The 71,514-nt window shown below is 43.3% G+C and overlaps 4 protein-coding genes and 1 pseudogene across 4 annotated transcripts; 2 read left to right on the top strand and 3 right to left on the bottom strand.

The window, feature by feature from the left end:
* Nucleotides 1-23,986: 23,986 nt before the first annotated feature.
* On the top strand, nt 23,987-28,182 carry LOC136458254 (importin subunit alpha-1b-like). The gene is made up of 11 exons (XM_066458227.1): nt 23,987-24,335; nt 24,462-24,558; nt 24,784-24,875; nt 25,215-25,346; nt 25,456-25,635; nt 25,719-25,888; nt 25,983-26,061; nt 26,569-26,697; nt 26,896-27,023; nt 27,116-27,487; nt 27,586-28,182. The coding sequence occupies exons 1-10, from the start codon at nt 24,135-24,137 to the stop codon at nt 27,483-27,485; spliced, it is 1,578 nt and encodes a 525-aa protein (XP_066314324.1). The 5' UTR covers nt 23,987-24,134; the 3' UTR covers nt 27,486-27,487; nt 27,586-28,182.
* A 6,074-nt stretch (nt 28,183-34,256) lies between these two features.
* Nucleotides 34,257-36,766, top strand: LOC136458253 (GATA transcription factor 23-like). The gene is made up of 3 exons (XM_066458226.1): nt 34,257-34,417; nt 34,585-34,683; nt 36,006-36,766. The coding sequence occupies exons 1-3, from the start codon at nt 34,394-34,396 to the stop codon at nt 36,261-36,263; spliced, it is 381 nt and encodes a 126-aa protein (XP_066314323.1). The 5' UTR covers nt 34,257-34,393; the 3' UTR covers nt 36,264-36,766.
* A 1,947-nt stretch (nt 36,767-38,713) lies between these two features.
* LOC136458252 (uncharacterized) lies at nt 38,714-41,989 on the bottom strand (annotated as a pseudogene).
* A 4,227-nt stretch (nt 41,990-46,216) lies between these two features.
* LOC136458251 (probable 2-oxoglutarate-dependent dioxygenase AOP1) lies at nt 46,217-47,690 on the bottom strand. Its single transcript, XM_066458225.1, has 3 exons — nt 47,288-47,690; nt 46,833-47,163; nt 46,217-46,747 (listed from the first exon to the last, which is right to left on the bottom strand). Exons 1-3 carry the CDS (start codon nt 47,662-47,664, stop codon nt 46,475-46,477), a joined length of 981 nt encoding a protein of 326 aa, XP_066314322.1. The 5' UTR covers nt 47,665-47,690; the 3' UTR covers nt 46,217-46,474.
* A 1,698-nt stretch (nt 47,691-49,388) lies between these two features.
* LOC136460592 (uncharacterized) lies at nt 49,389-51,849 on the bottom strand. Its single transcript, XM_066460234.1, has 3 exons — nt 51,831-51,849; nt 51,139-51,228; nt 49,389-50,035 (listed from the first exon to the last, which is right to left on the bottom strand). The coding sequence occupies exons 1-3, from the start codon at nt 51,847-51,849 to the stop codon at nt 49,389-49,391; spliced, it is 756 nt and encodes a 251-aa protein (XP_066316331.1).
* Between the last annotated feature and the right edge of the window lie 19,665 nt (nt 51,850-71,514).

Below are 71,514 nucleotides of genomic sequence, written 5' to 3'. Positions count from 1 at the left end.
CAGATGCAATTTATGTCACCAGTCGGATGTAAGGGTCCGTTGTCTATTTTGTCATCACCATCGTAATGTTAGCCATTGGTGAAGCAGACGGCCAACACCGCCGCTATTCGTCTCATGCGGCAGGAGTCAATAGTGTATCACCACCGAATCGTACTGCAATGTGATGGTGACCATTACCAATGACCAGACGGTTCATACGCTGAAGTGACGGTTATGTCCACCTTGACACAGACGCGTCGGGCGCCAAAGCGACGGTGAACACGCACTGCACACAATTGGGTCATTATGCAAGGCAACTGTGATACTGATCATTGGTCAAAATGGCGGTGTTAGTGTACACCCACACAGGTGGGTTGTGGTACAACGCGACGGAAACAACGACCTGATCATGGACAGATCATAAGCCGGTGTTAGTGTACACCAACACAGGCGGGTCGTGCTCCAATGCGATGGAAACAACGAACTGATCACGGATGGATCATAAGCTAATACGACGGTGTTAGTGTATACAAATACAGCCAGGTCGTGCTCCAATGTAACGGAAGTTAGGACCTTATCATAGATGGATCATAAGTCAATACGGCGGTGTGAGTGTACACCGTAGACGGTCTCAGATAGGGACGGTGATGACTACAACTATCACTGTCGACAGCTTATGGCCGAGGCCGAAATTAGACTGTGATGTGGGTTACGACGTGGCTGTGAAAGGCGCGAGTGTAGTAGTGTTTTCATACTCTTTATTCTTCTTCCGCCCTTCCACCTTTAATGGACCGAAGAATATGCGTATATCCACGCGACCGTGACTCCGCGGAAAGTTACGCTCGACGGGGGAGGATTTACCAAGTGCCTAAATTTTAGGAGGAATGATTAGGAGTAGTTGGAGAGGAATTTTTTTCTCATCTTGCCAAAAACCAAGGATTGAGTTTCAAAAAATTAAAAATAAAGGATTGGAAAGGGAAATAGAGTACTCTTATAGATAGGAAAAGAGTAAATCGCAAGTTCGCAACCATTAATCTCTACTGCTAGTCCGATTATCCGATAGTCATTAACACTACTCCCTCCATCTGTAATACACTCCATTCTAGTGATTCTAAGACAAATTAAAGAAGAGTATAATATTAGTATGTATCCCTGACTTGATTTCCTGACCTATTGAAATCCCGCATATACACGTTTGTATTTCGTATGATTAAAGGGTGTACTCATAGGACTAGAATCATTCATAGGGGTGCGTATACAAGTATATATGAGTATCTCCATCCATATTGTGATTAAAAATATATATATGCTCTTTGTTTCCTTGTACAAAGAAAATGTCAAGTATAAAGAATTCTTTTTACCTCCCGTCAATCATCTCTAGCCACCGGTACTGCCTGGTGCATGCCTATATCAAGTGACATCAAAAACACTTTACAATAAATTGCAAAAGGGAGCTGAAAACAAAAAAAAAATTGAAGTGTCATTCTTTCCTCTTGGTTCACCTACCGCCATCCATATCCTTTTTTCCTCCCAAATACTAGAGCCGATCCTCCATTCCTATAAGAAGAGGCCAACGACCCTTAATCCAAAATTAACAAATCATTCATACACTAAAAAAGAGTAGACATGTAAATTGATCCCAACTCAGTGCCAATCAAAGAAGACGAAGATGAAACACCTTATCAAAGAAGATGAAGGATGCAACACTTTATCTAAATCTATGTGCCTAGTGTCCAAGATGGAGAATTCCAACAAGGATATATGACTATAAATAATGCACAGAATCTAACTCCGAGTTAGGGCCTATCAAAACTACATATGTGCACATGCTACTAATCTACTATTCATATATCCATAATATCGTCAAGTTGCTTTGGCCTCTAAAGTCTGAAGCTAACAACGCTGCCTTGTCTTTTTGTAGGTTGCATTTGAATTTCTGTACATCCTGGTTCAGTTGCCGAGCCGTAGCAGGAGGATCACCGCTCAGGCGCTCTCATGTGTCCCAGCTTCTAAGCGGGGAGAGGTGCTGGTGATGAAGCGGATGGGATTTCTCGACAGACAGACGAGGTCATCCACGGCAGCCACAGACGTCTATGACAATATCTTCGTCGACCAGCTCAACCCCTCGCATGCGGAGGCAATGCGACAGCTCTTCCTGGACCCACAAGGAGAGCGACCGAGGCGCCGCACTAGCAAGCGCGTCTGACTTGGTGATGTTGGCTAGGTAGTTTGATTAGCGAGTAATAGCCCATGATCTCCTTATGCTAGGGAGGATAGAGCCGATTATATAACATTATTCCCCCTAGTGTGCTATATCCATGGCGCGTCGTTGTAACTTTTACTATTTCTCAATCTTAATACAAAGATGGGTAAACTTTTTGCATATTCTAGAAAAAAATATATCCTGGTCCAGACTTTGATATACAGCATACTAGTCTATTCAATGATAGGATTTGAGTGAGTTGCTGCCAAGTTCTTTTGGTACTTGTTCTTCATGTACTTCACACTCTTGTATTTCACATTCCACGGAATGATGGCAACAGGATTGACACCTAACGAGACTGTAGCATCTGTCGTGTCATCCACAATCTACAATGCATGGAACCTCTTTTCAGGGTATCTCATCCCTCGACCTGTTACTCTCCCATCGTATGTCGTTTTTATTGTCATTACTTGTTGGTTTCCGAATTTAAACATGTCGTTTTTTTTTGTTATACCTTGCACATTCAAAACCCTTCACTACCCCAGATATGGACATCACTGTCGGTTCAAAAACCTTATTCACTGCCAGATTTTGAACCGACAGTGGCATACCGGCAGTGATAGGGGGTTGACATCACTGTCGGTTCTTAAAAACCGACACTAATCTAGAGGAAACAGTGTCGGTTTCGGACTTCACCCGGCAGTGTCTAGTTGAACAACACTGCCGGTTTGTAGTCCTAACCGATAGTGAAGGTTGCTTCAAGAGTGTCAGTTCATTGATCAAGCCAACAGTGTTGAGCTAGCCAACACCGTTGATTCATGGCTCAAGCCGGCAGTGTTGAACTAGCCAACACTGTCGGTTCATGGCTCAAGCCGGCAGTGTTGAACTAGCCAACACTGTCGATTGAGGGCTCAAACCGGCAGTGTTGAGCAAGACAACACTGTCGGTTCATGGCTCAAGCCGACAGTGTTTTGCAAGACAACACTGTCGGTTTGTTGATAACCGGCAGTGTTTTGCAAAACAACACTATCGGTTCGTTGCTAACCGGTAGTGATGGCCCATTCGCATTTTATTGTTTTATAATTGATTTTAATTTATATTTTTTCATGGAATCGGGTTTTGCTTAATATACTCTACGTAGACAATAGGTTCATCAATATTAAACATTACAAATGTTATGGTTACCGTTCAAATGTTCTTATCCAGATCTCGATCCCTCAAAATAAAAAAGAAATATTCTTGGACTTCTTACAATAATCTGGCGAGCCGCTCTAGGCCATACTGGTCCTTGTACCTCACGGATTATGCAATGAAAAATACTCCATCTTTTTTCAATACCTCGGCTAAGATGAATTTTGCGAGCTCCGATTGCAGTGCGACGATCTCCATGTCTAACAGCCTTTGGTGGTTATATTTCTTGCGCTGTCGTTCAAAAAAGATGATATCCAAAGAGGAACAGTAAATCATTTTGTTGAATTATTAACAGACATAAATGAAATGAGGATTATACACACCAACTTATCAGCTTCTTCTGATTTCCCGCCGATGTAGCGAAGCATTGCCCACATTACATAAAACCCGCATTCATTGTTTCCCACCGGCTGTGACAGATACTTCCCTCCATTTCGACAACCTTGAATGGAACCGGCGTCCCACCGATATGTCTTCTTCGGACACTGAGCAACATTAAAGGGAGAAACATTAGAAAGCGGTATGTATGATTAGAAAATAATATGTTATTAGGATCACTTACTAATTCAGCACTACCACCCGTGCATCCAGATGATGAAATGGTTTTTTCTTCGAGTCCCACACCTCGATCAGATTTTTTGCAAGATTGACACAAATGAAGACGAAATGGTTGCTACAATCATAGAATCCTAATTATCAAATAATCTTAACGAAAAAAGGAGCATAAAATTAAAAGCCAATAACACATACTCGCAGTTGTAGGCTAGAAGTATGTGGGTTTTCTTCTTCATCGTGAATTCGTCGAAAACATCAATCAATCTCTGTTTCAGGTCTTCCACGTCATATCCATAGAGGCCTAGACATATCCTCTCATTGACTCGCAAGGGGTCCAAGAAGCCTATGTAATCCCATTTGCTTTTTAGAATACAAAATTTTGCTATACACCTACATAAAATTATGGGAAGTGCTCAAAAGTTAACAATTTGTCTCGAGAGAGTAGTTAATTGTAATATCGTGTGTGTAGGGTACTTACATAGTCCACAGTGTCAATATTTGAACATCGAGAGAGCATTTCTGGTATAGCTGGAACAAGCACTCCCACTCGACATCGAACTTTTCTTCTTCAGGATAATGGAAAACATGTGGCGAACGGATAATAACCTCAAAACCAAAGTTGTTTGTCTTTGTTGCTTGAGCCATGTAACATTCATGCAACTGGCGCATATATGTTGTCAAATTTTTATACTCATCATCGGGAACCAAAAGATTTCCTCTTTCATACTTCATTGCTGGTGTTCCTATCCCTTGTACATCATAATAGATATTCGCGGCCTCTTCCATGGTTAATCCTGGGTTGTCTTCGATGTACTTCTATATGTTCCTTAAATCTTTATTGTGTATTTCTTCGTCTCTTGTTGTAGCGTATTTATTCTATGTTTGCCTTTCAAATTCGGACTTCAACAAATACGAAGGCGGTGAGGCACAGAGATTGAAGAAACTACCACAATCTTCCTTCAAGATGTGTGCTATAAATTTTTCTTTCATCAAGGTGGTAATGCTGCCACTAAACTGCCTTTTTTCTTTTCTATTGGTCCACTTTGGGAGCATTAGCGACCGAATCCAAGGACCTTTTCTACGACTACGAGGATATCCATAATCTTGTTTTAGGCTGAGGTGGAGGAGGAGGAGGAGGATGACGACGAGAATTCTATTTTCCCAGTGTTGATGAAGATGGAGGAGGAGGGGGAGGAGGAGTCTCTTTTCTCGGGGCTGATGAAGATGGAGTTGGACGAGGAGGAATAGAAGGAGACCTCTATCTTCTCGGGGGTGATGGCTCCAGATGAGGAGGGGAGTGATCTCTGTTGGGAGATGGTGAGTGATTATCATGGGTGGGCGAAGACTCGCAGTCGTCCTCATCATCAGAGGACAATTGATGGTCAAGCTTAATGAAGCGCTTGTGCCAGGCCACTTGAGAGCCCTTGTTTTGACCAAGTTTCGGCATGTCTTCCGCTATGGGGCACTCAATGGGTATCTTGTTAAACTTCTTATCAAGTATTATGTCAATGGTGATCGTGAGCAGTACCCCTGTGGAATTGGGCGGCCATTAATTGTCCCGTCTCCCATAGGCCAGGCCTGGCCAAGCGCCACCTTGTCATTTGTCCATGCCTAACGGATGTACAACTTGACATTGACGAGTTCAGTGATGCCATCCACTGGATGAGGCACATTCGCCTCTTCTTCATCGAGCGGGGTCAATCCGTAGCTGCTGCGACCCCTAAACTGTGGGCTAAAGGCAGTAGAAGTAGGGTTTTGTGGTACTCCTGACCCCTTGGACAGCAAAATTTGCTCGACTCGTGCTTCAACAGCCGCCTCAATCCTATGCTTCCATTATGTCTTCCATCTCTTTTAGTCGCCTCAAATACTCTACCTCCTGTTCCGTTCTACCCCTCGAGCAGCTCCAGTAAGTGTTAGATTCTTGGAGGAATGCTAGTTTCCAAGGAACAACACCAGTTCCTCTAGTGCGACCAGGGTGCTCTTTGGTTCCGAGTGCTTGGGTGAGCACGTCTTTCTCCCTATTAGAAGTGCGAGTCCCTTGCCTCACCTCCTCAGTTACCTGGGAGATCCTCTGGATGAGTTCACTCATGGGTTCATTTGTGGAGCTAAAGCTTCTGTCCTCGGCGTGCCGTACATTCCTCCTCATACAGTATAATACCAATCTAGGCTCTCAATCGGTTGTCTCAACCTAAACGCCTTCCTCAGCAAGACGATCCATCTTTTGAAGTTCTGCTTCAAATTCTGGCATCTTTTTGGCGTAGCCACGAGAGCCAAGATGATGAGGATTCATCGCTTTCTGTGAGTTCTCCTTATTCTTCCTGCTCAGTGCTAAGTACTCCTCGGATAACCTGTATTCCTTGAAATGCTTGCCAGAAGTCCTTCTGCTTGCAAAACTATCCACCATCGAAATCTGGCTCTTTATTTTGGAGGACAAAATTCTTGCACAATGTCCCCTTGAAATTCTTGAAGCATGTCCCCATGATTTGTTTTTTCTTTTTTCTTAACTAACTCCCTGTCATACTCAGTTGGGAAAGTGAAATACTCTGGGATCTTGACATCCCATATGTAATCCTTCTCACTTCAGGAACCTCAGGGTCATCATCTTTCCCAATCCACTTCATGTACCTAATCGGGATGAAGTCCCTAACAAGTGACTTGAGGATAGTCTTGTATTTGGTCAAAGCTATAGGCGGTGAGAGTGGATCCCCGAATTCATCGAACTCAATAATGTGCCAGTGTGCATTCCTACCAACAGGAATCTTTGACACGCCTCGCTTGGATCTAGCCTTCCTGCTACCCGAACCCTCTGGCTCCTCGGCCGATGGAGGCTCCTGCTAGAGACAGCAAGTAAGCTATGACCCTCTCAATTGATTAGCGTGTGTGGCTACATTATCACATGATACCAAAGTTACCTGGCCATCTTGATCATTTTGACCCAGATCGAGCAAGTCGGACGGGGTCCATGGCTGCTCATTCTCACTGACCTGATTGACATCATCATCGTTTGATGGATCATGTGGCTCTCCCATCCCAGCGATATCAGCCGCTTTATGTTGCTGATTTGTACTTCGGCGATGGGGTAACAGGCGACGATGAGTCATGGCTGTGACACGATCGTGGTTAGTTTTGGCCGCGGACAACTACTAATAGCATATGTTCATATATATATATGTATATATATATATATGTATATATATATGTATATATATATATATGTATATATATATAATATGTTTAATGCAAAGTCTAATGATAAGTCCACATACAATAAAGTCAAATAATAGCATATGTTCACCTAGAACAAATTCATTGTTTGATTGACCACATACAACAAAGTCCACCTACTATTCTACGAAACTAAGCCTACATCAACTTCCAAATAAGAAAAACGATGACCATAGCCATAAATAAAAGCATGACATCTTTCCAAGACCAAGGAGCATTTCTCCTAATCTTCACATCTCCGATGGGTGGCTTCTCTTCGATCTTCAGTGCCAGTAGATGGCCATGGTTTGCATTCATTGAACCATAGTAGGCCGGTTGCCCATGGTTTGCAAGGTAAGCCGGATGACTATAGTAGGCCCTCAAAGCTTCAGCTTCTGTGTTGTATTTTTTATGTAAATTACCAGTGTAGCGATTGACTTGAGCATAGCAATCTTCCTAGGTTCAATAAATCCTAGGCATGTGACCAACATGCACTACATACCCTGCCATGGTTGCCTATACATTTAAGTAAATTAGGTTGTCATTCAAACATGATGTATTCTTATACAATTTAATATATTTACGAATAACACACAACCATTGCATAGATAGGAGTGTTTGGAAAACAGCTATTCACGTGCCTTAGTAATAGTTGTTAGATGTAGGAAAGATATAAAGAATATTTTTTATTTGTTAAAAACCAAATGATGATTTAGAGAGTTAGTTTAAGACTTTTGGATATACTCCTAGAGATGTCTCAGAGTCTTCAGTCTCACTATAAATCACCCAACATTAAAACTTTCGGGGGCTAGAGATAGGAGTCTTCAGAGACTTTTGGATATACTCATAGAGATTTTTTACTTGTAATCTTGCATAAGTTAATAATTATGCATCTTTATGCTGATAGCATGGAGAATTCCATAACAAGTTTGGACATATATTAGTTCTATAGGTCTAAAGTATATATACTCCATCCTCACATCCAAAAACATTGAGCATTGGTGGCACAGTTCCAAAAACATTGAGTATACGCCTGATGGGAGCGTAGTTGCAATTGCAAGCTACGAGGTGAGACCAGCCATTGGTTTCACATATGTATCCATCCAAGCTCCAATGATGCACAAGATGGTTTCACAGAGAAAACATAAGTTTGTTTCAAAGAGAAAATGCAAGTACTCCGAAAACATACTACCATTAACGTTCAAAGAGCAATTTCTATCAAGTATTACGAGTCCCTACTATGTTTATCCTGGTAACCAAAAATAAAATTACGCTTTTGTTCTTATCATTTTACTGATGAATAGAGCTGAGCAATGTGCTACTAAGTAACAATGTACTACTTACTAGCAATGCGTCTAGAAACACAAAGAAACAGACAGCACACACTGTGTGGCAAATGTAGGTTCTAGCATTCATAGGTGCATGATCAAACTGTATGACAGCACACACTACATGATCAAACTGATTCAAGTAAGCAGCTGTGGGACATTTCATCAGACATGTAGCGGGCAGTGAGCCACATACTCACCGTGGGGGTGGAAAAGCAGCTATCCACGCGCTCCTGAAGGCCTCGGCGGTGGGACAGACGGCACGGTGCTCCGGACAGCGCGGTGCTCCAGCTTGGGGCGGTGGACGGCGTGGGGCGGTGCTCCGGCATGGGGTGGTCCTCTGGTGGCGCGGGGGGAGGGGTTGGCATGGGGTTGAAATGAATTGGGATAATTTCAACCCGCACCACTTTTATAGCAGTAGCTCATCACTGCCGGTTTTGCTTGCAAACCAACAGTGATGGGCTACATCACTGCCGGGTCACTCTCCAAACCGACAGTGATGTTGTGTAGCAGTTAGTTGTTAAGTTAGGTGTTAAGTAGGATAAGTTTCCATTTTCTTTCGAACTCCTTCTAATGGCGCAACGGTTAAGACCCCTCAACTTAGCCACCGAGACCCGTGTTTGGGTTCTAGGCGGCCCAAATTTTTTTGTTCTATTTTATAAATTATTAATTTATTTCGGAAAATAACTCATCACTGCCAGTTTTGCTTACAAACCGACAGTGATGGGGTACATCACTGCTGGGTCAATCCCCAAACTGATAGTGATGTTGTGTAACAGTTAGGTGTTAAGTAGGATAAGTTTCTGTTTTCTTTCGAACTCCTCCTAATGGCGCAATGGTTAAGACCCCTCAACTTAGCCCTCGAGACCCATGTTCGAGCCCCAGACGGCCCAAAATTTTTATTCTATTTTATAAATTATTAATTTATTTCAGGAAATAGCTCATCACTGCCGGTTTTGCTTGCAAACCGATAGTGATGGGGTACATCACTGTCGGGTCATTCCGTGTTAATTTAGGTGTTAAGTAGGATAAGTTTTCATTTTCTTTCGAACTCCTCCTACTGGCGCAATGATTAGGACCCCTCAACTTATCCTCCAAGACCCGTGTTCGAGTCCCAAGTGACCCAAATTTTTTTGTTATATTTTATAAATTATTAATTTATTTTGGGAAATAGCTCGTCACTGTTGGTTTTCAAAGATAAACCGACAGTGATAACCAGTATCACTGTCAGTTTATTCTCATCAATGCTGGTTTTTTGAAACTGATAGTGATGTTTATATATATTAAAAAAATTCTTTTATATACTAAATAAATAGAAGCATATGTATTCTTATGTCAAAATGGCTTGAAATTTTTTTGGTAAGCTTGTACACCCAAATTAAGACCCCACATAGGATCTTAGGTTTTTCTGATCAGTTTTTTTATTTATTATATTTTTCTGTGTGCTGAATGAGACAAAAGAGGGTGAATTTCATCTTGGACCCAATAGATTTTTTCATTCCACCTCCACAAAATTCTTATCCCTAGGGCACATTAGAGACTGTGTAAAAGTTTAGCATCATTCTGGATCTTTTCGTGGGTAGACTCAGTTCAACCTATAATTAATCGGTGGCGTCGCGTGGAAATTCAATTAAACCTCAGAAAGTAGCAAACCATCTCCGGAAAATTCCAAACTTGGTGTTTTCCATCACGTAGCACGTGCAAGCCTAAGAAAAAGTTTGAGACGAATACGATACTGGAATGCCTATGAACCATAGAAACCTTAATAACCTATATGTACAGTCATGGTTCGATGAAAGGGCACGTGTACCTCTGTGAAGCATGTATACTTCGCCTATGTCGAAATGGCTTGAATTTTTTTTGACAAGCATGAACATCAAAATTAAGACCCCACACAGGATCTAAAGTTTTTCTGATCTTTTTTATTTATTATATTTTTGTCTGTGCTGAATAAGACAAACGAGGGTGAATTTCATCTTGGACCCAATAGATTTTTTTCATCCACCTCCACAAAATTCTTATCCCTAAGGCACATTAGAGTCTGTGTAAAAGTTTGGCACCATTCTGGATCTTTTTGTGGGTAGACTCATTTCAACCTATAATTAAACGGTGTCGTTGCGCGGAAATTGAATTAAACCTCAGAAAGTAGCAAACCATCTCCGAAAAATCCAAACTTGGTGTTTCCTTCACATGTGGCACGTGCAAGCTTGAAAATAATTTTGAGACCAATACGACATCGGAATGTATATTTCTAGTTGCCCAACAAATGTTAAACGAATTACATGCATGATAACAATTAAACACACAAAGCCATACATATTAAAATTAGAACTCAATTAAACTACGACCTTGAAAACCTTGGTAAATAAACATTAATTACTATCAGAATCACTGTCGGGATCGATCATGCCACGCACACTAACATGTCTCTGTAGCCATATATGGTAATTGATGTCACGGATTATGTATCCGTTTGTATCGATGAAGTCCAATGCCCGTATGAGTGCACTCTCTTGTGCCTCACTAATACCGAAAGAATGGTCGGCCATAGATATAACCTACTGAACGACCACTGCCCCTGTTAGTAATCCTTATGCCAGTACTGGCATCCTTCTATATTGAGCTAGCCAAGGTTTCCATTGCAGAAGTTCCAATCGTACCCGAGTTGCTCCGTAGCTTAGTCTAGAACGACCCACAAGCCACATGCAGCATAGGTAAGATCCTGGAGAGCAATCTGCATACGGAGAAAAAGAAAAAAATTAGAGAATGTTATTACAATAATAAATAACAAATAACCATGACTTAGGTATAAGTGACCATTTTACCACATCCGCATAGTTGTAGCTTGCAAACCATTCTCTTGCTTGCAGGATGAGGATATTACTACTATTCAAAGCAAGTGCCTTGAAGTACGAGAAATCAGGCACATCATAGCAAATACATCGAAGTGTCTCTAAACAGATGCGCACAGCACTTAATTGGGTGCTTATCACGTCCGGGCTCTATATTCTCGTCCTGTGGATATGGTTCCGATGATTTGAACCCCTCACAGAGATGGAAAAACTGAGTTCACACGTCCATAACCGACCACTTGCATTAGATACCGTGTTCTCAACGATGTCCGAGATAAAGAACCAGCTAAGTGCTGTTCGCAGCCAATCTATTGGGGGATATAGTCTACGACATATATGCATGCAACAATGATATTAAACTAATTAGACTTATTTGTTAGCATAAAAACAAAAATGTTGGAAAATATTTCATACAATAGCTGGAACAAGAAACCGTGGAATGACCACATTAGGAGCGAATAGCTCATCGCCAGGATGGAAACCTGGTTCTTGTGGTGGGGGAGGTCCATTGTTCATACCACCTGATCGATAAAATGCAAAAAAAATATGAACATAAAATATATGTACAAAAAATTCTTCTAAGTAAAATATAACAACATAATTAAATATAGATCGAATGCAAAGAATTAGAATATATATAAATGTAGAATGCAAAGAAACATGAATATAAATATAGATCAAATGAATATAGATAGAATATTGGAGAAGACAACATATCAATACTATTGAAAAATGCAGGAGCCATGACCAAATCACGTAGAGAGAGAGTGGATGTCTTGAGAAGTGAGAGTGAAACGTGAGAAATGAGACTGAGAGAGTTCGTGGGTGGGTAGGATAGATGTATGTGGCCGACAGTTTGTTTTATATAAGGAGCATGGACATCACTGCCGGTTTGTTGTGAGAGGAAAACATTGTATCATGGCTGATAAGGCCTGGCTAAAACCAACATGCATGGAGAGGCTAGCTCCTGGCCGAGGACCATTTTATAGAGGCTAGCAGTTGTGGTACATTTTTATTTCTGAACTAAAGTTGTCGGGGTAGGTGGGAGCAGTGTTCCAACTATTGTGGTTATAGGAGCACTGTTGGTATGTGAGGAGCATCTACACATCAATGTCGGTTTTAGTTTAAAAACCAACAGTGAATTTGGTCTTTTGTGTCGGTTTGAGCAACCGACTGTGATAGAAGCTATCACTGCCGGTTTTAAAATCAAAACCGACAGTGAAGGGCCCTGCCGCCATCTTTTAGTAAAAAAATATAAAAAAGTTTGGCCTGCCTGAGATTCGAGCACGGGTCATGGGGTCGAGAGTGTGCGGCCTTAACCACTGAGTTAGGATAGGGAGTTCGGTTAGAATGGTTTTTTTTCTTTTATCCCATCGTTATGCACTACTAAATAATAAATGCAAAATCAAAAAAGTTTGGCCCGCCTGGGATTTGAGCATGGGTCTCAGAGTACAGAGTGCGCGACCTTAACCGTTGAGCTAAGATAGGGAATTCAGTTAGTATGCTTTTATTTATTTATTTATTAATAGAAATAATACAGTTAGTTTATATTCTAAAATAACACAAAAATTTATGTCTTGATTATTTAATTCTATGATAATTAATTAATGGTCTATAATTATCAAATAATAGTGTTTGTGAATATCATCTTAATATTTTATTACATAGTCAATAATTAAATTGTAGAGATGCGCACAAAATATAAATTAAATATTCAGTGCGAATTACTGATACAACGTCTGCATAATGATTACATAGTTAACAATAATCTAACTATCTTTAGGTGCATCAACAATGAGGGCCTCATTATGATCAATTCGTACGTAAGCATGTCTGTCACCCTCTTAAAGGATAGGTAGGGGTACATTTGCCCCGAATGGATGCATTTCCTAATAGCCCCTGTAGTCTTCTTCGTCCGTCACTCCATCGACAATGACAGTCTTTCTTTTCCCTTCTAGGACTACTTTTAGCCTTTCTTTTGTCTTGTTGTCCCTTGCATAGAAGACTTGCATAACATCTCTTGCAAGGACGAAGGGTCATCTCTGTATGCGGTCTTAATGAGATCAACGGTAGTGAACCATTCACTGTCAGTGTTGATTTCCTTGAGCCAGACCCACTGGCAGCAAAAAGAGCTGCCTTCAACAGACCATAGGCTAGCTCTCATATCTCCTCTATGAAACCATAGTATGTCGTCTGCACGTTGTCATTTTCATCGTGAGCATCAAAACAAACACCACAATTTTGGTATGTGCTCTTTCCATCTTGCTTTTTTGTGTAAAATATGAATCCATTGATCTCATACCCTTGGTACTTAAGATATGTACTCGAAGACCCCTTGGCTAAGGCATCCAGTTGATTACCCAACTTTATTCCAAGCAAGCGACGTCGCAACCAGCTGACAAATTCCTCCTTATATTTTTTATCCAGCCAAGCCTGTGACCTGCTCGGATACAAAGTTTGTAGCGATTGCCTGTGCTCGTCAATGTATGGCATCACACCCTCGGCTTGCTAGAGAACAGCGAACTATGCCTGTCTAAAATAAACAGGGTTGTCTACTGTAACAGATTTCTCCCCGATCGTTCCTTTGCCACGTAGTCTTCCCTCGTGACGAGATTCTGAAACTTTGACCCTTTTGATGTCTAGATAATATGTGCAGAACTCAATGGCCTCCTCCGTTGACCATCCTTGAACCATGCTCCTTCTGGCCTAAATCTGTTCCTAACATACCTCCTGAAAACTTTCATCAATCTTTCAAAAGGGAACATCTGATGCAGGTACATTGGGCCAAGGGCTCTAATTTGGTCAACAAGATGAATGAGTAGATGCAATGAGATATCAAAGTAAGTCGGCGGGAAATGCATCTCAAGCCTAATGAGAATTTCGACTATGTCCCGCTATAGCTGCTCTAGCGTGGACACATCAATGACCTTTTTTGAGATCGCGTTGAAGAATGAGCAAAGCTTTATGATTGCGTGTGGACCTTTGGGGGGAGGATACCACGTAGGGCAATAGAGAGCAGCTGAGTCATAATGACATGATAGTCATGGGCCTTCATAAGGCCATAGTTAAACTTGAGTTCTCTCATATTCACTAGCCTCTTCGGGTTCGCACAGTAGCACTGTCGGGACTTTGAGTTCATTGAAGAAAGAAATAAGGGCACGCTTTTTCTTCCTTCTTCAATGTCCATAACGCAACCGAAAGTTCGAACTGGCCATTCTCTAGCTCCACGGGATGCAGCTCCTTCTTGATTCCCAAGTGTTGCATGTCCAGGCGTGTGGCTAGTGAATCCTTCGATGTCCCCCCGGTGTCCATCAAGGTGTTGAGTGTTAGTGCACATGTTTTTAGTGATGTGCATGGGATCAAGACAGTGGCGTACACTCAGAAGTGGCCAGTAAGGTAGTTTCCAGAAAACTAATTTTTTCTTCCAAACGCTCCCATCAGGCGCTGCTACTGCATTGTCCCCCTTCCCAAGGACAACCTCTAGTTTGTTGAGTTCTCAAAGTATCGCAGGCCCGTCTCGATATTTTGGAGCTAAGCATTTCTCAATAGTACCGTTGAAATCTTTTCTATTCCTACGGTAAGAGTGATCCTTAGGTAGGAACCTATGGTGTCTCATATAAACTATCTTTGAGTTATTTGGCAGATTTACCGCATCGGTGTCGTCCAAGCACTCGACACATCTAGTATAGCATTTTGTCTTCTCTCCGGACAATGAACCTCGACCTAGCAGGTCGGTGATTGTAGCGATAAGTACTCCCTTGATCGTGACATGTTCCTTTTTGTACTCATCCCAAACATCTGGCACACCATTTTCCAACATCTCCACTAGTTCATCGATCACTGGTTCCAGAAACACATCGATGTCATTCCCAGGTTATCTTGGCCCTAGGATCAGTAGTGGCATCTGGATGTACGACCGCTTCATATAGACCCAAGGTGGAAGGTTGTATATACAGAGCGTCACTGGCCAGGTGCTATGATTGCTTCTAACCTAGTCGAAAGGATTCATCCCATCTATGCTCAAAGCAAACCAAAGGTACCTTACCTCTCCACTGATGTCCTTATAGAACATAGTATTGACAGTCCTCCAGTCATGCCCATCGGCGGGGTGCATCATCATTGTATCTTTCTTACACTCTTTGCCATGCCAGCTGCAATAGCTTGGCTGACTTTGCACATGCAAACAGCCTATGCACCCTGGGGAGTTATAGGAAAATACCAAATGACCTTTACTGGGACCTCCTCTGGTCTTGGTACCCTCATCTGACGGCCCTTTCTTGTACCAGTGGAGCTCCACACTTGGGGCACTTGTCCAAGTCTTTGTATTTTTCTCCATGGTACAATATGCAATCATTGGAACACGCGTGGATTTTATCAACCTCGAGGCCGATGGGGCAGATCATTTGCTTGGCCAAGTATGTCTTTTCTGGCAACTCATTTTTTTTCTGGAAGCATTTTCCTTATTATACCTAACTACTGATCGAAGCCTTTATCGCTCAATCCGTTTATCGATTTGAACTCTAACAGTATGATGTCGGCTTTCAGTTTGCTCATTGGACAATCCCTATACAATGGTGTTTTGCCATCTTGTCTTATTTTTTCTAGCTTTCTCAGCTGTCTTTCACTAAGACATCTGGTCTCTACATTACGTAGCAACTGAGAAATGCCATCGTTATCCTCGGTGTCGTCAGCTAGTGTGTTCCTAAACACATTATTAACTGTGGGCATAGATTTCGTGTTGACACCAGGTTCCTCGTCACCATCGTGGATGGCTACGTTAGGCATGTCCACATCATCATTGTTTTTCTGCAGAACATTCACATCAACCTCACCATACATAGTCCATATCGTATAGTTTGGCATGAATCCCCTGGTAATCAAGTGCGATCGTATAGACTCAATTTGATGAAAGTTCTTTTAATTCTTGCAATCTTTTAATGAGCAGAAGACAGGGTTCCCATTTCCAGCATGGGCTTTGGCATCAGTGATAAACTGGCTGACACCATGCATGTACTGCTTGTCCGTTCGGGACAGATGCATCCACTCTCGACCCATCTCTGCACAACAAAAATACTGAGATAGTAATTACAAAAAATTAATAAGAAATCAAGCTTCATGAACAACAATTGTAGCTCGAAAGTACCATTTTTGGAAAACATTATTTTACACTAATTATTGGAAAATTGAAATTGGTAGCCCCGGCCCTGTAAATTAAAAATCGTAGTAAAAAACAATTATTGCACAATATTGAAGAACAACTATTATACTCTACTTCTAAGAACTAATTATAGCATCACATACTAACAATGATGATCTTGACCACCATGGAATAATTAGCCATGAATTTAAATGTGTTCATAGACACCAACCGTTTGGATGATAGATTCACCCCATTTTTTAGCCTTGCACAAATGTCCAATTGAAAAAGTGCTCTCTAGAATAGAGAAAGAACTAGAATGAGAATCAAGCAATGTAGCCATCAAAACGAAGCTAATTAAGCAACTAAATCAAATGAGTGAATGTTTGTTACTAACCTTAAAGCAAAAAGATCAAGCTATTCTTTAAAATCCAAGCGCTAGCTTCATGGTGAAGAGCAGCCGCAATAATGGAGGGAAGGGCCAAAACGCGCGCCTCTGTTCTCGGGATGAAAGAGAGGGGGAAGAAGAAGACAGCTACAGCCTTTTGTGTTGTAGGCTTATCACCGTCGGTTCTTGGCTAGAACCGACAGTGATAAAGCCCAATCACTACCGGTTTGTGGCTTGAACCGGCAGTGATGAATGGCCGCCAAAACACTGCCCGTTCAAGCCACAAACCAGCAGTGATGTGGTGCTTCACTGCCAGTTTTAACCCAGCCCTAATTATTTTCTCATTTTCGAGCTCATAACCGGCAGTGAAGGTACATCACTGTCGGTTCTCACAAATCCGGCAGGGATGAGGCCGGCAGTGATGTTCAAATCTGGCGTAGTGCTTATTTTGTCAGAAAATTCCTGTTTGGTGGAGATGGTTTTTGGATTTGCCCAGTCGCATGGACATTATATGGATTGGTTGCCTCCCAGTATGGTGATATCCAAACCAATATTGATGGCAGAGACCAAACTGCAGCACAGTTCGTTACAGAGTACTTTGGCTTCCATCGTGACCTGTTATGGGTTGTTGCATTGGTGCATATCTTGTTCACTGTGGCCTTTGCATTTATGTTCAGCTTTGCAATCATGAAGTTCAATTTCCAGAGGAGATGAGGAAGACGTCATAACATATCATTCGTTGCAATGTACAACATCTGCTTTCAATGGCTTAAACTAAGCATCTATCCTGTAAATGATGCAGGTTTTTGTTTTGCCATCTTGAGTGTCTACATGTATCATCACTCATTAGTAGTTCATAGGAATTGTAATTTAGTCTAATTACTTCTGCCTCTTGGCAAGCTATAGCTGATCTTTGTCAAAGGAACCGTGTGCAATGATTTGTACAATGATTCATGTGAAGGAGTATTTGGATGGTCACATATTTTGTAGACTTGTGCGTGTGTATAGCAAGCGTATCTTTTTTTTGTCTTCTTGAAATGATTCGATGCAACCACAAAAAATAGGATATCAGTGTTTATATATCTACTATAAACATTAGGATAGTGTGGCGGAACCTCCTAAATTATAGGGTTCACATACTCATGTCACTGTCCAATGACCTCTGACAACTATGCATATGTTCCCGGTAACTTAAGAAGACTGTCGGGTGTCCTCGGAGAACCCCGAATCATCCACGATTTCCGAGCAATATCCCATTACAGAGTCATTGCAGTATTACAACATTTATTCAAATATCTACATCAGAGTAAAATAGCGGAAGTCTTACAATAACTTAGTTTACAAACCAGTTATTTCAAACCTTACAAACTAAGTTCGATAATTATTACAAACCATAGTAGTGGAGTGGTATTAGTAACATAATACAAACACACAATATAAGTACCCTGCCCAAGGGTCACATAGTTACTTATCATCATCGATTTGAACAAGAGTCATGCAGCACGGTCCAAAGCAAACCTGCTCATGAGGCTCACCTGCAACAAGGGTCAACGAACCCTGAGTATAAAATTACTCAACAAGACTTAACCAAAATAAAAACTAATAAGACTCAGGAATGCAGGCTCGGGGATTCAAGGTATGGCTTTAGTAATAAACAAAGTTCTTTTGCGTAAAAGCTTTCTAACAAGATTCTTTTATTCAACATGTAAATCTGTCTCAAAATCATATATGAATCTGCCATGATCCGTAATGAGATCATGAACTTCATATCAAACCCTTTCTCAAAACTTCCTTAAGTTTCAGTTATTAACTACGATGATGAACAGTGAGTTGAGTCTCCATAACCGAGGAGCAACGACGATTCAAACCGATTATAACTCAGCTGGGGATTCCCAACCACACGACATATGCAGGTCCCTGACCTACATATACCAACCCACCCTCAGATCCTCTAAAACAAGAACGGGTCCGCGCCACTCGAGAATACAGTACTCCACTATTCCAACCCATTGCCACATGGGTACACATTACTCTCACCATATCTCCACTCCCAGTGCGCGAGTAGCCATTCTCGTAATAGAATAGCCAAGTTAAGGCTTACCGGAGTATGTGATCGGTACTACAAAGTCTCACCTCATGCAATTCAACAATAGACGTGTCTTAATCGACACAGGCAGAAAGAACCCGCTCATAAGACATCCATGTCTTGTGGCTCCCATACACCAAGTCCGCCCGGTCTAGATTTATTACTTCACATGCTCATATCTCATGATCACATAAATAATCAGTCGTATCCAAGAAACCATTTATATCTCGCAGGTGACCGGTAATCACCCAACTTTTATCGTTCTAAGCATGACTAAGCATAATTAAGCATTCTCGGATTGAAACGGGTAACAAGGTTGATATTGAAAAACAAGGTTGATAATGCACCAATTAGGTTTTCACTCAACTCCTAATCACTTAATGCAGTACTTAAAAGCAAAAGCGATATATAAATTTGTAAAACACAAGGTAGGTTTAAATGCATCCGGGGCTTGCCTTGGTTGACGGAAAGGTCAGGTTCTGAAGACGTTCCACAATTATCAAACCCTACCTCAACAGACGGTTTAACCTCCTCCTCAACTTGATTGACTACCACGTGCTCACTTTCGTTCACTACACGTAGTAACAATGCCATGTTTAATATGATGCGCGATATAAAACATGATGCTTGACGATGGATGCAAAATTAACAACTTGAATACAACTTTCCTTCGCGGTACAGTTATAAGCCAACAACTACTTAAACCATTTCATAAATTCACACACATACTTTAAGTACCAAGGATCATCTTATACTAATGACTCAAGGTCATCACTCAATCCGAAAATTCAAACAAAAACCTAAATTATTAAGGTTTACTATTTGCTTTTATGAATTAATTATTTAATTAAAAGATATGAAATAAATCAACTTTGTCCAAATGAGCTCAAAATTTTTATGAAGGCTTATCACATGATAACTAAGTGGAAAAACAATTTTCATAATTTTTGGATAAATAATAAAGCCTAGAAAAATCATGGAAGTTCATTTATTAATTAATTAGAGCAATTTTTATCACATTCAAAATGTACTGAAAATCAACATTTAATATTTTTCCTAAATAGTTTACATCACAAAGAGGTCACACAAAAAATTTCATAAATTTTGGAGCTCTAATTAATTTTATACAAAAATAACAAATCACAACACTATTCATTCAATTCAGCAAAATAGAAAAATCCATTTTCAAACACAGAGTCACTGACAAGGTGACCCCACATGTCAGCGTCTTCCTCCCGCGTTCAACAGCGACGACCGCAGTTTGACCGCCGATAACTTGCCATCGGTGAGGTCTCCGGCCATGGCCAATGCACTACCATGTTCCCCACATCACAGTGCGTCGATTGGTGGCACTAACGAGACTAATCACGGCGAGGTTCGAGCTTGACGCCGGCCATGGCGGCCATGACGGTGCGGCTACGCTACGTCGGCGAAACAAGGCCGGTAGTGGTTAATTGAAAGGTCCAGGAAGCACCAGAAGCTCTCCCCAAACGCGTTGGAGTCGATGGCTGAGCCGGAGGAGCAACAGAAAGGCGGGTCAGCGAGCAGAGCAGACACGGCGGAGCAGGCTGTCGTCGACGGCGATGTTCCGGTGGCTGTGGTGGACGAAATGATCAAGCAACGAGGCACAAAGTACCATGGCAACATGGAGAAAATGGAACAACACTTCACAAGGACAGAGGCTCACCACGGAGCTCCGGCCACGGTGGAGCGGGATCACCAGTGACGCTGTCGGCCGCGAGGAAGAAAGGCACCAAGCGACGTTTCCCGGCGAAGTCAAGCTACAAGGGTGGGTTAGCTGGGTGCGCAAGGAGCAAGCGGAGCTATGACGGCTTTGCTGCGACTGGAACGGTGCTACGGCGACGGCGCGAGCTCGACGGAGCTATGGCGGTGGCGTCGGGAAAACAAAGGAGGGGAAAAGAGAAGAACGGCGACGGCACAAGCTTTGTAGAGCGGCCAGTAAGCGAGGAGATGACACGCAGCAGCTTGCTCGTGCCAGCGCGAAGCTGGAGAAGGCCACGGGCGCACCTGGAACGCCGAAGAAGGTCGCCGGCGGTGACAGCTGCCCGCTGGTACTGTTCCAACTAATTACCGAATTGCCACTCGTCTAATTTCTTCAAATTACCCCCAAATTTGTATAGTAACTAAAAAATCTCCAAAAATAAAAGTTGTTTCAAATTCAAAGTTCTACAACTTTGCTTTAATAACCATACTCTAATTCGGTCTACATTTTGAAATGCAAGTTTAAATTCAAAAGGGGGCACTTTAAGTACATTTCGCCTTTTCAAATTACTTCAAATTTTATATAACAACTTTGAAAATTCCAAAAACAAACTTTGTACAACTTGACAAGCTCTACACTTTTGCTTTTAGGCTCAACCCCAAAATGTGCTTAGATTTTGAATTGGGTTTTTAGGGTAGAATTAAATACTGAAAATAAGGGTTTTTGGAAATTCTAAAGCAATACAAAGATTTTGAACTTGATTCAAACCATACAAGTCAACACATATACATAAAAGTAAACTTTTTTTAGTGTATGCATAACAAAGTTTTCACTAAGACCAAATGATTAGCAATGCATATGATGACATGACCTGTTTTAGTATTTAAACACCTGAGGTGTTACAGATAGCACATGTTCGTGTCTACTAAACGGTTCTTGAAACAAATTATATAAAAAAGCATCTTGTTTGGAAGCATGGTTTTTGGTTCAAAACCACTGACACTTTGCTTGGATGGTTGGTAAGACTATTTTTTTTGTAACCGGCGGTTTGGTCCTATATGCCCGGAAAAATAAAATCGTGTCTAGACATTCCATTATTTTTCTGACGGTTATCGGGAGGCCGAAGGCGTTCTCCCATCTGCTCAAGGGGCGGTCACACCTCACAACTCCTGCGTCATCCCCTCGTCGCGTGCGCTGCCGCCTCTATGGCAAGTACCGGCAGCACAGACAGCGGCAGTGATAACCCCGCCCCCTCGTCAACGTTCTTCCCGATCTCCGCCGCCACCTTCGCCTTATCCTCGTCGGCACTGCTGCGGCCCGTGGGAAGGACCCATCCACGTGGAACAGCTCGGGAGGCAACCGGCGACGAGGAGAGCAGCAGGAGGTGGAGCGCAGCTGAGAAGAGGTGATTCTGTTCACGGCGTCCTGAGTATTCAGATATGGAGTTCTCTATTCTCGTCAATGGTTCTCAGAGGTCACTCCATAAGCTCATGAATGGCGAGGTGTACCTCTAGCCCTCCACTGCCAGTCCTAGCTGAGCTCCGATCTAAACTCCTTTTCCCCTCTTGTGGTCCAATCTAATGCCCTCATCTCAACTTTGCCGCTTTGTTGTAAAACTTCATGTTCTGTGGTACGAAATCTAATTAGTTTTTAGCTCTAATTTGATGCTTGATGTGATGCGGTAGTTAAGGATTTTTCTGCCCATAGCTTGGTTCCCGGTTAATTTGCGCACTGTTTTCCCCCCTACCCCAAAAACATGTTACAGGGGAGTAAAATACTTCTGTTTTCTTGTGCACAGAAAGTTTCAACTGTAATTCATTTACATGTATAGAATAGTCCAACGAAAATTCTGGGTTCAAGGCGTCCGATCGTCTGTTTTCTTATGTACTCACCCTCGGCGCCACCGCTGCCACGCCTCCCGTCCTCTGTGCCATCGCCACCCACCCTGCCCTCTACGCATCGCCACCTAGCTCCGCGTTGCCAGCGAGCTCCGTGCCATCGACGAGCACATCAGTGACCTCCACGCGCCACCCACCTGCCCTTTGGGCCACCGCTGCCCGTGCCACCCCCAACCCGCCCTCAGTGCGTCGCCGCCCAGCTCCACGTTGCGGTGACCACACCAGTGACCTCCACGCGCCGATGAGCCTTCATTTGCCGAAGCAGCAAGGAGATGTTTTGCGTTGAAAGAGCATGTTACAAACATATGTTTCAAGTGTTTCAGGTATTTTAGAGGTATGTTGCAAGTGTTTTATATCGATATTACAAAAGTAGATCAGGATGTTACAAAAGTAGATCGCGATGTTGCAATGGCTATACACGTATGTTTCAAGTGTATGTTCCAAATATTTCATCTGTATTAGACGGTACGTTGCAAAATGTTTCATCTGGATGTTGCAAAAGTAGATCCAGATATTGCATATTAATGCATGTTGCAAACGTATATTTCAAGTGTTTCCGGTGTTTCATGTGGATGTTGTATATGCTTGCACTAGCTTTCAAGTGCTTTCTAGGTGTTTTGCAAGTGTTTCAGACGTATCTTGCAAGTGTGTTCAGCTGTTTTCAGACGTATGTGACAAGTTTTCATCTCGGTGTTGCAAAATTAGATATGATGTTACACATGTTGCAATGGGACCAACCCGCCGCAGCGACCTGCTACAGCTGCTGGGTGACTTCCGAGCGGCACAGACCCATTGCTGGGGCCATTGAGTGGGTGAAGATGGGCGCGTGAGAAACCGAGCACAAGCGTGGGGGCCCATGTGGTGGGGCACGCGAAAAATAGGCGACGTAGGCTCCATTCTTCTTATGCATGTGACACCGTCCGATGCTACTGCTCCGGATTAGACGTCCGGACATCCGATAATCCAATGTTTCCAAACACTACCCAAAGAAATTATCGGATCGAAACAGGACTTTAGATTTGGAAGGACAATGAATCGATAGCCCCGACGCAACTCGCAAGCAACTTTTTGGTTCCTTTTGGTCTGGGGTTGGTCTTGGCTGCTTCCTTCCTCTACGGCTCCACGGCATGTCAGCACCTACCGACTTGGTAGAGCTGAGCCTCGTTTAGTTTCGACTGGAATCGACATTTGCATAGTATTTGATGTGACGGCAAATACTGTAGCAATTTCGTTTGTATTTATGAATTATTGTCTAAACATTGACTAATTAGGCTCAAAAGATTCGTCTCGCAAAGTTCAACCAAACTGTGTAATTAGTTTTTGATTTCATCTATATTTAGTACTCCATACATGTATCACAAATTTAATATGATGAGAAATCTTTTTTTTACGTAGTGTTAAAGTTGGAAGTTTGGGGACTGTACAAGGGCCTGGTCTACATGATATAAATGCGACACCCGACGACCCACCCGACCGCCAACGCCTCCTCTTGTAGTCTTTGTTTCCATCCAAAGCCGCCGCTTCAATCGCCGCGCGCTTAGGTTGTTTCCGACGAGACGAGAGAACATCGGAGCGCGCTCGCCATCCTAGATGTCGCTGCGGCCGAGCGAACAGGCGGAGTTACGCCGGAGCAGCTTCAAGGCGTCGGTGAGTGCGGCCGACGGGCTGCGGCGGCGCGTAAGCGCCATGGATAGCATCCGCAAGGAGAGCCGCGGGAGCGCCCTCCGGAGGAAGCGCTGCTCCGAGGCGGCGCCGCATGCGCAATCGCAACCGCCGGCCCTTGAGAAGATGGTGGGTTCGGCGCTGGTGTTTTTTTTTCCTCTTGTTTTCCTTTTCGTTCTACAGTAGATTTGTTCGTTCCGTTCTGTTTCGGTTCCTGAACTTTTTTTCTCTATATATAATGTCTTGCGGGTGTAGTTGGCGAACCTGACGCAGTGGGCCGCGGGGTTATACTCGGATGACAGCAGCATGCAATTTGAAGCGGCCAGGGAGTTCAGGAAGTTGCTGTCAGTCGGTATGTTAGCTTTTTTCGTAGTTAATTTTCCAATCCCTGCCTTTTTCATTTGCATAATAAAATAAAACTTGTGGGAATTTTCTTGAACTTTTGGGATCGTAGAGAAACTTTTCGTCTAATACTACTGAATTTGCATTCAAATTCGTTACTGTGTGCGGTTGTCCAAACTGCAACCAAAATATACGTTTATCTTCTCTGATCATTAACAATGGATTCATTTATCAGAGCGGGATCCCCCAATTAAGGAGGTTGTTGAATGTGGAGTTCTGCCTCGCTTCGTACAGTTGCTTTCCAGGGAGGACTACCCTCAGCTCCAGGTCTGTGCAGTGACTCTGCTAATTCAACAATGCTTCTACTTTTGAGGCAGATTCAGTCTTAAACTATTGCATTAGCTTTATGACTCTGTACTAGTGCATTGCAGAATGCAGATATAGATATTGTTTGTAATTATATTATAAACTCAAAATTGGTTGTACTGTTGCTGCTTCTCAAACATAACAATGTTGCTTTACTTGCTTGATTGAAGATTGTATGGTGTTATAATCCCAATCTATCTATGATAAATCGTCAACTTGCTTGAACATTGAATGGTGGTAATCCTGATCTGTTTATGATGAAAACTTACTTTTTCTTTTCTGGTTTTGTTGTGGCTGCAGTTTGAGGCAGCATGGGCTCTCACCAACATTGCGTCTGGATCATCAGAGGACACCATGCTGGTTGTTAATATTGGTGCCGTCCCCATCTTTGTGAAGCTTCTCACCTCACCAAATGAGGATGTCCGTGAACAGGCACGTTAGGAAACAAACTATCACTGTTTAAATTGCGCAAACATTTCATGCCATTAGTGGCACATATAGTGTGTGAAGTATAAAAGGATGATTTGTTTCAAATTTGTAGGCTGTGTGGGCCCTGGGCAATGTGGCTGGTGATTCTGCGAAGTGCCGTGACATTGTGCATGCACATGGTGCGTTGTTTCCACTACTTCAGCTGTTTAATGGGAACCCTAGACTCTCATTGTTGAGAACTGCTACCTGGTCTCTCAGCAACTTTTGCCGTGGAGAACCCAACTTTGAACATGTATGGAGGTCCTCTCTCTGTTGGTGTACTAGCTACATATGTTGTTTAATGACTGATAGTTGGTTGGTTTTGTGATCGAACAGGTGAAGCTGGCACTCCTAGTTTTGCGACAACTCATTCACTCTGAAGATGAGGCAGTCCTTAGTGATGCCTGCTGGGCAATGTTTTACTTGTCTCGTGGTACTGAAGACAATGCCGGGATCGAAGCTGTGATTGAAACTGGAGCATGCCCTCGACTTGTTGAGCTCCTTAGGTAAGTTTTTCCTTTTTATATTAACTCTAGGCTTTATAGTTTGAGAAATATAAATATAAATTCTGACGCACAAGCTACTAAAAAAATGATTTAGCCATCCTTCACCTTCGGTGCTCGTTCCTTCTCTGCTTGTGATTGGTAGCATTGCTGCAGGGGATGAAGTGCATAGTCAGGTATTTTTTCTATCTAGCATCCAATATCAGATATTGCTTTAGTATATCTCTATCAGTCTTTGTCTCCAAGATAACAAATCATGACAAATTTAAGCATAAAAGAAAGCATAGAGTGACATTTATCTAGATGGTAGTGCAACTTGTGCAATAATGTCCTCTTTGTTTGGTAAATTATAGTTGTTTTTTCCAGTTAGTATGCTACCTGGTATGTATTCTTTATTATTCTTGAATTTTTTTCTTTTATCTTTACTTTGGCACCTTATGACTCTTTGATCAGAAAAGTCTATTAGTCTATTAGAACAGAGTAAACTGATTCATTACATACCTCTCAGTTTGATTCATCATATTTTTGGTAGTGCATTCTTCTAAAGTGTCTTGTGTTATGCCAATCTATGCACTTCTGCTGATTTTTTTTCCCTTTTTGTTTTAGATTTTTGTATTTCCCTTTATTAATATTCTTTTTTTATGCACGTTCATGTTACTAATGCTTCTTTTCCTCTGCTTCAGCGTATAGTTGATCATCGAGCACTTCCATATCTTTTAAATCTTTTGATAACAAATCAAAACAAAAGCGTCAAAAAACAAGCTTGCTGGACAATCTCCAACATCACAGCTGGAAACAAGGAGCAGATTCAGGTTTGTAAACCTCAATGAACATTTCTATGTAGCAAATTGATAGGGTTGGAGCGTATAAAGCTATTAATAGCGGTATACTTTGTATTAGTGAAATTTCACATTTGTTGGGAAGCCACCATGTATTATTGATGGGGGGACATCTTAAATTCATTGTTTACTGATCATAGTTTACTGAAGTAACTTGTACTCATGTTCTAGGCTGTGATTGATGCGAACATAATTGCTCCTTTGGTCCATTTGGTGCGTACTGCTGAGTTTGCTGTCAGCAATGAGGCTGCTTGGGCAATTAGTAATGCCTCATGTGGTGGAACACATGATCAGATAAAGTATGCTAGTTGATCTTCTTTGTTTTTGTGCTTCTGTGCTCTTATGCAAGCACAAGCAACAATCTTTTACTAACATATCATTTGTTTGCTAGGTACCTTGTAAGCCAGGGTTGCATTAACGCCTTTTGTGATATCCTTGGTCATTCTGATACTAGAGAATTGATAGTATGTTTGGAGGGCCTTGGGAATATCTTGAAGGTTGGAGAGCAAGAGAAGGACTCAGGGGCTTGCGATGTCAACATGTATGCACAGATGATTGAAGATGCTGATGGTTTGGACAAGATTGAGGACCTCCTGAACAATGACAATGACATGGTATATCAGATGGCGGCTCACTTGCTCGAGACGTTCTGGGTTGTGGAAGATGATGTCATGACCTCAGAAGGGAATGCACCCCAGACCGGCATCCACAATAGTAACCAGCAGGTCTCTGTTCCACCAGGGGTTTTCAAATTTGGCTGAAGGTATGCTTGTCTTCACTGGTGGCTCAAATTGGATGACATGCTTGTCTTGGTAAGTTTGCAATTCAGATTATGTGATGCTTTATCACTATGTGGAACAGGTTCCCAGTGTTCATTTGGAAGGTAAAATCTAGGGCACTGGCTATTTGGATTGGGTCTTTTCACCACGAGGGGAGGAGGGTTCATGTTGCATTCGTGGTTGGGTCCTGTCGTCCTCATCTGAGGCAGTTGTCGTGGACTCGTGGTCACTGGTCAGTCCTTACAAAAGCAGTGAATATTGGTCAACGGTGCTCTGCGGTTGATTCTTGTGGTCCGTAATTCTCTATCTGAAGAAGTGAAGACTGCAACCATGCCTGGCGTTGATCATGTTGCTTGCGTTGTCGGGGTAAACTCTTCTTGCTTTTCACCTCTCCTTGTCAAATGAGGTTTCGTTGTTATCTGTTGAGGTGAAAGAATAATAGGTGGTTGGCTTTCATCAGGTCATCTCTATGCAGTACTGTAAAACCGTTATGGTATATAAGCATCCTAGTGGTTTTCTACCCTAGTTATTGTTATTAGTTTGTTACTGCAAAGCGTGGTACTGTTCTTTTGCTAAATATATGTTATCGTTTCGTGGGTGCCTTGTAACTTTATGGGCATATTAGGCCTGGCTTCATTCGGCTCTGGCTCTGGCTCCTTGCTCACTGCGCGAAATAGAAGAGAGATACGTACAACAGTTTCTTGCTACGTTCTTGATACAGTGTAGCAAGCTAGAGCCGGAGCTCCAGCTTAGATTGTACTCCTATTGCATCCGTATACGGCTATGTATCGGTAAATTGTACTCCTATTGCATCCGTATACGGTTATGTATTGGCAGCTAGCCGGCTGGTATGGCCTGGTTTGCCTGCCGCCAATTGTACATAGGTCCAGCCCAGCACGGCCCAAATATGGTTGCTCCCATTTTATTTCTATTCAGACAAATGTATTTGGGAGATTTTTTTTTTTTTGAACGTAAGGGAGAAGGTCTTTTAAGCTCCAACTTTGCTTGAAGTTTGATTCGTCTTCCTTAATTGAAAACCAACCTCGGTTGACTTTTGAAACCTATTGAACTAGCATGGTGGATGTTTTGGATGGTGGTTTTGCCCTACATGGCGCCATGTTAGCCAGCAAATCAGACTAAATTGTATAAATAATTTTTTTTGAGAAATTAAAAACCGTAAAATTGGAGTTAATCATAAAGTTGTGAACTCAGTTTTAGTTTCGTTTTTTCTTAAAATCATGCTCTAACTTAAGGTATCTAGTCTAGAATTATTTGAGTCTCATGGAACCATCTCATACTAGATTGATGAAAAGTGCATATATGTTTATGTCCTGGCTGCAAGTTAGGAGCGACGTAGTTCATGACGCAAAGCATAACCTGGTATGCTAAACATGGTCTGATCTTTTGTCTGTCTATATGTAAGGGTGTCTGAGTATGACATGCGTTGCAGAGTGATGACCCCTTTCTCCGACGCTTTTATCGCAGTTAACTGCACCCAAAGCTGATTCTGATTGTCACTAGTTATCAGGCAAAGAAATCGCCTTGTGAATGGAAGAACGAGATGGCATCCTTCCAGCGCGATCGCAATCATGGGGTGAGCTTGTAATCAGCATGTCATTATTTATACACCTGAGAGATGTGGGTGGTGTGGACCATGGTGGTGGTCCTATGGAGGAGGGTGTAGCTGGTTGCCTTTGTTCAGTTTGTTGGTTAAGCTTCTCGTCTTAATGGATGATGATGGCTATCCTCTTATCCGCTGGATTCGGCTGCCGTATCAAATCTCTTGGCCGAGGGCTCTTCTTGCTCAAGCCTTGTTAGGTATGGGTTGATCCAGTCTTGGAAATTGAAAGGGCTGTGTGTGGATGTGTCCGCGTCTTTGCCCCCCTGGTGGATTTGTTTTCACCAAGAAGATACTCTCGTGCAGATTTTGTTGCAGGCAGCAGCTATTCCAATTCCCACCCCCATTTTAGTTAGATCCCATGTATACAAAAAGTAAGTACACCCCATTTTAGTTAGATCCCATGTATACAAAAAGTAAGTACACCTGGCAAAAATTCAGAGGATAACACATATATACTTTGCAATTTGGCCCTTTTGTAGCAAGAAGAATATGTGCTTAAAAGCAAAGAGAATATGTCCCGGTGGAAGAGACAGGCTGTTCACTTGATTTCAGCCAGCCAACTAACAGTGTTTTTTTCTCACAACAAACCAGCACCAGTTAGCCTTATCAGCCCAGAAACCAACCAACGAACAGGGCGACTCATGCTCACACAGGTAGAGGCTCTAGTGGTTTCCATGGAGCAACCAAACAGAGTACTGCTGCTATATATATATATTTAGTATCTAGCTACAAATAAGTTATTTTTAAGCCACACTTCATTACGATAATTTTTATATACTAATTTACCGATTAATGTCAATACTATATTTACGATAGTTGGGTTACTATAACACATGTGGATATTTACCATAACGTTATATTACAGCCACTTAGTACAGAGCTTACTATCATTCTTGTAATTAACTATAGTAATTATCGTAACTCAAAGTGGCTACTAGAATAAGTTTATTTCTGTAGCCAGCTACAGGATAGTAGTTTATATATATATATAGAGTCAGCTATAAATAAGTATTCGTACCACACTCCATTTATGATATTTATATACTAATTTACGATAATGTCAATATATATTTTACGATAGTTGGGTACTATAACAACAGTAGATTTTTACCATAACGTTATAGTAAACCACTTAGTAAGGAGTTACTATAATCTCGTAAATTAACATAGTAATTATCGTAACTTCAAGTGGCTACAGAATGGCTATAAAATAACGTATTCTGTAGCTACTTTGAGTTACGATAATTACTATGTTAATATACGAGATTATAGTAACTCCTTACTAAGTGATTTACTATAACGTTATGGTAAATATTTTTATATGTCATAGTAACCCAACTATTGTAAATATGTATTGACATTATCATAAATTAGTATATAAAATTATCGTAAATGGACGTGGCTATAGAATAACTTATATATATATATATATATATATATATATATATATATATATATATATATATATATATATATATATATATATATATATATAGACACTGGGAGTTGACTAAAGAGTACATCATGCTGATCCGAAAGTGAAGAAGCCCGCCCTAGTGGACGGCGAGATTGGTACACGGGGGGGTCTCGTGTTTCTCATGGAAGATTGACAAATAGTTATCGGATGGACCAAAACCTTGAATTAGCGAGAATATTAAGATGTAGAATTTGGGAAGCAAGTTGGTGCTCCAAAACTCCTTTTTATATGTTTAATATAAGGCACCCTTTTTATTGTGTTTTATTATTCATCGTTCCATTCTCCTCCATTAGTTTACGGAACTGTTACAAGCAGGCTAAAGCAGTGTCCTACAAAATCATACTTAAAAGTTAATGAGAGCACCAAACCACCGTGACAGCATAAAAAACAGATCAGCATCTTTTTGTTTTAAAATGATATCACGACCGTCTAGGTAGATTATGAAAACTACTAGCCATTGATAGCGTAAGCCCCAAGCCTATGTGCTGACCAGTAAGCCGTGACGTCACGTTTCTCTCATTCTCGTCTCTTCTCTGTGGCTTTTACAGAATTACAAGGCATGGCTGTTGAGGGCAGCATTAGGCCCTCCACAGCGTGGGAGTGGAGCCAGCAAAAAATTCGGGTCCCACATGTACAACCAGGAGCGCTTCTCAATTGCTGCAACGTGGAGAGAGTTGGTGTCATTGCTCATGGGACCCACATTGTAAGAAAAAGTAGTCAAAAGCTGCAAGGATGGAGGCTTACGGAGCAGCTTTGGTGTGGGTATTAGGCCAATGAAATGGTTTTTTATTGATTTGGGCATCGGCGCAACTACTTGCTCCGCTCCTTGTTTTCTCGGCATCGCTTGCAATTGGAACCGCCTGCTGCAGTGGGGAGGAGCAGTGCTAAAATCATCTCTCTTCTTTTGGGCATCACTTAGGCATACATTGTAGAGGGCCTTAGCCTGGTCAAAAAGTTTGGCTCCATGTAGATGTAGACCGTGGTGCATTGGAGAAGCCTTGAGTGGACTACACCTTCTGTTTGCTCCTGCACTTTCTGGTCACTGTATCCACTGTGATAAGAAGCGTACCACTAGCAGCAACAAAAAGGAAAAGGCAAATGAAGGCTCTTCTTCTCCTTTTTGAACTAATGATTTTTTTTGTACGTGTTTGGCTGGTAGACTGCACAGTGAATTTCGGATGGTTTCGGATGATTCAATAGTGTTCTGTGAGAGAGAATAAGCTGAAACAAACCGTAACAAGCCGTAACATGACTAGCCGAACACCTTGTTTGTTGTTCCATCTGTAAACGCAAAGCTAGTTCCTCAAATTTAAGTTCTGTATTGTCCTATCATTGAAGTGAAACACGGCTTAAGCGGTGGCATCGAGTTTCAACCTCGTCTCGAGGTTTCATTGAAAGTGTGGATTTTCCAACAAATAAAATATAATAAAAATAGTTATATCGATAAATGTGGAGTTTTCCTTTCCGGTCTAAAGAATTTTAGAATTGACGTGGCTTTAGCGTTTCGGTTATACTTCCTGTAGGGCGTCTGGACGGCCGGACACTGTCTTCCTACGCCTGCGTAGCGGACCGGCCCAATTGGCAACCGGCCTCCCCTACTCCCCCATTTATGTGATGATAACTTTCCCCACTCTGCCGTTGCGGTGTTCACCACACTGTCCGCCCCCTCCGCCTTCCGTCACGGCGTCCACTCGTGACCATGCCAGGCGACACGAACCCAGGCCACCACAGATCCCCTCACATCCAAGATTCGTGCTCCAGCACCCACCCACCCTCTGCGTCATCGTCGCTGCCAGCGCCCTACGTCATCCACCAAAGCGACCTACCGCGGCCTGCTCCTGCCGCTGCTCCGCCCGCCCGCCCTGCTGCACCTACCGTTGCTCCTACTCCATCGTCTGCCCCACCCAACGACGTCGACAGGCACCACCAGCACACAAGGAGAAGCACCGGGCCGTGGCATGGAAGGCCATCCGACCTCGCCTCCTGCTATGGCTGTGGCACCCCAATTCAGACAGTGGAGGAGGGAGTATCGGGATATGATGCATGTTGCAAGTGTACATTTCAAATGTTTCCGATATTTTAGAGGCATGTTTCAAGTGTTTCACACGGATGTTACAAAAGTAGATTAGGATATTGCATATGTTGCAATGGTTGTACAGTATGTTGCAAGCGTCTGTCCCCTAACATTCATCTATTTTTTCAGACGTACTGTCGCAAGCGTGTTTATTTGAATGTTGCATATGTTTCAAACATATGTTGCAAGTGTTTTATCTGTATGCTGCATATGTTTGCAATGGTTTTCAATTGTTTTTATAAATGTTTCATATGCATGTTTCAAGTGTTTCATCTTTTTTTTTGTTGCAAGTGTTGCATCTAGATGTTTCAAAAATAGATTGGTTGTTGTACATGGGATGTGTGTGGGGAAGCGGGAAGGGGACGTGAGCGGTCCACGCGCGGGCGACGTCGGGCGGCGCAGGCCCCTACGTGGGCACGGGTGACACTGGCTTGATTGAGCGCCATTCGGATGGCGCAGGGCCACGCATGGATGCGCGAAATTCAGGGAGGAAACCAACTGCAGCTGCAGGCGTCTGCCCGGACGTCCAGGCGTTAGCAGTACGGTAGCTATGTACCTGAACTGTTAGCACCTTAGTTCTAAGGACCTTATCCCTAAGACATTTTATCTTTTCTTCATCTAACGAAACAGCAGCCACTAGCCTTACATTGAAAAATATCATCATTGAAAGAGATGATAAAAAAAGTCAGATACCCATAAAAATAAACTAGAATATTCCCCCACAATGCTTCTTAACATTGTGGCTGTTGGGCAAAGCCCACATGTTTGGTTTGTCCTTAAATCCTCTCATTTTTCTAGGATGGATTTTCTTCTTAGTTGAAAGGTTTGTGTTCAAAGAAGAAAGTTGCACTAACTTTAATTCTGAAAGTTGAATGGAGGCGGAATTGCTTATATATAGTTGGGTGGGGTGGGGGGGGGGGGGGGGGGGGGGGGGCGTTATTTTTGCTACAGAAAATTTTGAAATCAAACTGAACTTGACTTACTAATAGTGGCAAAACTTTTCAAGATTCAAGATTAAAAGTTCACTCTTTGTTTCGCTCAATGAATGCCTATGAAAGCGACATGTTTGTGACAGTAATACAGGGGATATATATAAATGAGATAAACTTAGTACAAACAGTGCTCCAATCAATTCTTGATGCTTAAGGTATGGAACAGCCCGAATGATGATGAGTCAGCTATTAACTGTTCCCTATCCTCTAAATTATAAGATGTTCTAATTTTTTTAGACACTCAACTTTCATGATGTACTTAGATATATCTAGATATATATAGTAAAAATATATTTAGAAAAAGTAAAAGATGTCTCATAATTAAAATGGAGGGAGTAGTTTTGACTTTTGAGGCCCCTTCCAGTCGTGCTTTCAAACCCAGCCAGACAAAAAAAAAAGGAAAACTACTACCGCTAGAAGCGAAATCTTTCCCAGGGCAGCCGCAAAGGCCACGTCACCTCCTCGGCTTATCTCCCACTCGCATACGTGATACATGCGTAGGCACAGCCTCCCTCTCCCATTCCGAGTTCCGACTCCGACCTCATTTCTCTCCCACACACAAACACATCCCCCTTCCCTTCCCCACAACTACTCTCTACTCTAAGAAGAAACAGACCAGACCACGCACGCCGCCCGAAAACCAAAATTCTCGAAGCAATCCTGTCGCCAACCCCGGCCACCGATCGGGGCTGTCGTCTGCTGCCGCCGGCGCCAGCGCCGACGCCGATGGGCTCCGCCGATCGCAGTAAGGTACATCCGTTGGCTCTAGTCTCTGCTCTCTCTCTCTCTCTCTCTCTCTGCTCTCTCTCTCTCTCTCTCTCTCTCTCTCTCTCTCTCTCTCCTTTGCCGCCAAGCGCCAAGCTCTGTGATCTCGGCCTGACCTCTCCTCTGCTTCCTGCAACCCGTCGTCGCTGCAGATCGATGGGATCGTGGTGCCGGAGAAAGGCGCCAGGAGCTGCGTCGAATGCCGCGCCACCACCACGCCCATGTGGCGCAGCGGCCCGACCGGGCCCAGGGTAAGCTCATGATCGCCCTCCCTCCTCTTGTTTGCCAGGCTCCATATAGTGTTCGTCCGGATAAGGCACCACCAGATTGGGGATTCCTGGTCGCTGGATTCGCTGCTGATCTTGATCAACCTAGCTTACATATGTACACGACTCCGATAGTCCTGCAAATACTACTCGTTTTTCCTGTTTGTATATAGGATAGGATATATGTGATCATCTGCTTATAACCTTCTTATACTACTGAAAATTTTGTGCTGTCAATCCTGCCCGCTTAGTAGAGATATATATACGAGCCTTCTCGTATGTGCTTATGAACTGCTTCTTTTTATGAATATGTTCTAATCAATAGGAAAGATACATGTTACTCTCAATAACTTGGCACAAGTATGGATGGGATTATGTTTGGCTAAAGCCTAAAAGCTGGATGCACGATGATCTGCTGATCTCTTGTAGTGAATGTGGAATTAAAATTCAGCCTTGTAAAACAGTACGATGCAATCGAGGCACCAAAGACCAAGTCAAATTGGTGCGCTATTAGCAGTGTGTTCTAATCAGAGACGGCTAGCTAAGGACGATCGAGCCACATTCCACCAAATCTAACCTGTGCGCCCAAGGTCTTCCAGTTTTTGAATTCCTTACGCAACAGGTTGACGGTACCATCATCGAGAGCTGACACACAGAGACAAACATGCATTTTTGAGGGTCTATTCAGCGAAGTTTCCTATTACTCTTACGGCCAAATGTTTGAAGTGGACTTGACAATTGAGAAACTACTTGCAATTGAGATAAATGAAACCTGCTCTATTAATTTTTTCATGGTAATATTGCTTTTATTTTCATGATATAGCAGTATTTTAGCAACTGAAAATAGGGATAACAAAAATGTTCGTCGCAATCTGTAGTTACAAGACGTTTGATATGATTTGGGACAGGGAATGGTGAGTTGGGTTTTGGTGATCTATTGCTAATACGACTTGTCTTGTTGATATTTCTCTCTATTCAATTGGACTGCGAACTTGGTGGTTAGGTGAGCTGTTGCTTCCAACAGTGCTAACCACCGAGCCAATGGTGTGCGGGGAGAAAGATACTTTATCCACTTTGATTCTCCTAGCTTGATAATTTTTCATTTCTTTCCTCCACTTTTTCAATGTGTTTCCGCTGACCTAAATTGCGCACAAAGACATGACTTATCACACTTTTTTTAGGATAATAAATAACCAAGAGAATTGTTTTGGATAAAAAAACTTGATGCTTAATTTCACTCTATGCCCTGAAAACAAATCGAATGCAGTCTCTTTTTTTTTCTTAACTCGTTTCAATTCTGTTGGCAGTCACTTTGCAACGCTTGCGGGATTCGGTACCGAAAGAAGAGGAGGCAAGAGCTTGGCCTAGACCACAAGCAGCAGCAACAACAGAATAATGCTGAGGCAAAGACTGAAGTAAAAGACAGCTCTAGCAACAGCAGTAGCAGCGGGAGCAGCAACTTGCAGGTGGTGCAGAAACGGAGGCTCCTAATGGGAGTGGAGGAGGCTGCTTTTCTGCTGATGACCCTATCTTCTTCGCCCACGTCCACATTGCTACATGGCTAGGAACCCTGCAACACCAAATCAACAATGTACACACACACACACACACACACACACACACACAAACCCTGCACACCCACTACCCAACGATTCCAGTCCAAATCATACAAAGTTTCTCACACCAGTATGAGATAGGGAGGGAGGGGGGCCTATCTCAGGATTGTGTGATCTTGTGATTGGCGTGGATTATTAGTGCCAACCTAATCACTCCACTGATCGTCTTGTTCTCCTCTGTTTTCGCCGTACCCGTAGATCTCGATGTCAGCCATATCTGCTATGTGATTTGTGGTAGGCTCCATGATCAGAGGTCTGTAGATCTCACTCCCCCCCACATCTTTTTCTCTGTCCTTTTCTCTATGTCTTTTTTATGTTCTCCCTCTTTTGGTTTTTGTATGTACTTTGATGTTGCCCCTTTGTAAGGGATGGGTGATCAAAAGGAGACGCCATCCCTCATTCTGGAATAAAGATCAAAATAATAAAGGATTTGAGCTGCTTTATTTCAGTTAGTTTCAGTAAGTTTGTGTTGCTGTGTCATGAGCAAGAAAATGCTGGCCGGGGCGGCATATTTAAAATCGTATATGGATGCTGGTCGGGTAAAGAAACAGAGACGAGTAAGGGGGTGTTTGGTTCCATGGACTAAATTTTAGGCTATGTCACATCGGATGTTTGGATGCTATTTAGGACAACTAAATATGAGTTAATTATAAAACTAATTACATAGATGGAGACTAATTTACGAGACGAATTTATTAAGCCTAATTAATCCATCATTAGCACATATTTACTGTAGCACCACGTTGTCAAATCATGAACTAATTAGACTTAAAAAATTCGTCTAGCAAATTAGCCATAATTTGTGCAATTAGTTATTTTTTTCGTCTATATTTAATACTTTATGCATGTGTCTAAATATCCGATGGGACAGGAACTAAAATTTTCTGTATGAACCAAACACCCCCTAAGTTCATTGACGCTGAGCAGGATGTGGATCAGCTGTAAATTACAGACTGAAGCTGCCAAAGTGTTTTTAGTACATCTAATGACGTGTCTTATTGCAGGTAAATACTAGATATTGAGAATGTGACGACGTGATTTATGTTTCGCAAGACCGAGGGGCAGAGACTGAGTACAACCCTCAGATAGCTGTTCTTAATGGCAGGCCCAAGGCAGCCAGCACGCCGTCAAATCGAAACAGCTTCGGAGTACGTGTGGTTCAGGTTCAGGTATGACTTGAGCGTCAGGACAGGGCTACCACTGTTTCGACAGAACATTGCTCATTCAGGCCTTGATTAGATTACCTTCGAATTCTAAGTTTTTTCAATCTCTGCATCACATCAATTTTTAGACACATGTATGGAGCATTAAATGTAATTATAAAAAATAATTAATTGTACAGTTTGGTTGTAAATCACGAGACAAATCTTTTGAGCATAGTTAGTCTATGATCGGATAAAGTTTGTCAAATACAAACAAAACGTGCTACAGTGTCCAGATTGCAAAATTCGATTCACCATCGCGGCCGTGGCATGCCTGCACAAACAGGTAGCGGAACCAAAGCAAGCACGCGTTCCTTGCGCGCCACCATTGGTGTACGGAGCTACGGACCATTGTTAGGTGTACTGGCCGGACGACGTTCCTCTGCCGAGGGGGACCGCCTATTTACCCCGTTCGTTGGTTGGTTTCAGTCAGGCTTATTCAATCAGTCAACAGTGTTTTTCTTTCATAATAAACCAGCACCTGCCAACTCAAGCCAGTCCAGAAACCAACCAGCGAACACGTCGATTGCTGCCCGCATTGATCGTCTCCGTTGTCCAGCGCTCTGCTCTGGAGAAGCTGCGGAATGCGGAGCGTGTGCTTTGTGCCCTCAGAGCAGGTGGTGAGCGAGCCGGCAGGCCAGGCCGGGAGACGAATTCGTGGAGCAAACCAAGATGAGACCAGTCTTTGCACTGGCGTGCCGATTGATGGGGCCTTCAGCCTTGCCACCATTGTCTGATCAAAGGTTGAGAAGTCTTAACTTATTTACCCCTTTCAACTAGTGTCGGCATCTTGTTGTAAACCACATCGTCTAGAATGGTGGTGTTATTAGTTAGTCTGTTCCGATAATTGATGGAGGACTAATGCATGATTTTGCAATTTGGCTAAGAAATCCAAACTTAGACGATAGGGGTAAATATGACTATTTCCTTCCAAAATCTGCCATTGAGTGCCTACAACTAGAACCGAAAGAAGACACGATAGGGGAGGTAGGTGGGCCAGGCGGTGGGGATGGTGGAGGGCGGTTTAGGGGCCCTGGTAGCGGTGGAGGCAACCAGGTCAAGTTGGAGTGGGGGAGCTCCGGCGAGGGGGAGGAGGCCTCTACGGGCGTGCTAGGGCTCGGCCGGAGCTCCGCGGCGGCGGGCGAGTTGTCGGGATGCGGGAGTCGGGGTGAAAGAGGATGAGGGGAAGAAGATGAACAATGTTGGGTTAGCTAGGGACGTTAGATCTTGATCCAACAGCTTAGATCCAGTCGCCTGAGAAAAGTTTAGAATTCTGGCACCTGTAATATAGTAATTCCCAATTCTTTCAGATGTCTGAGTTCTTGGCTACCAAACAGAAATTCAAATACCTTAGTTGAGTATCAAATACAAATACAAGATTACCAAAATCCAACATATATCCAATATCCGGCAATATATCCTACTGATATCCAAAAGAATATCCGACAAATATTGAAATGTTTTATTTTGCTAATCATCTAATCTAAGTTATATTTATTATGAATACTGAGGAAAGGAAAAATCTACATCGGTTCTAAGCGATCAGGCGTTGCTACACCATTGGTTGGTGTTGTTGAGATGATTGCAGCCTGGGTATTTTTACAGTGAGTATCGTCAAAACACCATCCTGCCTTGTGAGGCAGACTAAAGTTTTACTCCTACAGCTGCACAGTTTTGACACATGCTGCATGCATGTTGGTCTACTACCTTAGCCTTTTTTCCTATATATATTTATAGTGACGTATTATTTATATTTATTTTGTTTTGTCTGCTTATGCATTCAACATTCAAACGTTTATATCTTTTGTTCTTTTTCTTTCTTTTATATATTTGTTTTAGTTTTCTACATTTATTTCCCATGTATTTTGTGATAATAATAAAATATTTAATAATTATAGAGTTTGTTTTGACTTTTATTGTCTGAGTTAGATACGAATGTGGATTGACTCTTTTAAATGAATATCCATGTAATAAGATAGAATGCCATGTAAATCAAGTACTAAAAAGACTTTAGAACAGAGAAGATCTTCGATTTTTTCCACACCCAATAGCCTACCATATTGTCCTTATTAACTCGATCAGTCATTGTCTGAAAATCTATATCCTTGTTGATGCTGCTCAACAAGGAGAATCCGGTTGCAAGTATATTTGAAGTCTATATCACGGGATGAAAAACACTCAAGTTACTGGATCCAAACCGAATTGCCGGGTCCTCTTGAATATGGTGATTTCTTTCACACTAAATTCCAGTTGCGGCACTGGCAGTGGACAAGTGCAAGGGAAGCCATGTAATCGCCGGACCTACACAGAGAATTGGACTTAGCATACATAGATCAATACTTATTGAGCACAGCATATATATAGACAGAGAGAAAGAGGGAAGCATGCCAAACCTCGATCCATACGGCGACTTGCATGCTGCAACAATGTGAGATTCTGCCATATCTGCATCTTTCTGCTCAGCATCAAGTGTAGCTAGTAATTAATTTCACACTGATGATGATACAAAGAAAGGGGAGAGATTTGCCTATATTAAATTGGTATTCTCTCGGTTCCAAATTATATATAATTCATTTTGGGATTTGGCTTTGTTCTAAATTTCTCTAACTTTCACCACGTTTTTAGAAAAATATATTGATATTTATAAGTTCAAATAAATTCTCTATCAAAATATATTAAATGGAAAAATCTAAAGAAACAAACTTGATGTTCTAGTGCTGGTGAGCTTTGCTACAAATTTAGCCAAATTTATAGAAGTTTGACTTAAGACAAAACCAAAATGAACTACAATTTGCAAAGGAGGGGAGTAATCATGAATGGACATAAGATGTTATTAAATTGGATGCTAAAAAGTTTTGCTCTTTAGAATATTTGCTACATGAATGAAGTGTTCAGATGGATTATAAACGGAAGTATGCTTCCTAGTGATGTACCAACTGGAATATATATCTATTATGCAACCAGTGAAGAAAATCTAATCAAGATATATGAAGTCGCATATTTGTATAATGGTTTTTTGAACACGGAGAACTACAACATTGAAATACATGTAAAATGAAAGGACGGATGTACCTTAGGTACGAAACGTACAAATTTTAGAATGTTAACCAATTAACAGATAACAAAAAAGTTGACAAAAAAATCAAGGTCTCGTTAGAATGAAAGAATTTAGAATTCAATTCCTGAAACAATGTATAAAAGGCCACGCATTCCAAACAGAGCTTTAATGGTTATTCCATACCTGAGATTCATAGTATAGTCCAGCATATAATGAAGAATAAAGGAAGATCTCAGCATCAGAGCCACTCGAAAAGTTTGCAACTAACTAAAGCCCAAACAAAAAAAGGACCACGGGAAATATCAAGAAATATTCAGAAAGAAGTTGTAGAACACAAACTGCACATAGACATCAACTTTCGCTGAAATAACCTTTTCAGGATCTCCGCCATCTCTAAACAGCACATATGCTTCACGCATTACAGGTCTGGAGTCCAAACCAACCTGAAGAAAGTGAATGCTCGTCAAGTTAGAATTTGATGAGGAGACAATTGTACTTGAACAAGTACACCCCAAAGAATTTGCCTCCAAGAATCGCTTCCTTGCTTCTTCAATCCCATATAGCTGAGCTTCACATAGAAAGCACCATATGGACTCTTCGGTATCATTCGGATTAGCTGCAACGTCTATCCTGAACTGCTATGCACCTTCTTCAAACCTATGTTTGAATACATTCATGAAGTGTATACCCCGTTACAGAGTTCTCACTCCAACTTTTGGATCAATGCTCTTGGATGATGACCAGGATCATGGGTGTTAAGTGCTAGTGGGATAATTTTTACTCACCTGTCTAGGTAGTAGAGTGAGAGGCCCCTTTGCCAAAGATCTGTAACAAGGCGTTAGCTGCAGCAATGTCTAACGGGCAATGATGTAGTGTTCTATGCAACAATTTAACGCTGGCATAATGACATTCACAGGCACACCTCAAACAAAAGCAGCAGGTAAGAGCTCGTACATTGCTTCTGTCGTGGGTCCATGTCGATCGCCCTGTCAAATTCTGCCAATGAGCCAGCTACATCTCCCTGCCGGAAAAGCTGCATACCTCGCCGGACGGCGAGGGACGCAGCGGCCGCACCGCCAGCTCCGCCGGAGATCAAGTCCCAAATGCCGGCCGCCATTGGAAGGAGGAGCCGGCGAGGCACCGCTGGCGTGGCCGCCCGCCGGTGGGGCCCAATGAGGGCGGCTGCACCCTCCGGCGCCGGCGGGAAAACGGAAGGAGGTCGTCGCAGGGTGGAGGGGGGTCGTCAGAAAAGCGGGCGCCATTTTGAAGGGGAACGAGCGAGACTTGGTGGTGGAAAGAAGAGCGTATACTGTTTTCGAGCGATTGGAAACGTGAGGTGAGTATTACTCCAGCAAAATACTCCTGAGATTTGGGACAATTGCCGAGCCGGGGAGGGCGGGCGAGGCCCGGAGCACCGGCGAGGCCCGGAGCACCGGCGAGCTGAAGCCTCGTCAAGCTGCCGCAGCCGCGACTGCGTTGTTCCGCGGGGCAGAGGCAGAGCACTGACGGCCGGGCTCAAGCCGCACGAAGCGGCCGCCGTCACCGCTTGCTGCCGAGGCGCCTCGCTCTGGCACGCTAAGGTGGAGGCGGCGCGCAGGCCCAGGGGCGAGGGCGTGGCGCGGCTGCAGGCGCCGGTCGGTCGCGGAAAGCGATTGCTCCCGAAGCGCCTCGTCGCGCGAAGGAGGCCTGTGTCCGCGGTAGGAGTCAACCACGACACCGATGAAATGAAACGAGGACCGAGATCTCCTGCGCGTCTGCTGATGAGCTAACAGTCCTGGATGCCTCGGGGCGCAGGGGCCTGCCTCAAGAGCGGGCTGCCGCCTCCGAGCACGAGCGCGCGCCGCAGGAAGGCGCTGCCTGCGGGCTGCGGCGGTGAGGATTGCAACGGCGCCAGCTGACTCGTCGCCCGTAGGTAAGTGAGGCGTGAAACAAAACAAGCCAGATGTCTCTTCGTCACTTCATGTGTCTAAACTCCAAACGTGTCTTCATTCATTTTATTTCCGTTTTTATTTCGTCCATCCAAATATACTCTAGAGAGTAATCCTGAAACTCTATATAAATTCTACTTTGTTTTCTAATTTTACTTCGTCCATCCGAATATACTCTATGGGAGTAGTCCTCAAACTCTATATAAATTCTACTCCCTTAGTGCTAAGTTGCAAATCATTCTATCTTTTATAGATGTGATGGCCTGCCAAGTCTGTCCCGACCCATTATGGAGGAAGGCGAACCAAGTCCTGCTGGTCGAGCTCCCCGGGGTAGAGTCCTTTATACAGGGCTGAACCTACCCTCATCACATATGAGGTGGAGTTAGAATCAAAGAGAAAAGACAGAAACGATTTCTTATTTGAGAAATGAAGTCTTTCCCGCATCAAAGAAGTAGACACCACTGATTTCAGCATTTGTTGAGATCGATTTTTCGTTTTCATCAATGGGCTTCCAAGGCCCATACCTGGAATCATCGTTGCCGGTCAGAGGTCGCTGCAACATCGCTGCTGCTCAACCTTTCAGGGCTGGCGGTTGGACCGACTCTACCCACGGTCAAACCGCTAGTGGGCGGCTGCGCCAGTAGCAAGGCCTAATGACCATTTTCTTTGCAGAGGGTTATATATAGTGGGTTGGCCGGCTCTTGGAGCCCTCTTGGCTATTTGTTGAACCTCCTAACTCTTGTGAAAGCTGAGAAAAGTCTCTCCTCTCTCTTGCTCTTGTGCTCTTGCAAACACTTTGCGAGAGACCGATTCATCACTAGGCATTGCATTTGTTGATTGCATCTTGGTGGCAGTAGTGATTGTGAAGCTTGGGCGTTCTTGTTACTCTTGATGGTTGCCGCCACCTAGACGGTTGGTGCTTCGGTGATTGGTGAGGGGAATTGGTGATTATTTCCGCCCCCAATCAAGTAATTGTGAGAGGTTTTGATCCTACCTCGCAGGAAGCAAAATGATACTCTAATAAATTGCGCGTGGCTAGAAGGAGGGCTTGTGGGAGTGATTCTTGTGACACCCAAGGTTGTGGGTCAAGTTTGTGATGCTTGTTAGTGCGCAAATCATCTCACCAAAAGACTCGCCATAACGGGGATTAAGTTGCTGGCAAGCAACCGCACCTCGGGAGAAAAAATCATTGTGTCACCTCTCTTGCCCAGTTCGGTATAAAGCTGTACACTTGTATTTCATTCATTCACTTGTGTAGTGCTTGTTTGCTTGTGTTGTTTAAGTAGTGGTAGCTCTTTGCTTAGTTTAGCACTAGAGTAGCTTGTTGTTCCTTCCTAGTTGTTAGTGGCTCTCTAGTTTGCTCTCTTGTCTAGTTGTGTAGTTAGTAGCTTGAGTGGTGAAGTGAATTAGCTAGAGATCAACTGCTACTAGACGTGTGTTGGGGGCTTTCTTGTATTGAACTAGAGCTAAAGCTTTTGGTTGCTATTAGGGTCATATTTTGTACCAACCATTTTGCACTAGTGAAATTGTGAATTTGTAGAGAATTTTTATAGGATATTCACCCAGCCTCTAGCTATCTAGATCCTATCAGCTTCTCAAAAAAATCTTAAAGAACATTCCTACGCTGACGTCCATGATGAGTTTCCTAAAGAAAAGAAGGCCATCGAACCCAATCAAGAAGAAGCTCTAGTGGCCGAAACACCATTTACCATACCTCTAGAGCCAACCACTAGTATCCCTCCTAAACCAATCCATGAATTGCCAAAGGAAGAAGAAACTCCTCTTTTGGAATTTCCTTTTGAAATCAAGGATGATCTCTTCATCGACTTTGGAAATACATCGAAGTACCCTCTTCAACAAAAACCTTCTGCAACCCATCATCATCCTTTGGATCCACCTGATGAGGAGTTCTGTCAAAAGAATCTGAAGGAACTCACAACCGTCATGAGCTATGAGTGGTCTATGGAGGCCGAGGTTTCCGCAATTGTCCTTCGGGTTGACAATATGTCCACACGGATTTCATGCCAAATATGAGGAGATGATGTAGAAGTTTTCTATGATCAAATGATCGGGGTGAATGTGATGTCAAACTCCTTTCTATTGTCATGACATAACGTTAATCTCGGCCGATAAACTCCTAAAAGACCCATCTAGCACCATCATTGGAAGTAATGGGATTTCAAAAAGTGGTCCCTACTACCATTGAAGGTGTAAAAACTCTCCTAGACTTTTATATCTTCAAGATTTCTCCCGCCAATCTCCTAATAGGACAACCTCTATCCAAACTCTTAACCGATGGAGTCACCAAAGGGCACCTAGATACCCAAATTGGGAGAAACAAGTTCACTATTCTGCTCACATTGTTTAGTCAACTCTATCGCTGATTTCTACCCCGAAGCTAACCCCATGAATCAGGCAATGATGACAACTTTACAAGAAGCAGCCTAGCCTGATCTTGAGGACTACATCCAACACTTTGTTCAAGAGGGGGCTGAATATGATGAACCTGTTAATCTTGACAAATCCAAAGAGACACCTCGACCTCCGATCGAGTTAAAGTCCCTTCCGTCTGTTCTCGAGTATGACTTTCTCAACAATGATCGCCAAACTCCCTGATCATAAGTGACAAGCTCTCAGAGGCGGAAGCCTTTAAGCTGATCACTGTTCTTGAAAAGCATCATTCTGTGCTTGGCTACTCACTCTAAGATCTAAAAGGAACTAGTTCTACTCTTTGCACCCATCACGTTCCCATAGATCTTGCCTCAACTCCTTCTAGAGAACCCCAAAGGAGGCTCAACAACACAATGCGAGAGGTAGTAAAGAAGGAAGTTTTGAAGCTGTTGTATGCTGGAATCATCTATCCTGTTCCTAATAGCGAGTAGGTGAGCCCCTGTGCATGTTGTACCAAAGAAAGGTGGTATGACGATTGTTCGAAATGACAAGAACGAGTAAATCCCACAATGAACCGTCATAGGATAGATAATGTGTGCATAGATTACAGGAGGCTTAACAAGGCAACCAAGATGGATCATTTCTCTTTGCCCTTCATCGATGAGATGTTGGAACGGTTGGCCACCATTCTTTCTTCTGTTTCCTTGATGGATACTCCGGTTATCATCAAATTCCCTTCTATCATGACGATCAAAGCAAGATGACCTTCACCTGTACACAACCTCCTACGGCCACCACCCTCAATGAAACCAACATCAAAACCTCCCCCTTGAAAAATAGATTTTTTTGAGAAACAGAGCTGCTCACCACGCCAAAATAGATTGGTGAGCTTACGGGAAGAATAGGGGGTGGTTGGGCTGTATTTTTAATCTTTCATTAACGGAGGCAAACATCCTAAGGTGGCCACCTCTGTTAATCATTAACGGAGCCCACCTCCATTAAACTATTAACGGAGACGTGCGTCTTAAGTGACCCGCCTCTGTTAATGAAGATTAGAAGAGCCAGGCGCCTTAGCACACCCACCTCCATTTGTTTAACAGAGACAAGGGACTAAAATTGATTGCCTCCGTTGTTGCGGCATTAAGGAAGGTAGGTTTCTTAGGACGCTTGCCTCTGTTAAATATTAATGTTAATCATGCGGCCTTTCTTTCAAAATCTTTTTTTTGGGATAGTGTGTGAGATGGTTGTGCTAGCCAATCAAGAATATTATTAAAAAAATATTTCTTCGCAGCAAGGTACTCAATAGTCATACGGTGCCGAACATGTATGACTTGGTTGTGTCGGTTTCATGACATTTAGTGACACATGGCATAGGGATATCTTCTCCCGAAGTCCCGAGCAGGGTGACGATCTAGTCTTAGCATTGTCATGAGCACGCCACTTGTGCATCGCCACTAGTAGTACACAACAAACAATTATTGAATTATATATGTTGGACTAAACAAGCGAAGCCGTTTATTTGATTTACGTGACAGCAACCAGAAATTGAGGTCCGATGGCTAGCTGAAGCTTGAGTCGTGATCACTCCATGGATTTATTACCCTTGTGGACTCCACAGAAAGCCTTGAGTGGGTCATCCAGCTTGCGGCCTTCCTCGATGAAAAGGAAGTCGACGTATTCGTCGAGCCTACAAGGATTATACATCAGTGGGTGCTCTCCATCGACGAGCTCGTCCATCGCGCTGACCTCGTCGCCGTCCCCAGACCAGCTGCCAAAAATCATGGAGAAGCGCTCGCTGTTGCTCAGCGTCCTAACGCGGTGAACGGACGCCGGCACCCTCCCGTTGGTGAGGATCTGCAATACATGCGGTGATAGTCGTCAGAATAGTCTGGAGAACTAATGCTTCCCCGTTTGATCGATCCGATGTGCTATACTATACCGTGAATAGCTCGCCAGCTTGGAAGGTAAACGTGTCCGGCTCGGCACGAATGGGGAGCCAGCTCCCGTCCTTTGCCTGAACCTCGAGGCCTTCCACTTCGTGCTGTACGACGAGGGTGCTCATGTTGAAGTCGCGGTGCACCGCCATGGACAGTCGGCGGCTACCTGCAGTGTCTTGCTGTACGCCGTAATGCGACGGCCGGAGAGTGTGGGTGAGCGAGCGGAGGTGGGAGCGGATAGTGTCTTCCGGGACGCCGAGGCCTTCCAGGGTCATCCTCTGCAACGTCTGCTCCAGTTGCAGCAAGTTCTTTGCATATCGCAGCATTATGTCACTGGACCGACGGGTCGGGAGCGACAGGTTCAGGTTTAGTCAGGAGCACAAATTTAATTGTACGTGTGTCAAAATATGCATGCAGTAGTGTCAAGAAACGACCAGGACTTGATTGGAGGTGTTACCTGAATTCCGGGTTACCCTGCGGCCAGAACAAGTTGGTGAATTCGTGGATGTTGCCGTCGTCCGTGGGTTCATGGACGCAGACGCTCTCATAGTCCGTTTCTGCTCTTGCTATGTAGCTTCTGAACCACCTGGTGGATACGTTCCGCTGCTTGGTCTCCAGCGGAAGCTGAAAGAGCTCCGGAAAGGCACGGCCGAACAGCACCTCCCGGAGCGCCGGCTCTAGAGCGTCGTACGCGACAACGACGCAGCCGTGGGCTACCATGGAAGCCATCACGGCGGCCCGGGCTTCCTCCCAGCCCGGAACCCCAGGCTCGACACCGCGTAGGTCGACCTTTGGGATATCCATGATCTGCTTGATGTTCTGAGGCTTGGTCATGGAGACGTTTGCACTGGCTAGTTATAATCGCCTCCGGGCCTTATTCGTTCTTGATTAGCTAGGACGTACCATTCACTTGAAAAAAAAGTCATATACTTAGTCTTCACAAAGAAATCCAAAATAATCATCGGTTATGCAGCCGTATAGTTAATTTTTCGTCAAGACATGGACGTTAAGGATTTGTTGGATTCACTACCGGAAAAACGTCCTTTGCCGAGATCCGAGATTTTTGTCGAGAGCAAAAACGCGGGCTCTCGGCAAAGAAAACATTTGCCGAGCGCGGCTCTCGGCAAACATCGGCCGTCGGCAAGTGACAGGATTACCGTGGGCTTGCATCTCGGCAAGTAACAGCTCTCGGCGAAGTGGGCCGTTTTGCCGAGAGCTGCGCTCGACAAAAAATGCCCGTCGGCAAAACGGTCCTTTGCCGTAGGCTATGCTCTTGGCAAAATCAGGCTCTCGGCAAAGCATTGCCGCGGGCCCATAGCCATGACCTGCCCTGACGGCGTCACCGCTTTGCCGAGAGCCCCTCCGTTACTGCTCTCGGCAAAACTCTTTGCCGAGCGCCGCTCTCGGCAAATATTTGCCGAGAGCCCCTCCCAGGCTCTCGGCAAATGTGGTTTCTATATTTCATGTGCATGTGTTTCTCTTCTCCTAACTCTCTCCAATTAAATTATTTTTTCTTTCATATGCTCCAAACTTTTTTCTCTATAGACATACTACAGGTTGTACTCAATATTAAAATTTTGTGTATTTTTGTAATTATTTGCTATATATAATTAATTAATTGCATTTCAAAGAGTTTTTTTAATCGTTTAAAATTTGAACAGCGATTGATTTAAACACGGGAAAAAATTAAGTAGAAAATGATATTCATGCTATTTATGCATTATTGAGGGCAAATAACATCTTGTTGACGTTTTTTTTTCACCTTTTATTTTACGAATCGAAGTCCACAAACATATGTCGCCCAACGATTTAAAAATTCTTAAAAAAGGAAACGAAGTCGGAAAATTGTGATATTTGCAATAAAGTCATGGTATCACACTTGGAGGCTGTGGTAAAAAATTGAAAATGTTTCGTACAAGTGGTTGCGTATGATTCTTACAATCTGATACATCTCCGAATAAGTTTCATAAAGTTGAGAAGGATACATTAGGATTTTCAAACAATGTCACGGTCGAATTAGTTTTGGAGTTCCAAACTTTTTGTATAGCCATTAGAGAGCATAAGTTGTAACACGGCAAAATTTCGTATTTTTCTGGAGTTGTTTGCTGTTTATTAATTTTTTTTGGATATTATTTGCCGAGAGCTTCATGGGATTGCTCTCGGCAAAGGCTCTTTGCCGAGAGCAACTGGGCCCGCTCTCGGCGCATATTTCTTTTTTTTTACCTGGCCTGGATCAATGGTTTGCCGAGAGCTGGCTCTCGGCGAAGAGGTTTGCCGAGAGCTGCTCTCGGGAAAGATTTAATTTTTTTTAGAAATATCATTTTTTGTTCAGTTTGCCGAGAGCTACTCTCGGCAAATAATAATTTTTATTTTTTTTAATATTTTTTTGTGCAGTTAGCTAGTTAAAAAATTCGAACGAAATTTGAAAAAAAAATAACTTTACCGAGAGCCGGATCTAGGGGCTCTCGGCAAAGGGGGAATGTTTGCTGACAGCCTCCCAGATCTGGCTCTCGGCAAAGTCGCTTCAGACACTTAACCGTTTCGGCGCCTTATCTCTCTCACTCTTCACGCACACATTCACACAGCCACCGCCACGAGGAGCGCCGCCCAGCTCGGTGTGCCGCCACCGCGAGCCTCGCCGTCGCCCGAGCCCCCTCGCCGCCGCAGCCCCGCAAGCCCGCTCCGGCTCGCCCCAGCCCGCCACGCCCGGCCACGCGCGCTGCCGCCGCCGCTCCGCCCGAGCCTCGCCGCCGCCGTAGCCCGGCCAGCCCGCCCCATCCCGCCACGTCCGGCCGCGCGCGCCGGCGGCGGCCGCCGGCCCGCCCCAGCCCCGCCTCGCACGGCCGCGCACGCCGCGGCGGCCGCGCCCGCTGGTCATGCCCTCCACGGCCGGCCAGCCCGCCCAGCCCTAGCCATGCCACGCCCCGGCGCCGGCCGCGCCCCTCCTCGCCCACCCCACCGTGCGCGCCCCTCCTCGTCCTCGCCCTCGGGCTCATCCTCGCCCGCGCCCTGACTCGCCCTCGCGTGCGCCCCGACTCGCCCTCGTCCTCGCCCGCGCCCCTCCTCGTCCTCGCCCGCGCCCTGACTCGCCCTTGCGCACGCCTCCACTCGCCCTCGTCCTCGCCCTCGGCCTCGTCCTCACCGTCGGCCTCGTCCTCGCCGTCGGCCTCGCCCTCGCCCTCGCCGCGGAGAGGAACAAGGTATACTAAGTAGTATTAGTGGTAGTAGTAGTTAGTAGTTGTAGTAGTAGTCTAAGTAGTACTAGTGGTAGTAGTAGTAGTCAGTAGTTAGTAGTTGTAGTAGTAGTTAGTAGTTGTAGTAGTGTAGTAGTAGTGGTAGTAGTAGTAGTGGTAGTAGTAGTTAGTGTACTAGTAGTTGCATTAGTTAGAGTAGTAGTTGTAGTAGTGTTAGTAGTAGTTAGTAGTTGTAGTAGTGGTATTAGTAGTGGTATTAGTAGTAGTTAGTAGTTAGTAGTTGTAGTAGTGGTATTAGTAGTGGTAGTAGTAGTTAGTGTAGTAGTAGTTGTAGTAGTTAGAGTAGTAGTAGTTGATAATTAAGCTGCATGTGGTTCCTTGATATATATGTGGTTATCGGCCATCGTGCCGTGGTTTTCTTTCAGGTTTGGAAACCTCACCGTTCAGGGGAGATGCTGCCGAATTTTGAGTTGACATTATTTTGCTTCTTTCTTTCTTTTTGCAGGAGCCGAGTCGGAGTACCCCGGTGTCCCCAGGTTATCCCGCACCGTGTCGCCTCACCACTACACCGACCCGCCATGGCCCCGCTAGCCTGACTTCACCGCCACCTAAGGTATAACCACTCTTTCTTTGTCCTGGTCATGTATCTCCACGTAACTCAGTTAGGTGTCTCCCGTTCGAAAGAGATACGGTTAGAAATATGCAGATCTTTGCATATCAATAACCGTATCTGTTTCGAATTGTCCACGTTTTTTTGGACAGCCCGAGGATGCGCAGATGGTGTTAGTTTCTATGGTCTGCTCCGATCCAAGACAGAGTTTCGACAGTACCTTCCTGTTGTTCTCCGGATACACAATCTCCCTGTCGAGACATGTATTTGGAGAACAGCGGGGAGGTGCTGCCGAAATTCTATTTCGGATAGGACCAGACCATGGGAACTAACACCATCTACGCATCCTTGGGTGGGATTATGACCTATCCTTACCTATTAGATGGTAGGAACGACGTGTAGATGCAAGTCCATGGTTATATTTATTACTTGGTGATATATATGTTAGAGGATGGATGACCGTGAGTGGATGTACTCGGGCCACCGGAGCGCCCGTGAGATTACCAGAGAATGGGTCGACAAGACCGAGGCTTTCATCAAGCAAGTATTTGACTAGGCTCCCGGAGCGCGTGCCGTTTTTTGTCCCTGCATCAACTGTAAGAACAGAAAGTGGCAGACAAAGGAGGTGATGACTTCACATCTAGCTAGGCATGGATTTACGAAAAACTATACCCAGTGGATCCACCACGGTGAAGCCGATCATGTGAGAGAGGAGGTGGTGAGACCACGTGTCGAGGATTACAATGCTGATGCCGGGGTAGCAGCTTGGTTAGATGACTTTCCATGCCCCTTGTGCAAGGCAGCTCTGCAGTTCAATTGGCTGCAGAAGGGCGACAAATATTCCGTGTTCGACAAACATCGACAATTCCTCCCTGCCGAGCATCCATTTAGACGAGACATCAAGAACTTTACTAAAGGTGTCATGGTTACAGACCCCGCACCATAGATGATGACCGGTGCCGAGGTTCATGATCAGATAGATGCTCTCCGGATCAATGAAAAAGATGGTAGGTTTGTGGGATATGGTGAGGAGCATATGTGGACTCATAAGTCGCCCTTGATGATGCTCCCCTATTATAACGACCTTCTTCTTCCACACAACATTGATGTAATGCACACCGAGAAGAATGTTGCCGAGGCGCTCCTACATATGATAGAATCACAATGGAAACTAACAGTTTTTCTTAATCACTTACGCAGGTCTTGGAAGGTCATGGTCCCAGGTGCTCACAAAAGGTTGCCCAATGGCATCCTGGGTCTTCTCTGTAGGGAACACTTCCCAGGCTTGGTTCGCTACGCCGAAGCTCTGGAGCCGGCCTACACGTACGAGCACTACATCGCCGCCCCTGATGCGGAGGACGAGACGGGCCGCACGTATGAAAGCATGGCGGAGTGGGTTATGTGCGAGTTTTGGGTAAGTCTTCCTCCCACTACTTTGCTCAATACATTGCATTCACTAGAGTTTCTTGAACCAGTGTATTGATACATCTTTTCTATATGCAGGACTTCTTCAAATGCGCCGAGGGCTACGAGGCGAGGGCGGCCAAGGCATCGGCCAAATCTTTTAGAGGTCGCATCTCAGACATGCATTACGAGGCGTGGCTCTAGGCCATCATCGATTACTGTGCCATCTACGAGCATTGGAAGGTAAAGAAAGAAGATGCAAGATTAATGCATATGACCAAAGAGTAGTACCTGAAGGTAAATATACAACATCAATATTGATTTCTTCTGAGATTGGGTAGGCTTGAATTGTTCTTATATCTGTCAATGTACTTGATGTCGTATAGGTGCCTCCTGGCTGGTGCGCCAATAAAATGCGGGCCTAGCAGATGATGGTCGACAGGTGGGTGAGTGGCAATTGGGCGGATAACCACACCGTCCTCCGGGAACGACGTTTGCTGATGCCAGGTGTATCACACCACCAGGGCAACCTTAACATCCATGAATTTGGGGCTAGATGGGTACGTGACTTGGTGTTGCTTCATTTATTCTTTCAAACGTTTATTCCTGCATGATTTATAATCGTCTTGTTGTTTTTCTCGCAGTCGGCTGCATATCAAAACTAGCCATGCGGAGAGCTCAAGTCATGGGTTCTGGCCCACAAGGGCAAGGCGACAGACAACATCAACTAGAACCTAGACGACCTAGCCGAGTCGTTCACCAATGAGAGCATCCCCGAGCGCATTAGTCAGTACACCAAGGCAGCAAGGGGAGTCCATGGGGCAGACTGGGATCCGCACACCGCGGACATTGACGGCGACATCGTCATGAGGGTGGGAGGAGGCAAGAAGCATGGGCGGTACCTCATCGGCAACAGCACGCTCGACCCGCACACCACTCCCACTCTCTCACAGGTCCGGACAAGCAGCACGAGCGGTAGCGTGCCCATACGCCCAAGGCAGGACACTTCGACGCATCGTGTGGTAGCACTACAGGTTATTTCTGTTTTATTCGTCGTTCATTGGTTTTACATTCCTCGAAATTGCTTGTAACAATGCGGTGAAAAATTATAGGCCTAGGTGCATGCGCTCGAGGAGCATAAGGCTAGGGTGGAGGAAGAGCGATAGAGGGAGCGGGAGGCTGAGCGATAGAGGTGGGAGGCCGAGCGGGCGAGGTTTGACGCCTTGGCTCAGTACGTGGTAAGTCTTGGCGTCACGATGGGTCGTCCAGCGCCACTAGAGCTGTTCGCTCCTCCATCGCCTTACCCATACCCACCTTACTCATACGTGAGTTCAACTTCTCTAACAAAAGCTCTTTACTGTGCATGTCGGCCATCGTGCCGTTGATATGTGATGGGAGGCCTTCGTGCCGTTGATATGTGGTGGGCGGCCATCGTACTGTTGGTTTTCTTGCAGGTTTTGGAAACCCCACTGTGCAGGGGAGGTGCTGCCGAAATTTTGATGTGTCTAGGCTTCGATTACAATTTTATACCTAGTTCTGCAAATTTTGACTTGTCTACGCTTAGATTACAATTATATGCCTTAGTATTACTATAATTACTAATTTTTCTTCTCCTTTGTGCAGAATCAATCGGCGGGTTCGAATGACGTGCCTGAGCAGCCGCCGTCGGGAGGGTCGTGGCACCAACCGTATCCACAACTTCCGCCGCATTAGCAGCCGTCGGGAGGGTCGGGGTACTAGCCGTATCCACACCTTCTGCCGCAGCAGCAGCCGCCGTCGGGAGGGTGGGAGCCTTGGGGGTGAGCCTGTTGTTCTTCATCATGTATTAGCACTTTGTGACATGAACTTGTGTGAGATGAACTTAGCACTTTGAGATAGACATGTGTTGTTGGATTTGAGATGTTTAGATGGATTATAATGTGAGACATGTGATGTGGATGACATATTTGTGATATATGTGATGTGGATGATGTGTTATATTTGTGAAATATGTGTTGTTGAAGCTGAAAATATAAACAAAAATAAAAAAATGTTCTCTGGACTCTTTGCCGAGAGTAGGGCTCTCGGCAAATCTGCCTCTTTGCCGAGAGCCTAGCTCTCGGTAAATCTGTCTCTTTGCCGAGAGCTTGGTGGTCGGCTCTCGGCAAACCTATTTTTTTTTTGAAAACCACCTCGGCTGCAAATCTTTTTTTTAACAATTCTTTACCGACGATCGCTCTCGGCAAAGAAGTTCTTTGCCGACGGTCGCTCTCGGCAAAGAAGCTGTCACACCGTTAGCGGTTGTTTGGCCGTTACTAGGGCGCGCCAGTTTGCCGAGAGCTAGAGTTTACCGAGAGCCTTGCCATTACTCTCGGTAAATATTTTGCCGAGAGGGGCTCTCGGTAAAGAATCCTTTGCCGGTAGATGTTTTGCCGACGGCTCTTTGCCGAAAGCTGCTCTCGGCAAATAGTTTGCCGAGCGTCAACTCGTCTTTGCCGAGAGCTTCGGGCTCTCGGCAAAGGCCGGGAGTCCGGTAGTGATTTTATATTGGCCAGAAAAACATCGTCATTAAGAAAATTAATATCTATAATAAGTTCAAACAAATACTTAATCAAAACATATTTTATGGGTTGCGTCAAAAAAACATATTTTATGGGAATTAAATAAAACTAATTTGAAGCTTGAGATACATATAATTAAACCTGGTGAAAGTCAACTCTAGACAAAGAAATTCAAAATAATCATCAGTACGTTATGCCGCCATGGTGCCATTTTTCATATGGATATGGATGGAAGCATGTGCTGGACTTTATATTGGCAAGAGAGGTCGTCGGAATCGTTTATTCCAGGGGACAACCGCATGATAATTGCACATATACATACGATCTGATAATTGATTTATTTGCTCCTCATTTTCGGACTTTTCTTGTTTGTAGACACGTGCATTTCAATACATTTTTCCTTAAATGACAACGATTAGAGCTTGACACCCGTGAGCTGCTAGCACCCGAGATCATAGGAATCCATGACCAACTAGCTCTGGGTTCATCATGGACGAGGTGATCTAAGAGGATTCAAAGTTACAGAATCAATTTTTAGGGGCGGCTCGTAACCATTTGTAGGGGCGGTTTTGCCAGCCGTCCCTACCGAACCGTCTCTACAAATCATGCATTTGTAGAGACGGTTTCCATGCCGCCCCTACAAATCGATTTCTAGGGACGGCTCGTATTACCAGCCGCCCCTACAAATCGATTTGTAAGGGCGGCTCGTATTACCAGCCGCCCCTACAAATCGATTTATAGAGGCGGCTCATATTACCAGCCGCCCCTACAAATCGATTTGCAGAGGCGGCTGTATTACCAGCCGCCCCTACAAACAGGTATTTGTAGGGGCGGTTCAATCTAGAACCACCCCTACAGTACGTTTTCCCGTAAAAAAAATTCAAATTTACAATTCAAAATAGCGTCGCCGAACGTCTCGCGACCAACGTTCCGAACCGCGTTCGCGTTGCCAAACGCCCCGTGACCAACGTTCCGAACCACGTTCGCGTTGCCGAATGCCCCGCGACCAACGTTTCGAACCGCGTTCGCATTGCCAAACGCCCCGCGACCGCGACTACAAGCACAAGAGTATTCTATAAACTACAATTACAAGTCCAATTCACAAGAACATATACAATCCATCAATAAATATACAAATTCCATACACATTCTTATCAACATCCTAGAGCTAGCCTTTCAGTCTCACGAAGGTGTTGGTACTGAGGATTTGTACCTAACTCAGACTTTCGGTCATGGTAGACGCCTCTGACGTGTACAATCTAGTCCAATATGAAGTTGCAAAGGTCGCCAACGAGCTCTAAGAGTTGGTCATCCTTGTATGGGTCTCTTTTCATTCCTTTCTCTTCTCTCCACTAAGAGAACAAGTTTCGGTTTAGTATTTCATACCATGTATGAAGTTTTTATACTACGGGTGAAGAGGTTCAAACTTACCCTTAAGGGGTGTCTCCTGTAGGCACTGGTGTTACTCATCATAGAACATATATAGTATCCACAATGTACACTCCCAGGCCTGTGCTTAGGGCACTATGTGTTTTGCATATGAAAATGTTAAGTAATGCTTTTGATAGCCATATAACGGAGTACTGAAGAAGTAAGTTACACTTATCGCACATAGTGTTTTTATAGCCAGCTTTTCCTTCCTTGCTGGATCATGCCTTCCGTGATGATTAGTGACATAGAACCTAAATGCCCTGTTCAAATTATTTTAGCAAATACAACTTGTTAGTATCCAAAAGTGAACATTACAAGTATGTATACAAACATATAAGCTAATGAGGATTGTCGATATGTATACGTCTTGAGAATCGATATGAAGTCTTTGTATGTCACCGTATCCCTATCTAATGAATCAAAGACCTATGCCATGCTCCTCCCGACATCGACGGCTATACAAATCCAGTGGTTGCTGCATGGATTTAATCATAGAACTAGATAAGCTATTTTGCATCGAATAAAATATATCGAAGAAAGCTTTAAGTATAGAGTTGAACTTACTCGAAGTTGTATGGTAGCCATATAGTATAGTGTTGTTGGAGATTTTTGAAAGCCATGGCAATGTATGCCGTAACCTTAAGGGACTCTTCCCTTAGTTTCGCCGTACGGATGTGCTCTTTCTCCCGAAGAGTCTTTGCAGCAGCTAGCTCTTTGGCATCCAGTGTCCACCGTTTAGGGTAATTAAAATTTGTTTGGGCTATAGCTTGAGGGTCTACATACCCGGCTTTCACACTTGACATTTGTTTGACAATGTGCACTTGCATTCTACAAATCTTGGTGTGGGTTAGTTACAACAAAATTCAAAGATTACATTCATATCATATCGGGAGGACAAGGACTTACAGGCACCACGTGCGAATTAGATTCATCTCCATTTCTCCCAGGTGAAAGCATGTGTGCATGTCATTGAAGTCAAAGACAATTTTTCCGGCTGGGCTTCCAAATGTGCCGGTGGGGAAGCATGCTTGTATGATATCTATGCTCATTGGGAGAACACACAAATACCAATCATGAAACCTTCTCATTCCAAGTGGTAGGCGCTGGATGTCCTGATTTGGTAGGAAGGGCTTGCCTCTTTCATATGTTTTCGGGCAATCCTTTGACCATTCGATGGCATCAACATTTGGATACTGCTTTGTAATTTGGTGGAGTTTGCTAGTGACGTCCTCCTCAGAACCCCGTGATGGGACTTTTTTTAACTTGGTTCTCAGGCTTGAACTGGTCATGGGAATACCATTTGGACACCGACGAGACGTCTTTGATCGAAACATAAACTAGCCTTATGTTGATTGGAATCTTCTTTCAAAGTTCCCATTCAGACACATCCTCATCTTCTTGTGCACCATCTTCTTCAGGAGGCACTCGTTCATGTATCAGTTGTGCTTGTTGAGAAGACTGTGACATCTCATCATGCACTTGCTCGGTACGAGCTGAAGGTTGTGGCATCTCATTAGGCACATGCTCGCTAGGAGGCGGGGAAGAATATGGCATCTTAGGAATGTGGGGGTCATGAGATGGTGAAAATATCTCCCCGACCTCAACAACTCGCTCCAAATTTGGGAGAGGGGGAGGCGGCGAAGAAGCAGTCAATATAATGTCCCATTTGTGCTAGAGGATGAACTGCCCCATAACGTCTTCGAGTAACACCAGTCCCTCAGGAGTTGCATAGTCTATCCTCCACTACATGAACTCAGGCTTCACTGTATGCACCTCGACCCTAGTGTAGTCCAGCGGTATCTTATTATTGTGGTGTAAGCCACCGGGAGGATGTGCAACACCCGTTGCCACCTCCATCATAGTGTTCTGTCGACTACTAAGAAACACCAAGATGCAACTAGTTGGTTCCCATATGCGATCGACTGGGGTTGTGGCTATAGTGGAACCTTGGCTGCTAGGAACTTTTGGAGGGCTGCCAACTAATACCAGTTCTCCTGGCGGTGTCACTAATATCCGTGGCTCCGTAGACAGTCCTTGCACCTCCAGCGCCTTCGCAACTAGAGCCTTCACTTGGAGCTCAAGACTAGTCTCCTGGTCTCGGCCATGTTTCTTGTACATATGCCTGTCCTCTTTGAATCCTTGCTTCCAAGTCATCCTTTTCCCTAGCCCCCTGGTGCGGCCTGTGTGCTCCTTGTTTCCCAAGCCAAGGCTAAGCTCATCCCTCTCTCTGGAAGGATTGAATGAGCTCTTCTCCTTATCTTCAGCATATTTCAGTATCCTTGATACCACCTCTTGGGTCTCCGGCTTATCAAACTTAAGATTACTACCGGATGATTCTGTACTCCTCGCATATATCCAGTTCCTTTGTGTACCTTCAAATTTGTCACATCGATATTCCCAGCAGCTGTGGCCTCTTCGTCCATCTTCCTAAACTATTCTTCCTTGGCATAGTAGCCACCGGGGCCTAGATGATGGTGGTGCTTGTTCCTCTTCACCAGCTCGGTGTTACGGGCACTGAGCTCCAATGCCTTCGGTGAAGTTTCTGAGCCACGAGCTCCTCCCATTGACTAGGAGTTATTTTGCCAAACTTGTTGATGGGAGTTAACCCCTGTTGGATATACTTCGTGTTGAGGTCCGACCTCCAACGTCGGAATGACTCTCCCATCATCCTGATAGCATTTTTTTTACCAATTCGTGCTTACCCTCTGGAAATCTAAAATTGAGCTTCAGCGGCCTATCCCATAGTGCATTCTTTGTGTTCTCTGGTACCTCTTTCCAGTTAGGGATTGCTAGGTTCAATTTATTTCTTACTAGGGCCCCGATCGCATTATGGAATCATCCTCTTAACTCCTTTGGCTCAAGGATCTCCCCTGCTGGCCCGACCTCCGTTATCACATAGCATGCCTTATCTAGATATAGATTTCCTTTTCTATCCCCTCGTTTCCTCTTAGGCTTGGTAGTCGTGGTTGTGTCTTGAGGTTGTGGAGCAGAGGCATCATGATCTATCTCTATGGCTGTTGCCTCTGCTCTCCTTTCCTCTACTCCATCTTGTCCAGCGAGATGTCGCGGATGTCGACATCGTCTTTTTTGAGTTTTAGAAGGGACCTGTATATACGACAGGTCAAAGTGTTAGCAGAGGTAACACAGCCAAAGCTTTAGCAAAATTTACAAGCTAAGGCTTTTTCCCTACCTCCTCGTTCGGGTCAAAATCCTTGTCCTAATCTTCCTTCGTTGGCCTCCTTCTGGCTTCACGTGGGAAAGGATCCTTGGGACTTTCATATCCCTCTTCTGAGTCATCATCATCATCATCATCCTCTTCTTCTTCGCCTTCAGCAGCCTCTCCTGCTCTTCCTTCTGCTCCCCCTTCCTCCTCATCACACTGCTCCTGAGTAAGCATCACTTCAAGATCCTTTTCTAACTCGTTATCGAACTGCTCCTGAGTTAGCTGGTCCTCTAGTGCTTGCTCCTCATTGGTTGGGTGCTCATCATGCTTGGGGCATCGGGCTGCACTGTCTGGTGTCTACGACATTATTTCGCGCTTTGTTCTAATAGATGCAAGAAAGTGTGCTTTAGGTACGCGAGAAGGTATAAGAAATCAAAAAGGGCTATAAACCAAAGTAGTCCTATAAAACAACAATATATCAAAAAAAGAGTAGTAGCAGTGGTAGAGGCCTCAGAAACATGTCAATCATCATCTGATCTTGAACTTGGAGCATCAAGGCATCATAACAGAGAAGAGAGGAGAAGGTAATGTAGGGGCGGCTGCTAATGATGCCAAGTTCCTCACAAGTTCTTGATCATCAGCTCATATTCCATATAATGTATGGACTTGGATAATTTCATCATCGGCAAAACAAAGAAGAGGAGAGGAGAGGGGAGATTTGGCAAAAAAACCAACAACTGCTTAGCAAACATAGTGCAGCAGCTGATGGCAAAAGACAGGACAACAAGTCCTGGGCGAGTCCTGGGAGATTTGGCAAAAAAAGCAAACACAACCAACAGTTAGTAGCTAGAAGTAGCAAGTAGTAGTAGTAAGTAGAAAGTAGTTGAGTAGAGTAAGTGTAGCAGTAGAGTGGTAGTAGTAGAGTAAGAGCAGCAACCACTTAGGAGTAGCGAGTAGTAAGAGGAGTAGTAGGAGTAGTAAGAGGAGGAGGAGTAGGAGTAGTAAGAGGAGTAGTAGTAGTAGGAGTAGTAGTAGTAGTAGTAGTAGTAGTGGTAGGAGTAGTAGTAGCAGCAGTAGCAGCAGCCACTACACACCAGCAGTATATAAGCAAAAAAACAGAGAAGGAGTGGTAGTAGTAGAGTAAGAGCAGCAACCACTTAGGGGTAGCAAGTAGTAGTAGTAAGTAGAAAGTAGTAGAGTAGAGTTAGTGTAGCAGTAGAGTGGTAGTAGTAGAGTAAGAGCAGTAGCCACTTAGGAGTAGCGAGTAGTCAGAGGAGTAGTCAGAGGAGGAGTAGTCAGAGGAGTAGTAGTAGGAGTAGTAAGAGGAGGAGTAGTAGGAGTAATAGTAGTAGTAGGAGTAGTAGTAGTAGTGGTAGGAGTAGTAGTAGTAGCAGCATCAGCAGCCACTACACACCAGTAGTATATAAGCAAAAAAAAACAGAGAAGGAGTGGTAGTAGTAGAGTAAGAGCAGCAACCACTTAGGAGTAGCAAGTAGTAGTAGTAGTAGCAAGTAGTAGTAGTAAGTAGAAAGTAGTAGAGTAGAGTAAGTGTAGCAATAGAGTGGTAGTAGTAGAGTAAGAGCAGCAGCCACTTAGGAGTAGCGAGTAGTCAGAGGAGGAGTAGTAGGAGTAGTAAGAGGAGGAGTAGTAGGAGTAGTAGTAGTAGGAGTAGTAGTAGTAGTAGTGGTAGGAGTAGTAGTAGTAGTAGTAGCAGCAGCAGCCACTACACACCAGCAGTATATAAGCAAAAAAACAGAGAAGGAGTGGTAGTTGTAGAGTAAGAGCAGCAACCACTTAGGAGTAGCAAGTAGTAGTAGTAAGTAGAAAGTAGTAGAGTAGAGTAAGTGTAGCAGTAGAGTGGTAGTAGTAGAGTAAGAGCAGCAGCCACTTAGGAGTAGCGAGTAGTCAGAGGAGGAGTAGTAGGAGTAGTAAGAGGAGGAGTAGTAGGAGTAGTAGTAGTAGGAGTAGTAGTAGTAGTAGTGGTAGGAGTAGTAGTAGTAGCAGCAGCAGCAGCAGCCACTACACACCAGCAGTATATAAGCAAAAAAACAGAGAAGGAGTGGTAGTTGTAGAGTAAGAGCAGCAACCACTTAGGAGTAGCAAGTAGTAGTAGTAAGTAGAAAGTAGTAGAGTAGAGTAAGTGTAGCAGTACAGTGGTAGTAGTAGAGTAAGAGCAGCAACCACTTAGGAGTAGCAAGTAGTAGTAGTAAGTAGAAAGTAGTAGAGTAGAGTAAGTGTAGCAGTAGAGTGCTAGTAGTAGAGTAAGAGCAGCAGCCACTTAGGAGTAGCGAGTAGTAAGAGGAGTAGTAGGAGTAGTAAGAGGAGTAGTAGGAGGAGGAGCAGTAGTAGTAGTAGTGGTAGGAGGAGGAGTAGTAGTAGTAGCAGCAGCAGCCACTACACACCAGCAGTATATAAGCAAAAAAAACAGAGAAGGAGTGGTAGTAGTAGAGTAAGAGCAGCAGCCACTTAGGAGTAGCAAGTAGTAGTAGTAAGTAGAAAGTAGTAGAGTAGAGTAAGTGTAGCAGTAGAGTGGTAGTAGTAGAGTAAGAGCAGCAACCACTTAGGAGTAGCGAGTAGTAAGAGGAGGGGGAGTAGGAGTAGTAAGAGGAGTAGTAGTAGTAGTGGTAGGAGGAGGAGTAGTAGTAGTAGTAGCAACAACAGCAGCCACTACACACCAGCAATATATAAGCAAAAAAAATAGAGGAGTGGTAGTAGTAGAGTAAGAGCAGCAGCCACTTAGGAGTAGCAAGTAGTAGTAGTAAGTAGAAAGGGGGGCATCCAGAGTATCTTCTTCCTTCCATCTATTTTCTGTCAGCCTAGTTAGTTCCTTCCTTCTTTGTAATCGATAGCTATAGAAAAGGATAGTGTGATAAACTAGCATCCTGAACCAGACATGACCGAATACAGCAAGTCCTGCTCAACTACTGTTTCTCATATTCCACCTCATGCAGCATGAAGAGTAAGGTTAACATAAACTTTTTATCAAGACATTCTTATCCTAGAGACAAACACAACAAAGAGGCCAAAACTTTATTTTCAAATAAAGATTCCTTCGTCAAAAAAACACAACAAAGAGGATCAGAAAATGAGATATAGACACTCAAGCAAGGGCAAACAACCAAAAGAATTGGATGACAGAACTCTGTCTTTGCCCTCAAAATAGAACTCTGTCTCAACAATGCTAAAAAAAAGAATCTAGTAAGTTCACATTGTAGAACATATCAAACTGGAGCTATGAAAAAACACTACTAATGAGTGATACCATTTTGCATATAACAAAACCACTACTATTAGAGGAAACTAGCTAATAGTTTTTTATTAGCGGCCTATTAACTAACATATTAGCTTAGCTCTGTTTGGATCCTCTAGGTAATAGTTAGTAGTACTGAGCTAAATAGTAAACCAACTAATAGTTTTTTAATTAGTGGGCTATTAACTAACAACTAACTATTGGAGGAAACCAGCTAATAGTTTTTTTATTAGCGGCCTATTAACTAACAAATTAGCTTAGCTCTATTTGGATCCTCTAGGTAATAGTTAGTAGTATTTAGCTAAATATTAACTAACATATTAACACTAGTTAATAATTTGCATTGACTATAAATAATTTATTTAGTATTAGCTAATATTTTTTATTAGCTAAATAATTTATTTTGAGCTATTAGTTAGACTACAGGTTAGCTAGGGTGTTTAGATCCATCAGAGCTACTTTTAATAGCTAACAATTAGCTTATAGGATACAAACAAAACCTAACTCATACGATCGAGAGTATCGTGCACATGTTTATAAGCTAATAGTAGACGTGGCAAGTGGACACCACTTGCAACCAAAAGAGATATAATGATGTTAATAATTTTCGGTCCCCAAAGATTAGAGATGATTTAGGACAAATGGTCGTTTCATGTTGTTATTATTTTATATTTCATAAGTGTTCTCAATCAATATAATAAGCTCGGTCACTTGAGCTGGTTGCATTGTCCTGTCAAATATTAATAAAATCTGAATCTGTTAGGCAGCGACAGGATAAATCTAGGGACAATGGTTTTTTCCCCAATCCCAGCTTAGAACAGAGAAATCAAGAATCCCCAATCTCAAGAAATAGAGAAATTAGGTTTCTAATTGTAGAATTAACCGATCAATCAGTTAAGACGCCCAATTAAAGAAGAACATTAGGGCATCCAGTACCAAGATGTAGGTCTAAGCCCCAGACGAGATGGCACGGCACAAGGTCTATATATATCCATAGATAGATAGGTACCTAGAGCTTGAGAAGTGGAAGAGTGTTTGCCGGTGGCGGAGAAGACGACAAGGAGGCTGGGCGCGGGGCGCTGGGAGCCTACGTCGTCGGTGTGCGGGGGCGGGACGTCGGGGGCCGGGCGCAGGGCGTCGGGAGCCTGTGTCGTTGGCGTGCGTGGGAGGGACACCGGGGGCTGGGCGCAGGGTGCCGGGAGCCTGCGTCATCGGCGCGTGGGGACGGGCGCCGGGGCCCGGGTGCAGGACGCCAAGCGCCGAGGGCTAGTGTGGGCGGGCGCGGGCGTGGGACCGGCGGCTGAAACCCTAGGCGCGCGGGGCAGCCTGACGGCGTCGGAGAAAGAAGACAGCGCCCAGACTAGATGACTCCCGTGCGCCCTCCTTTTTATTCTCGGGACTATTTGTAGGGGCGGTTGCTGATCCAGCCGCCCCTACAAATGCATTTGTAGGGGCGGTTCCTGATCCAACCGCCCCTACAAATATTTTTCATTTTTTAAATTATAAATTCTATATTTTTTATATCATAAAAACACAAAGTAATATAAAAAAATTATGTATATGCACAAATATAATATTTTGTATTATTCTATATATGAAGAAATATATATATAAATAATTTTAGTCAAAACAATATAGAAAACAAAAAAAAAACAAAAAATAAAAATTTGAATTTTAAAACTTCGACTATAGTTTTATGACATTAAATGAAATAAAATGAAAATGTTGTAAACATAAAAGTTGCATAACTCATCAACATGTACAACTTTTATTTTGGTCATCTTGTCATCTGACTTTGTTTGAACAATTCAAATTTTGAAATTCAAATAATTTCAACTTAAAACAATATTTTAAAAGAGTAAATGATTTCAGATGAAAAACTCATGAATACCAAAGTTGTAGAACTCATCAATATATACAACTTTTATTTTGATCATATTTTCATTTGACCAAATTTAGACAGTTGAAATTTTGAATTTCACTAAATGGCAACTTCAAACAAGATTTTGAAACCTTAAATGATTTCAACAATAAAAGTTATGAACATAAAAGTTGTTGAACTCCTCACTATCTACAACTTTTATTTTGGTCACTTCTTCATGTGACAAAGTATTAGTAAACATTGTTCATAAATTCACATATGACTCGTAGTTTCATGAACTATACGAGAAACATGTTGATTTGTGAACAATATTTACTATCCCTTTGTCAGATGAAGAAATGATCAAAATAAAAGTTGTAGATCTTGATGAGTTATACAACTTTGGTATTCATCACTTTTTCAGCTGAAATCATTTAATGGTTGAAAATCTCGTTCGAACTTGTCATTTTTTTAAAATTGAAAATTTGAAGTGCTCAAACTTTGTCAAATGAAAAGAATGATCAAATCAACACACTAACTTGATTGGGCAAGATTTTAGAAAATTTTAGGAAAAAAATCATCATATTTAGAGTTAGTATGAGGGAGAAAGACTAGTTACAAATTTTACCCAGAGATTAAAAAGAAAAATCACAACTGTTCATGATGATCAATGATGAACAAGTGTAATTTCTCTTTTTAATCTGTGGCTGAAACTTGTAACTAGTTTTTCTTCCTCATACTAACTCCAAATGTGATAGTTTTTTCTCTAAAATTTTATAAAATCATGCTCTATCATTTTATTCTTGTCATCTATCTTTGTCACTAATTTTGAACAATTCAAATTTTAAATTTCAAAAAATGACAGCTTCAAACCTGATTTTCAAACACTAAATGATTTCAGCTGTAAAGGTGATGAATATAAAAGTTGTATAACTCATCAAGATCTCCTACTTTTATTTTGGTCATTTCTTTATTTCATAAAGTGTTAAGTGATTTCATAAAGTTTTAGTAGTAATAGAGTGGATGTTCAAATAGAGTCATCTGGATATTGCAAAGGGTAGTCTCACACACATGCATAAAATGTAGTCTCACACACATACAAAAATATGTAGTCTTACACACATACATAAATATATAGTCTCACACGCATGCATAAATGAAGTCTTACAAACACACACTTACACAAACACTCCACGTTCAACAACTAGCTAGCCCGCTGTAACGACTTTCCCCTTGACACCTTTTTGTTCCCATGGCATTATGTCTTTGGGGAGGTTCTTTTCCACAACACTGATCTTCTTAGGAAAGTCTGTGAATAGCGGCATCTCATCGTAGTTATTGTAAGCTTCAACATCGTCCACGCCATCAACTCCAACAATGTGCTGTTTCCCAGAGGCAACCACATGCTTTATCTTCTTCTTTGAGGAGAGGTTACTTTGTGGGTAAGACATATAGAAAACTTGTGCGACATGTGAAGCGAGCACCCAAGGGTCATCTTGGTAGCCTAGATTCTCGAGGTCCAAGACTCTCAATCTGATCTCGTTCAGTTGGTGTTGTTTGATCTAGCGGCATCGAAATAGGGCCACCATTATATCCCTTTCATAGTCAAGTTCCCATATCTCTTCAATGATGCCAAAGTATTGGATCTTTCACCCTAATCCATCGAGAGCCTCTATTCGAACGCCGCTATTTTGGTTCACATATTTACTATCCTTTCTGTGGGTATAGTACGTATACCCATTGATGTCATAAGCATTTCAAGATGTCACTTGTCTCGATGGCCCCTCTGCCAACCTACTGATGGTAATAGAGTCTATGGTTTCTCCAGGTGGTATGTTTTGGTCCTTCAACCATGTAGTTAGTCGTTGCTTGTGTTGTTTCATGACCCAATCATCCGAACGACCATTTCTCTTCACTGTAATGATAGTCAAGTGTTCATCAATGTACGGTTGCATCAGTTGTGTACTCTGCAAGACACTGTAATGCGCCCGACTCACCTCTTTGTAATCATGGTCGATGAACACTTTTCTACCACTGCTGCCCTTCCCAGCCAGCCTACCCTTGTGATGAGAATCGGGTTTACCAATCCCTTTTTGTACTTTTAGGTACTCTTGACAGCACTCGATGACATCTTTAGTACTATAACCCTCTATCATGGAGCCCTCTGGGTATGCTCGATTATGCACATATCAACTTAGAAGCGACATGAACCGCTCGTAGGATCACATTTCATGCAAGTAGCAAGGGCCTAGCGCCTGTATTTGATGAATCATGTGAATCATGAGATGTGGCATTATATCAAAAAAAGCAGGAGGTAAACACATCTCTAGTTGGTTTTGTGTCTTCATCACAAATTCATGTAGGTCACTCAGCTCTTGATTGCCAATCGTCTTCTATGAGATCTTCGAAAAGAAGTAGCACATGTGGGTGATGGCCATTTTCAAGAACTCTGGCTTTATAGCCCTGATTGCAATAGGTAGAAACACTGTTAGCATCACATGGCAATCGTGAGCCTTGTAGTGTGTTATTGACAAGTCCTTCATCAACACTAGCTTCTTCATATTTGCTAAAAACCTAGTCAGGACTTTGATCCCCCTCAGGAAAGTGCATATAGCTCTCTTCTCGTCTGGGGTTAGGTTGAAGCACGCCACGGGTAGAGTGTATTTTCCATTAGCCTCAGGTATCGGGTGAAGCTGTGCCATCAAGTTTAGCTGCACCATGTCTTTCCGTGCTTTCAGACCATCCTTTGACTTGCCTGTGTCCATCAAGGTAGCAATGAGACTCTCAAAGACATTCTTCTACACGTGCATAGCATCAATGGCATGGGGGACCTCCAAGTCTGGCTAATAAGGCAGATACTGAAAGAAGATTGATTGTTTCTTGAAAGGTATGCCTTCGACAAGAGGTGTGCTTCTATCTCTGTTCGTCCCATCTGGATTCTTCTTTCCATAGACGACGCGTATGTTTTTCACCATTCTGTACACGTGTTCTCTGTTATGACGTCTCTCCAGAGGGGGTTCAATCTCTGGGGCATTGTCATAAAATCTAAAGAACAATTTGCTGTGGTACTTGTGACTTGTCTTTAAGAAGCATTGGTTCCTTAGGTAAACTATATTCTTGGATGCATCCAGGTACACCCATGTAGTACCATCCAAGCAAACCAAGCATCCCATCTTCCCTTTGATCTGTCCAGACAAAGCAAACAGCGTAGGGTAATCATTGGTAGTAACAAATATTATTGCTCTACATATGAAGTCCTCCTTTTGGAATGCATCATACATCTGCTCCCCATGCCTCCATAGCCTCTCCATTTCTTGCATCAAAGGCTCAAGGAACACGTCTATATCAATGCCTGGTTGTTTAGGGCCAGAAATAAGAATAGTGAGGAGAAGGTACTTTCTCTTCTGACACAACCATGTTGGGATGTTATACATGGTCAAGATCACTAGCCATGTGCTGTGGTCGCTCATCCTTTCATTGAAGGGATTCATTCCATCAGTGGTCAAGCCAAACCATACATTCCTTGGGTCATCACTGAATTCTTTGTGCTTCTCATCAAACCTTTGCCACTGACTACAATCAGCCAGGTGTGCAATCTTATCATCATCCACCTTGCGCTCATCATCCCTCCATGTCATGAGTGTGGCTTCTTTAGGGTTTAGGAAGATACATCTCAAGCGGTCGATCACTGGCAAGTACCACATTACCAAGGCATGAATTCTTCTCTGCTTTGCATCGTTACCTAATGGAGTGTCCTCTAGGGGCTGAAATTCTTGTACCACCTTTTTGTACCCTTCTTATTCCTCTTTTTCCCCGTGGAGGGTTCGTCCCCACTATAAAGGTTATTGTTCTTGTACTGACTGACCCCACACTTGGGACATTTATCTAGTGACTTGAATGTTTTGCCATGAAAAAGTATACAGTGGTTGGGGCATGCATGGGGTTTTCAACCCCCATTGTCAATGGACTTATGACCTTCTTCGCTTGGTATGTGTTGGTGGGAACTGAGTTTGGTTGTGGCAGCACCCATGATAGGAGATGCAATAGATCATTGAAACTACAGTCTGACTAGCCATACTTAGCCTTCAGGATGAGCAGCTCAAGAACAAAACATAGCAATGTCCAATGTGTTGGACAACCCTTTTCAACACCATACATAGTCTCCTTCGATGCTTTTGTCACCCTTTCCAAATTTTCTAGACCTTTTGGGCTATTTAGTAAAATCTTTAGTCCAAGGGCTCAAATCATGTCCTCCAAATCATCATCATCCCCGACATGTGGTCCACCATCATTATTGGCACCACCTTCATCGTTACCATCCCAACCACCAGCATCACCACCTTGTTCATTACCAAACTCGAATTCCATTCGTGCATCAAGCTCTGTTGAATATTGGGACATGGATTCTATGGTTTCATCAGTCATATTCCTCCTCATCCTCGTCATTAACAATAACTATTTCACCATGATGAATCCACAGTGTGTAGTCCTCAACAAATCCTCACATAATCAAATGTGATCTGATGATAGTCACATCTGTCTATGCCATACGGTTCTTGCAATCTTTATAGGGGCAAATAATTGTATCCTTATTCTCTTTCAATGTCCTTGCATGCTTCTTTGCGGCTTCAATAAATTTATCCACCTCTTCATGGAAACCTGCCTTGAACCTTAATGAACCATACATCCAAGAGTTCCTGTACTCCATCTTTTACAACAACAACAAAACAAACATTAAAGGACTACTTATTCAAATATATATAAAAATGAATCAAAGTAATAATTACTTGAGAATAATTGTATATACTTCAGATATATATGAATATAAATCTAATATAATTACATGAAGCATACAAACACACCATGGTAGAGAAAATTAATTAATGGCCCATTTATCCATAAATAATTAAAATACATATTTATTGATTACAATAAACAATTTCAAAGACAACAATTAGCAACAATTATACTTTACCCAATATCTTTCATACAAACCCTAGTCCAATTTCATCAAAAATAAATTTACAAAAACAAAATTAATAAAAAAACCAAACCCTAGATCTAGATCCACATGCACATGAAACATCCATAAAACTAACTAATTGTTCACTAAAATCAAGAAACATGGACCAAATAAGGGTATGATCTTGTTCCCCTCCCTAATTTACCCTAGTACATTTAAAACTTGGGTGTAATTTGCTTCATAAGTAGCTCAAGCACCATACAAGAGAGAGAAAAACAAAACTCTAATTACTCACTAACCAACCATTAAAACTTCAAAAAAGTGTGGAATAGCATTTTCTTACCTTCTAGAACCTCTCCACCAAAGAATTTGAGACCAAAACCTTCCCCCCTTAGTAGAGAAATTTTTGAGAGGTGCCCAAGGCCTCTCCACCTTTCTTTCATGGGTTGGAGTGAGTGACCCAAGGAGGAAGAAGGTGCTACAACTATTTTATATGTGGGTCATTTGTAGGGGTGGCTGGTGATTGAGCTGCCCCTACAAATTGGAGCTATGTATACGGGGGCATTTGTAGGGGCGGCTCAATCACCAGCCGCCCCCTACAAATAGCAACTCCAGGGGTGGCTGGTGATTGAGCTGCTCCTACAAATCAGACCCTATTTGTAGGGGCGGCTCGTATCACCAGCCACCCCTATTGTTCCATTTGTTGGGGCGGCTGGTGTCTGGGCACCCGAGCACGCCACTGTAGGGGCAGCTCCATCACCAGCCGCCCCTACAAAAAAATCGAACCATTGCTAAAAATCGTTTTTACGTAGTGGACCCTAAATCTAAGTGATTTATTTGTAATGTACTCATGAATTGAGAGTTCAAAATTTGTACCAAAATATAAGGTAATCTAGGTGAACAACAGTCCAAAGACAATATCCATATGCATACCTACCATTAATGTCTGTAGCGCCTAGTTTTCCAAAGAAAACCAAGCTTGCCATATATGTGCCTAGGAAGTCTACACATACAACAACAAAATAGAGGATATCTAAAACAATGTTATATAGTGAAAAACATACTTATATTTAACACTTACATGGCAGAACAATTACTAATCTTCTCTTCTAGCTCTATTTTATAGGAACGACTGACTAGGGGTAACATAAACCTAGCATTTCTACCAGTCCTCAGGAATCTCCTCCATGTCTTCATCAATCTTTTGAGCAATTTTTACTACAGACTAGGTGTAGGGGAAATAGCAAGGGTGAACACATGTCGTACTCAGTAAATATAGCAGTAAATATAGCATGGGGTTCATGAGGCTCAAAAGGTTGACACTGGTTTACTGCGATTAGCTTTTTTAAGTCATAATTTTAGCAATTGAGCATAACAAGTTTAGCATAAACCCATAATAACCACATGATCATGTAAACAAGAATAATGTATAGCAATAACAATAACCACTCAGTGTTCATCTATTCCATAAGGAGTCTAGGCCGCTCGTGACCATGAGCACGGCTATTATAACAATTTTAAGACACTCTATAGAGGTTGTACATCTTTACCCATGAGTCATAATTTGCCCTTTTGCCTAAGGTGATCGGCCTCTTGACCCACTTTCAAGTAAGTCGGCAGGGTTCACTATGAAGCCTTTCGAAAGTCCTTTTAACAAGTTAGTAGCCACTAGGTTTCAGTAGCTAGGCGAATGGAGCCACTCTAAAAGAGTGGCACATTCCATGCAGGCTATACACGCCCTGAGAGACATAAGAAGCCATTCTGCAACATAGGCCTATCCATTTGCGCCTTTCAGTAACCACTAACAAGCTAGAAAAGCTCAGTTTACTTAGCTAAAGCCAAAGCTAGAGCCATAGCTCTCATGGTTGTACGTCCAGGGTTATCACTCACAGATAAGTCCTTAGGGAGACGAATCTAGAGCACCATACAAATAATGCTATAGGCCCCCTTATTCCTGTGTTGCTAAAAATCATATTTTAATGCTTATTGCATATACCATTAGTCAGGTTACAAATCATGGTTATAAATTTGAGCACTAGCATCATACTACCCAATGCATAATCCCATAGGTGACAAGGTACAAGTACAAGGCTAGGAAATCCTTAATGATAACAAGGAGACACATGCACATGAATTAAGTGGAATCAAAGTGAATAGGTGACAAGGATGACCCCATGCTCTACTTGCCTTACACGCTTGCTTAGACTTCCTTATACTTTGCTTCTAGTCATCACCTTCTGATCTTTGGCGCTCACAAGTGGTTCTCGT

The sequence above is a fragment of the Miscanthus floridulus genome, chromosome 6, assembly GCF_019320115.1.
Source record: "Miscanthus floridulus cultivar M001 chromosome 6, ASM1932011v1, whole genome shotgun sequence".
Classification (NCBI taxonomy): Eukaryota; Viridiplantae; Streptophyta; class Magnoliopsida; order Poales; family Poaceae; genus Miscanthus; species Miscanthus floridulus.
Note: the sequence above shows the minus strand (reverse complement) of the source record. Positions and strands in the feature narration are given on the sequence as shown.

Coding starts and splice junctions, on each gene's coding strand:
- LOC136458254 (XM_066458227.1), top strand. CDS start 24,135: ATGTCGCTGCGGCCGAGCGAACAGGCGGAGTTACGCCGGAGCAGCTTC. Junction 25,636..25,718: donor GAGAACCCAACTTTGAACAT/GTATGGAGGTCC, acceptor GTGATCGAACAG/GTGAAGCTGGCACTCCTAGT. Junction 26,698..26,895: donor GAAACAAGGAGCAGATTCAG/GTTTGTAAACCT, acceptor CTCATGTTCTAG/GCTGTGATTGATGCGAACAT.
- LOC136458253 (XM_066458226.1), top strand. CDS start 34,394: ATGGGCTCCGCCGATCGCAGTAAG. Junction 34,418..34,584: donor GCTCCGCCGATCGCAGTAAG/GTACATCCGTTG, acceptor TCGTCGCTGCAG/ATCGATGGGATCGTGGTGCC. Junction 34,684..36,005: donor GCGGCCCGACCGGGCCCAGG/GTAAGCTCATGA, acceptor TTCTGTTGGCAG/TCACTTTGCAACGCTTGCGG.
- LOC136458251 (XM_066458225.1), bottom strand. CDS start 47,664: ATGACCAAGCCTCAGAACATCAAGCAGATCATGGATATCCCAAAGGTC. Junction 47,164..47,287: donor CAGGGTAACCCGGAATTCAG/GTAACACCTCCA, acceptor CCGTCGGTCCAG/TGACATAATGCTGCGATATG. Junction 46,748..46,832: donor AAGCTGGCGAGCTATTCACG/GTATAGTATAGC, acceptor CATGTATTGCAG/ATCCTCACCAACGGGAGGGT.
- LOC136460592 (XM_066460234.1), bottom strand. Junction 50,036..51,138: donor TCTTGTCGACCCATTCTCTG/GTAATCTCACGG, acceptor AATACTACTTAG/TATACCTTGTTCCTCTCCGC.